At 38.6% G+C, this 72089-nt stretch overlaps 1 protein-coding gene and 1 pseudogene across 3 annotated transcripts; both read right to left on the bottom strand.

Annotated features, from left to right (window-relative positions):
• Positions 1 to 9246: 9246 nt before the first annotated feature.
• Positions 9247 to 11802, bottom strand: LOC110793608 (ureide permease 2-like; annotated as a pseudogene).
• Positions 11803 to 13277: 1475 nt separating this feature from the next.
• On the bottom strand, positions 13278 to 24837 carry LOC110793606 (DNA (cytosine-5)-methyltransferase DRM2). Of its 3 annotated transcripts, none has more exons than XM_021998502.2 (11): positions 24659 to 24837; positions 24402 to 24512; positions 24024 to 24059; positions 23747 to 23878; positions 21275 to 21371; positions 21141 to 21187; positions 15691 to 15909; positions 15359 to 15458; positions 15055 to 15152; positions 14113 to 14826; positions 13278 to 14019 (listed from the first exon to the last, which is right to left on the bottom strand). In XM_021998502.2, the coding sequence occupies exons 3-11, from the start codon at positions 24024 to 24026 to the stop codon at positions 13582 to 13584; spliced, it is 1848 nt and encodes a 615-aa protein (XP_021854194.1). In that variant the 5' UTR covers positions 24027 to 24059; positions 24402 to 24512; positions 24659 to 24837; the 3' UTR covers positions 13278 to 13581. The 3 variants fall into 3 exon arrangements, with proteins under 3 accessions (XP_021854194.1, XP_021854193.1, XP_056684005.1); XM_021998501.2 differs by having other exon boundaries at positions 24024 to 24065; positions 24659 to 24836; XM_056828027.1 differs by lacking the exon at positions 24024 to 24059 and having other exon boundaries at positions 24659 to 24836.
• Positions 24838 to 72089: the final 47252 nt, after the last annotated feature.

A 72089-nucleotide genomic window follows, 5' to 3' on the forward strand; every position in this document is an offset into this window, starting at 1 on the left:
TAACAACAAACGTACTGCCGTAATACGAAGCTCATCCACAACAAGCCCTCCCCAAGCATATCATCCACTCATGTATTCCCTTCGTACACCCTGTTATCTTTTACCTATGTTTTACTATTAGCATCGTTTACATACCCGCGAATAAACAATGTACTTGTATTCAACGAGGCTTTTCATGCCAATAACATAGTGGATTGGTGGACTCATTGCCACCCGCGGTTTTTATCCCTTTCGGGTTTTCCGCGTCACCATCTCTTGTCTCGTCTCTCTTTATTTTCCGTCATTTATTTCCTGTCATTTGCATAATTATTTTATCTAGTCGTCTATGTCCCAACCAAAGGTCGTCCATACGAAATTTGGCATAAACAGTTTGGCGCCGTCTGTGGGGAGATGGCTAGATTTATCTTCAAACACATATCCACAAATATCCTCTCAAACACAATATCCGACCCACTTGGGTTCACCAATAAAGTTGTCGCCAGGCTATGGATTGTTGTCATACTTTGTCGCCACCATGAGATGGAGCTACGTCAGGGTACATGTCGTCGCCAGATCAGGTGTCGACATCAGCAGGTGTCATCGCTAGAAGTGACGCGTCTGAGTGGTCGAATTCAACCTAGATGATGCATATCGTGACAACAACGACACCAACGCTTGATGACATCGAAAATAGACGTCACGGACCATCATGCAGATGTCACCACAAACAAGATACAATATGAGTTGTCTCGTACCTTGATAAGATCTCGAGACGATTTAACACTTGACGTCGCGAGAAGTATGGTATAAAACTCAACCCCAGTGATTTTAATTTAAACTAATATTGTTTCTAGTCCTTGTTGTCACTAAAACAGATGCGAACACGTGACGTCATCCACCAATGACATGACGTCAACATAGTTTCATCCTAGGTAGCACGGATACGGATACAGGAACGGATACGGGAAAGGATACGGGGACAGAAAACGGCAAAATCAAATTTTTTAAAAACGGGTACGGCTTGGATTCGGCAAAAAAAAAAAAAAAAAAAAATTACCTTAAATTATATAATACGAAGTACTATGTTAAAATTATATCTCCATATATTACCTTAACGTCCTTAAGTATATTTAAAAGGAGTAATAAACAGGAGTAGAATAACACCAAAAAAAATAATAAACAGGAGTAGAAAAAAAAGTTGACTTTGTAAAAAAATATGTGGCCACGTGGGTACCAGTACCACTTCCCACCTTTTCTTTTTTTATTTACTCCATATTTTAACTGGTAATGGTACTCTGGTAGACAACACGTGGGTACCCACTTCCTACCTTTTTCATTTTATGATAATTACTGTTATTTAAACAAAAGATAAAAGAAATGCAATCTCCCACTCACCGATTCACCATCAAGAAACTCACCGGAAGAACAAAGACATAGCCATGGCATATTATCTAGCTAGTCAATTATCAGTGAAAACGCAAATTAAAGAGTGCAATCAACTCGTTTTTTCTTCAACAACAAAAGCCCCAATATAGTTGTTCTTCTCCCGCCTTCCCCTACCGTCGATTTCTAGATCTAGGGCTTTGAATTCTTCAAAATCCAGTGTCTCCGTTTCTGGGTAAGTTGAATTTTATCTGGGTAAGGCTTAGATCTGAGAAAAAGAGAGGAAGGAGAGGGAAGGGTACGTCTTAAAGCTTAAAATCCGTCCCCAAAACGTCCCCATTAACCTCCCTAGCCGTCCCCTACTGAACCCAACGTCCCCACCATTCAAGAGTCGTCAAGGGGACGTATTTCCGACGTACCCGTCCCGTACCCGTCCCATACCCGTCCCCGGTACGGGAACGGCACTCTGAAGAAGTACCCGTGCTTCATAGGTTTCATCCGACGTGACCTCCACATCAGTCGACGACGTCTCCAAAAACGAAGGCGACAAATGGAGATTCAACAACAAATTGTCGGCAATACTAGATTTTGTGGCTAACTTCAGTCCAAGTATCAAATAGGAGAATTTGTAGTTGTCCTGAAGTCGCCACAGGGGAGCATATAGTATACTCTATCTCATTTAATTTTCATATAGTATACTTGATTTGCTTTTTATATAGTATACTTTGCTTGTTTTAATTTCCAAAAGCACTTTCAAATATATGCTATAAGTTGTTATCCTACTTTTTGTACTAACGTCGTCACCACTTGTCGTTTGATCATGTCGTGTCGCCAAGTATTGTCTTGTTTACAGGTATTGACGTGTCGCTTGGCTAGGTCATGAATACATCAGGCGACCGACGTTAGAATGCAGGTGACAAGGTACTGTCTTGTCTACAGATACTGACGTGTCGCTTGGCAAGGTCGTGAGTAAAGTAGGCGACCAACGTTAGAAGTGTTACACGAGGTCACGACACAACATGAGGTCACGACGACACAACATGACGCCACGACAGCAAGACGCGACCATTCTGGTTACCCCTGTGACGACAAGAAGTTTCTCGGTGTTAAACATGGTACGTAGAAGTGATTATCGAACATCTTTATTTTAACAATATATTTCTTCGTAAGTTCGCCAACAGATCGTTGATTGATACATGAATATCAATGGGGGCTAAAGGTACGAACATACTTTCGAAGTGAGTTATCTTTTATTTATAATATACACGTATTGTCGCTGCCACGTACATCGCAGATCGTGAGGGTCATCAACACAATCGAATGGTATGAGTGACTCAATTCATTTATTAATGACGTCAAAATTTTATAAACTAACACCTCATATCCTATTGAAATTTTCTCATATATCATCCGTGATAACTATTTTTCATTTACTAACGACATGCCGCGACTATACGCGTTAGTATGTATATTAATGACAACAGATTACCTTGATCATGACGGTACGCCCCGACGCCACGAGATGGCAATGACCGATGACACGATGCCACCAGACTACCGAGAAAGCTAAGGAAATCGGAATGTCGAATAATCATCATCAATGACCATGATGACACATGAGTAACTTCTAAACTATTTTTCACACACTTTCTCATTTCAATTCATTCATTATTGTTCTCTTGTATTAATATGTCTCGTATTCAACGTTCATCAAGTTAACTAATAAATTTTTGCATCGCACCATGAATGTCTCAATTTCTCTAATGACTAAACCATTTTATCAAATCGTTTTGAGGTAATTTGACTTGACAGGACGTTTAGAGGTTGCATCATGCTGGCACGCATGTACGACGTCAAATATAAACGAACGTCATCATATCTGTGGCCGACTTCAGTCATGATATCTTCCTAAAGCCGCCACAGGGGGGCAAGATAGTACATACTCCCGTTCAGTTTAATATACTTGTTACAACTTTGAAATTTAACTGACGATGTGATACAATTTATTTTCATGATGATCTTGTCGTAAGATTTTGGTAACAGGTACGACGCTAAGACAAATGTACAAATATTGGGGGCTCAACTACTATCACATGTCGAAATAGGCGGATAAAGAAAAGTCATTGGGTTTCCCAAAGACGACAAGTGATAGGACGTCAATCGATTAACAAGAAAGTGCGAGGATCAACCAATAAGCCGACCAACGTTGGAATGGACAGTGTCAAGACCAGCGATGCATCATCATTCAACGTGACGGGACGACGCCAAATGTGATGACGGTGGTACAAGCGATGACAATAATCTCAGGAACGAAAACAAGATCGGCGACGAGAGGTGTCACAACATCAGGACAATGTTGTTGATTGTAGAATCGTCATCAAGGGACAGTCAGCGACACGACGTAATTTCGTTACACGAGCCCATATTAAGTAATATCTAACACTTACTTCGTGCGTTGATTAATTTATTACATTTTTCACTACACTGCGATTAAAGTTCAATTTCAGTTTTTGTTATCTGTCGCATTGAATATATCCTTCCAAACGCAATTATATTATATTTATGTTTCATCTTACTCATTTGAAAATCAACGCTAACATCGCATCAAGCGAACGTCCACCTCTACCTTTTCTATTCTCTACAGATCACTTGTTGACGATATCACCAACGACACCAGCAACGAACGACATCATCAGAAGACGACATCAACGAACGACGCTATCAACTACAAGCGACAACGTCTCCATGGTCATGACCCTTAAACTTATTGGATCCCAACGACGACATGTTGCTTCTAAGCGCGACCACTACAAACGACGCAGGTTCTATTTATGTGCACATAACTTCGTGCTTTGAGTACCTCACAGGTGTCATCTATTCCACAGCGAACAACAGAGACAACGTAAACAACATTTTTAGCTAACGACGTGTATGCACCCTCGACGCTTGTCCAAACGCCTAACCAATCGCCAAATACAAAATATAAAAACACACGTCTTTCCCCTTCAACACCGACGACAAACGAAGCCAGCCCAGAATACTCAAAACCTACTTAGACTACTGTTCCGAAAATCCCATAGGCTAAACTCTCCTTCCATAGACTGCACCATCGAAGCCTCTTATCCCTCGTCCTCATGTTATAGGAAACCTCACAACTCTTCGACTCTTCTTGACATTCGTCATAAGTTTGCTTCGAACAATCCACTTCATTTACCTGTAAATTCAACTTAGTCGCCTGCTACCTACCCTCACATGGCATTACATCTGATTAAAATGATTCGGCCTTGTGCCCACTCGACGCAACTTCCATCTCTAAATTCTTCGCATGACTACGAACAAACGAAGAGGCTTATATCGCCTGCATACGATGAATGTCACACAACGGCGACAATAGAGGAACGCTTGTAAACATCAAACGACCGACTAAGATACAAAAATTGGCCATGACGCCTGTAAACGTCAAACGACGTACTAAGTTACGACAGTTGGCCATGACATTTGTAAACATCAGACGACATACTAAGATACAACAGTTGGTCATGACGCCTGTAAACATCAGACGACAGACTAAGATACAACAGTTAGTCATGACGCCTGTAAACATCAGACGACAGACTGAGATACAACAGTTGGCCATGACGCAGTAAACATCAAACGACAGACTAAGGTACAACAGTCGGCCGCGACGCCCGCAAATATCAAAAGACAGACGAAGATACAAAAGTTGTCCATGACGCCGGATACCTAACTAACGGCTATGTCTTAACATGTTTTCGCAAAGTTTTGTAAGAATTACATTATGTCGTCTTACGCTTGTTGAGAGAAACGATTCTTTCACAAGATGTCAGGTTTACATCTCATTAAGTTGAGGACACCAACATCGACATAAAGACACCAATATACGCGTGATGACATCGAGTGCTATCAGAAATCGTGGATGACACCAGGTGGTGACGTCATTGAACAAGGTTAAGTACGAAAGACGACGGACAAGCCGAAGACAGTGACAGATTAGCGTCGATAACAAACGAACATGGTGACAAGCTTTGAAGATTATTTTCCTAACTTCCGGCTTGCTACAATTAGGAAAATGGGGGCTATTGTTATGGGTCGTTTTGTATGACGTGAGATCGACGCATGAACGGGTCAACGTGAATCAGATCGTACCAGTTAGCTCCTACTTTTAGGGAGTCGTTGTGGCTGAGTCAAGGTCAAATCAGTTAGAGAAGGTCAAGGAAGCGGTTTAGAAGATCGTGGAATCAGTTGAGCAATTCAAGGAGCATTACTAGCACAACTATCTCAACAATACTAGACTTAGAGTTCTGTATAAATACCACCATCATCCAAGACCTAAAGGCATCGGATCCTCTCCGATCCCAAGATATTACTTCCCGTTATCTACCCTCCTGTGAGAAACCGTTCGAAGACCACCCAAACCACCTACGGTTAACTAATCATCTCCTACTTCTATTATCTTCCCCGTATCCAAGTGATCAGAAGAGAATAGCAAGCTTTCCTTCCCCTAACAACAAACGTACTGCCGTAATACGAAGCTCATCCACAACAAGCCCTCCCCAAGCATATCATCCACTCATGTATTCCCTTCGTACACCCTGTTATCTTTTACCTATGTTTTACTATTAGCATCGTTTACATACCCGCGAATAAACAATGTACTTGTATTCAACGAGGCTTTTCATGCCAATAACATAGTGGATTGGTGGACTCATTGCCACCCGCGGTTTTTATCCCTTTCGGGTTTTCCGCGTCACCATCTCTTGTCTCGTCTCTCTTTATTTTCCGTCATTTATTTCCTGTCATTTGCATAATTATTTTATCTAGTCGTCTATGTCCCAACCAAAGGCCGTCCATACGAAATTTGGCATAAACAGTTTTTATGCTAGATTCTTGATGTAAAATAGTGTTTTGTACTGGAGTGTTGATGTTTTACTTCTATAAATTGATGAGAAATGTTTAAATTACAGACTGGTGCTAAGTAAATTGTTCGTAGTGTACCATATTATGAGCATCCAAGTTGCGATTTTGCTTCTTAAGGCTAGGTTGTTTCAATGATTTTTGGAATTTGAAGAAATTTGGGGATTTTCTTGGAGGGCTACCACTGATGACTGGGTGTTGAACTTCCTGGGTCTTTTGAGCTACTGTGTATGTACAAGAATTGACTGATTTAGGGTTCTGTTAGTTGATATTTTCATGCTTATCTTTGTTGCAAAGTACTAAATAATTGCTACATTATTTGCTCAGTGAGTCAGTGATAAATTGATAATAATCATCAATTTTTCTCAAACAGAGAAGGAAATTTGTTTTCTTTTTCCTGCAATTGAATCCCTTTTCTTTCTTCTCCCTCCTCCAGTTTCGTGTATTTCCTCTTATCTAGCAAACTAGCCCACAACTCTCTTGTGATCCTCTTATCTTTCTTTCTCCTATATAATCTCCAACACGTGTCCAGTATTGCGTAATAGAACTATAATATGTATTCCTTTGCTTCCTTTATTTGCTGGGGGAGGGATAACAAAGGGGAAGAAAGATAGACAAGTATCAATTCTTTTGGTATTATTTATAAGAAACACCATCAATCAAGAGTTAACTATGAACCAAACATCTTGAGAATATCAATTTTAAGCAGAATTCATATGGGAGGTTGAGTGAACTTTATAAGGACCAATGTCATTTAATGAATATTTATTATGCAATGATATGTTTGGATGCAATTTCCATGCCATTCACGCAACTGAGGTCATTGTTGTTGTTTCTGCATGTCGTTCAGCAATTTGCTTCTTTTTGGAGTTCAGATTTTATACACGTGGTAGGTTTATTATTCTTGTTGTATGATGAAGCTAGCATCAACCTTTGGCCGAAGTACTTTCTAAGTGCTCTAATGATCATGACATGGTTACTTTTATATTTGGCCAACACCAGATGTTGGATAACTTATGATTAGGTAGATTAGCCATTCGTTTCTTGAAATCATTTGACACCAATTAATATCAATGTAAGAACTGAACCAGTACCTTTATGGGCGTTAAAAGCTATGTAGTTCTCCTTGGGTTCCTTCTATTATGTATTGATTCCTATAGGTGGAATGGGTATCTATACCTTCCTTTGCCGTGTGATATAGTTTGTGGTATTTACCTCCGTTTGAATGAGATACTTTCACTTTCTCGTCATTAGTAGTTAAGTTCCAAATCTTGCAACCAATAGTTTGGGACTAATGCACGTGAAGTTGAAAATTGCAGGTAGCAGCTGCAGTTGATGTTCAATACTTGGGCAACATCCTGGACTTTTAATGGTAGAGATGTTATCCATTTTTATTTTTATGGATGTATGCTAACTTTTGGATCACGGGAATATTGTTCGTAGTAGGAGGTAAAGCTTATTTTTCTTACATACAAATATACAATAATAGCTTGTCTTTTTTCACCCATAAAGAGTTTGTAGGGAAATAAGTCTAGATTAAGACCAATGAGGTCAATTAAGAAACAAATAAGTTCAGATATGGAACAAATTAAATTCAAATGACGACAAAAAATAAGTTTAGACAAGGGCTAGTTAGTTAGGACAAGATTGTTTAGGTAAAAAGATGAAACCCAAGTCTTGCAAGTTTCATTTGGTACTGGAAAATGAACAAACCTTAATTGGATTTCCTATCTTTCTACATGGTTTATTACACATGAACTTTGTACATGATAAACATAATACACTCCATAATTGAGGATGGACGCCGAGATAATAATAGGAAGTTAGGGGAACAATGTCGAAGCTAATATGAAGCAAGCGCAGGAAAAGCTTGAAAGTGATACACTCTTAAAGGCTAAAGGAGTAAAGGATCACAGAAGTTTAAAAAGATGTGTAGGTTGTTTCCATCATTGAGTTTATTTGCATGACACATTTATAATTTGACCAATGATAATTACCAACTAATAATAAAATATGCAAATTCTCTAATGCAGTAAAGTGTGTATTATCGCTATTATGAATCTATGGACGACGGACTAAATTTTGGCCCCTCATTTTATTTGAAAGTAATATAATCAGTCTTATTTAAACATTTTAATCTATGTTTGTTAAATCTAATAATTGGCTAACAATACTTTTTTTGTGTGGTAATTATGATATTTCAATGTCTTATTGTTAGAATTATTTGGTTAACTTGGTTTGGTGGGTTTTTAGAGTTTTCTCCACTCACTATCAAAAATACAAAAGATCAATTGGTATTATTTGCAAAAGAAGCGTTGATTGACTTGATTTTATGTATTTTCAATTATTAAGTTGTTTTTACTCTATGAATCTTTCAATAAAAGGTCGTGTGTTCAATCCATTTGGGTTACCTTTTTTTGGACCCACAAACAGTTACAATATAATCAATCCTTTTTGTACTCACTAGGCTTCTTTAACATAATTTTGATAATACATTTTGACATTAAAAAAGTTGACATAGAAGAGTTATCTTTAAGCTTGTTTCTGCACCCATGTGGCTGGCTGTTTACAACTTTACTGAAATTACGATCAACGAGAAGCTAAACCCTCTTTAGTTGAGCCAAAATTTGAATAATAAAAATAATTGTATCCACTTGTCAAATTGTTGAATTTGGGGAAAAGAATGCACCAATAAAAAGATGATAAGCAAAGCTTGAAATTAGGTGACTTTCTTTAATGGTAATGGAGAATAGGATGAGTAAATGGTGTAAATGTTGTTGAAAGTCAAATGAGGACCCTTGTTAATTTCAGAGACTCGAATTCAGATACTGGAGGAGTGGTAGCTGGTATTGGACTTCCCAATGGCATTACATTGAATTAGTAAGAGAAAATGTACGTACAAGTAATGATGAATAAACCATTACTTACAAACCCATGCAGGATGTGTTCTGAAGAAATACTTACAAGTCGAAGTCGAAGTCGAAGTCGAATCTAACCTACACATGAAAAACTGATTATTTTTGAATACTTGTCTCATACGTAGGAACAAAAAAGACAACTAAAAGTGAAAAGTAGCATGAGTGTAATTTTCCATTGGTTTAGTATTTTGGTGTTGTAAACGATTGATCTTTCCGGCTACTGTTTTTCGTTGACCAGCTGAGGCAAGCAGCAATGCCACAGCAACACTAAACATGACAAGCATACATACAAGTAGCAGATAAGTCCGACCTCCTGTACTTTGTACTTGCCAAAGAAGAGTACACCTACACCCCAGAAGGTGCTCACTAGGGGAAGAGCCTGAAATAAAATTAAAAATTAAAATTTAAAGGGATCCATGACGTTGTTGATCAAAATATTCACATTAGAATTTTTGTGATTCTTCAGTATAAAAATTCTTTACCTTTGTGCATGTGCATGTGTATCTTGTTTGAAATATCCTACTGTTACTGTATTTGATTTTATAGGATAATAAATGAAAGAAACTCACATATAACATCTTATCCTCCTAAAGGGGAAAAACTGAATTACTAACCTGAACTGCTTCAGCAGCTGCATAGCCAGCAGCCTGGCCGCCAAGACCATTTCCAAAGCCACAAAGCAACCCTAAAGCTTCTACCATTTCATTTCCATCTCTAAGGTATTCTTTAAGAGATGATTTAGGCAAGTTCATGAGAGGATAGTACAAAAAGGCCAGCGAGAAGTAAAAGAAAGCTGTATATATGACCAAATGAGGAACCAGTACCTTCAAAAAGAAAAAGTGCCATTAATCATTTGTTGCCAGGTTAAATGCGCTTTGCTTTCGCCAACCACCTATATATATCCATTCACAAGTCCAGACTTTAGATATCCATCAATTCATTACCCGATTTTTGATTTTTTGATAAAATACCTTCACCTTGTTATGAGTTTGAGTTTACGACTGACTTATGATTCTCATGCCTAGTTACTTTAATGCGGTCTGGCACCCATTTTCATTTTCTTCACTAATCATTAGCTGCAATTAACCTAACCGACAATTTCATCAGTAGCACTCATAAAAAATAAAAATGTGCATCTCGTCTTTTAAACTATGACAATCATAAGTTAATTTCCTTATTATCTTACATAACATAAGCATTCTATGATTCCATTATGATGCAAATTTAATTGTTTGTTTTACTATTAACTACTGGTTCAATGAATATATTAAAATCAAAGTAAGAGCTGGTTTGGTTTTCATCTGCGATTATAAAATCAGCCTTTTTAGCTTCTTCAGCACAAACATTATCAACATCTACATTCTCCATGATATCTATACATTTTTGTACCACATGTTAGAATATATCACAACAATTAATGCAATTGCAAGACTTGAGATTAGTTACCTTTTGCAGATGCCAGTTGCAGTTGCAGTTGCAATCTCGGGCACTCTGCAAAGGGTGGGTTTATTGAACCATAATTGAGGAAATAAATTAAGGGAGGAACATAAAGAAAAGCTTCCGCTCACAGCATTTCGGAAACTCAATTAGCATAGCATACTTTTTCGTTTCTTTTAGATTCTCGTGAAAACTGCCAAGCTTTTCCACATTATCAGTTGCATTAGAGGACTGGACATCAGACCCAAGCAATACAGCTTGCTACCCATGGGATGGGAACAGAGTGCTTGCTTTGTTTATTTTGTCGTCCAAGAAATAGTTCAAAGTTGTGTCTAGTACAATTGAATCTATCTCTTAGATTCTAGCAATTAATAAATAATTTACCTTTAATGATATGATACAAAGGAATTTTGGGTGTAAAACTAAATGAAAATATATCAATTTCAGTTTAAGTTTTTGGTTTTAAGAAAACAACAAACTAGTTTTGGTTTTATTTTAAGTTATTTACAAAACAAAAAATAAACACGATTTTACTTTAATTCTACAAAAAGAAAGTAAACCTCCTTGGCAATTACTCTAACCCCCGTGGCAGTTACTCACCATGTATTTTTTATTTTTTATTTTTTATTTTTTATTTTTATGACAAGGCCATACCATGTATCTTTTCACTTATTTCATCGGTCATCATTATTCTCGAATTTTCCTTCCCCCATCTTCAACTTGCCCAATTAATCTTCTTTCAAACCTTGTCTATTATTTGTGACTCCATTATACGGAGTACATGCACACAAACCCACCCAACAATTAGAAGTTAAATTATTTTTGGTAATTTGAGGAGCTTGATTTTTCCGCCATTAATAACCTATCAAAGCTTTTTTTTTTTTTGGATCTCCATCAATGTAGAAGATTAAATCTTCTTCTTATTTTCAATTTTCAATTAAACTCATGAAATCTAATTTCAAGAAAAAAAAAAAAAAAGAATAGAGCCAGAAACAAATGGGAAGGAAAGAGAATAGGAGAAAAGTGCAGAACAAGACAAGACTTTGGATGCTCTAGAAATTAACTCACTCTCGTCGGGAATTAGGGAGATCGCTTCAAGGTTCCCGTCATCTCCACTTTGTCTCCAGTAGAAGATCTTTTTCATCACCATCTCTCCACCTTGTCGTTCGTCGCTTGAGTTGCCCAGCCGATGAATGATTTGGCAACTGAGAAGGGGAGAGGCCGGGAAGATGACAGAGGAAAGAGATGACCAAGAACTCAATAAAAAAAAAAGGGTTCCAGTTAAGGAGTAGACAAACATTTTTAGTTTTTGATCCTTACACTAACATTCATATCTGATAATATGCTCATCATCATTATCTCCAGAAAAAGAAAAGAAGATCAAGTCAAGCATTCTAATGTTTTTAGGTAAAGGGTAAGTATCATTTATCCATCGAGGAATTGGTTTTTCTACTAGTTTTTGTAATAGACCCTCCAACTGCCATGAATGGCTCATGTTGGCCATTAGGATGGATGACTTGGGGAGTTCCCCGCCTATCAGTGTTAGGCATGTGAGGAAAGGCTTGTGGCCCATGTTGATTTCCTCCAAGGGGATAGTTACCGAAACTCATGCCATTCTTAGGGGGTGGTCTACTGGTCTTACAAGAAAAACCATTAGCAGTTGCTTTTGGTTAGGTATGTTTGTATTAGGAGCTTGATATGTCTGATAATACCCTCCAACGTTAGGATTTGTATTATCATTAGGAGGGAAATTTTGTTGCCCTGTCCTTTGTGGAGTGGGCTGGTCAAACCCCTGATATTGAGCAGGCATTTCGTAAGGAATTGGACGAAATGGATTATGCGTCATATCAAGATTTGAGGACACATCAGGTTGCTAGTTCGAATCCAACCCGTTCGGTAACCCTTCATTCCTTCTAGGATATCCCAAACCATCATCAACATCGGATATATTTATGGCTATAGACCGAGTTATAGGACTTCTTTCCACTGCTCTTGAACTACAAGGTCCCGCTTGTGCCTTATGTGTGCGCAAAAAAGCGCTTCATTCGACCTTCGCCCCTCGCTCTTGTCGCCAATAGGCAAAAGCGTCCATTTAGAATCCAACGCTTGCTTGTGCCCCCACAAGCCCCGATACACTCATTCTGCACAAGCCAAAAGGCAAGAATGTACCGCACGAATCCGGTGTCGAAACATTCGGTCATATCTATTGGTGACCAAGGACTTAATGCTTCAAATTTTTAGACCTTGATTGGCCATTATATACTTACAATGTATGATTCTTTTCTAAAAATTTGTTAAGAACTCAATCCTATCTCCTATGTGCTGGGAACTGAAGGCGTTCCCTCACTAACCAGAGGGAGATCCTAAACTTTCAGTCATAAAACATGTTTTTTCCTATCTATTGCTGTCGAACAACATATTTGTACTCCCGTCAACAAAAAAAAATAATCATATTTGTAGTCTCTGGAGAATTTGGGACATCATACTAAAATCTGTTACGGTCAAATATTTCTGAAAATCTTTGCGTTATAACATGCAACTATGCAAGCATGCTTCCTGTCAAAGTATCATACAGTGCGCAAGCACTTATTTTATTTCTTGTCAGCTCAACAAGGTTGGAAAACATAACACAATACCAAGATGTACACTTTATAAGATTATTGCAAATAATTCCACCTTATACATGCTATCCGTTTCTGTCCATGCAAAAATACAGTAGCCATTATAAGTTTACAACCCCTAGGGAATAAATTGGTTAAAGTCTACAAAAATAAATTATTCATCGATTCCCACCAAAGTTAAGTTGGTGCTAAGACATAACTAACACCTAGAAATGTCATTAACCAAGTATTTTATCAGATTACTGTATTCAGAAATCAATATCCAGGGGCCTATGGAGTACATCTGGAAAAATATAGATTACACTCGGTCACCGTTTCTTCCCCCCCATGATAGACTTAACTGCGTCTAAAATACGGATATATTCGAAGAAAAGTGAAGATTCCTTACCCTCGAGTCCATCCCTACTTACTCTATTACTACCTGCTAGATTGTTGCAAGGACTTCCTCCAATAATCAAATCAAAGCCCCCAAATCTTTTTACCAGTTGTTCCAACCTTTCATTAGTCAACTGTTGCACATCAACAATATCTATCAAAACACCAGTTTGATTAGTCTGTTCCCACCAACTTCTTTGAATGTTTCTATTCACTTCAGCAAGTTCAACCGACACTACAAGTTTTAAAGGTACTCCCAAACGGTGAAGAGCAACTTCTGCACCGCCAATTCCAGAAAAAAGAGAAAGCACTTTAATGCCACCTGGGAACAAATCTTTCAAGACCGACAGGTGGTAGGCAACCGTATCAACCTGAATTAGAAAGAAAAAAATAATTAAGAGAACAAGATATACTTTACTATTTGTGAAATTAATAACAGAAACCAGAGAGTAAATCTGTCATACCTGAAATGAGTTGCCAAGTGACTTAAATCTATCGGTCCTGCTTATTCCACCACCCCTTGTGTGGTTTCTAGGAAATCCTAACAACATTTCTACTTCATCAGGTTCAAGTGGGGCAACCTTATTTCTCCCAACCCACACCAGGTTCCATTTTCTACATTCATCAAGCACGAACTTCTTAACATGGTCAGGAGGCTCACCATCATAATCTTCAAGTGCCTTGCGGATCCTCTCTGTCAGCTTTGCACTACCAATTGCAGTTTGCAGACAGTTCAGCTTTATTCTTGGATCCCAAGATGGCCACCATTTCCTAGTCAAGGGTAATGCTTCATTGATGGTACGAGGGGGGAGAGGAAGAAGTGGGAATCGGTTTTCTATTGGAAGGTTGTGAATATATCCTCTCTTCCTTGCAGCAGCACAGAAGAACTTTGAATCAACGAACTCAGGTTGAACATCATAGAGAAAGCGAGAGATTGTGTCCCAAACTCCTTTAGGAGCAAGTGCCACATTTTCATAATAGAAGTATGGAGGAGCTTGGGCTGTCTCTGGTAGTGTTCTATGGAAAGGGAGTTGTGGCTCAGTAGGAACTCCAAACCCTATCATTGGTTTGGGAAGGCGAATCGGTTCATCCTCCTCAAAAATCCCCTTTTGCTTTTTCCTCCTCATTTCATACTCAAGCATCTTCCTCTTTTTATGTTTAGCATAGTCACTAAAAAGCTGTTTGAAACAAGAAATGAGCTTGATCAATAGTCACTTCAGGAAGACCACAACGTGCGCATGATAGTCATTTTTGTTTTTGTAAGGTTAAAATGTACAAACTGAATATTAGCATTATTAACAGCGTAGGATACATTTGTGACATACTGACATAATAGAGAAAGGTTAATATGAATCATGTGCTATATGTCCATTTTGGAAAAAGGGTTAAAAATACCAGTACACCACCTTTGGCTTTGGTGGATCTACATATGAAGCATCTGATGCCCTCGCCATTTGAGCAGCGCATAAGAAGTCAGCTAGCTCCTCTAGCGAGGAGTCTGGTCCTATATGCCAAGAGGAAGAGACAATTAGTAGAAGCACATGAAAAAAAAAAGCAAACTACGGATCATCACAACAGATATTTAACACTTAATGACTAAAGAGATGTAAAATGAGAGTAAGAAAAGCAACGGGAGAAGACGAGGGGAAAAAAAAGGACACTATAACGTAGAAGAAAGGAGTGGGACGTTCATTTAGGAGGTCTACACACCACATCTTTCTATTGCTATTGAGACTTCTTCCTTGGGATAACCCATATCAGCCAAAAACGATAATTTCTGCTCCTTCTCTGAAAAAGTGCCAGATGTTTCCTGCAAGTGACAAACATGTGGTCAAAGTGGAAAGTTGTTACTCTTAATAACCTAAAACATCCTAAGACAAATAGAAAGAAAGAAAATCCATAACATAATGCACCTCGACCCTATTATGTTATACCAGCTTTCATGATTATAGAAGACTACGGGGTTTTGGGGAATATTTATGGAAAATATTCCTAGAGAACTGAAGAAATACATCATGGTAACAAGTGAATATGTGAGTCACCTCCATTCCAAAACAACTATCTGAATCAGATAACTCCTCGGGAATATTTTCGTCATAATCTGAGGACCAGAAGTCAGAATCTGCATCAATCTTCTGATCAGAGTCACCATTATTAGTCTGACCAAACAGATCATTTATTCTCTCAGCAAAATCCCCATTTTGCTCTGCTGCTGAAGATTTTTCAATATCTGGCTCATCTGAGGGAGAGCTTTCCAAGACCTAATAATCATTGACAAGCCACTGAATAATTACAAAGTATCACAATTAATCAAGAAGCTATTTCCATTAGCAATTTAGTCTTAAATACATAAATGACCGCATAGATTATTCAATAGCACAAGGAGATATCTCATTACTCCAGGAATACACAAGGAAATCATATGTTCCAAATGCATAGATTGTGTGTCAAGTCTGAAGATATGCAGACAAAACGACATTCGCAACACCAGCATGTACTATCAATAGCACGAGCAATTTTTAATTCATTAGGTAGCAAGAGACCCTATACTTCATGGGCTCATGGCATTTATACCAAATGGAATTTGTTCATCAAGATCCAAGGGGGTTTTCAAATCTCACATAAAAAGGCACATAATCACAACAAATAAATCTTTCCAACGGATGACCATTCTTCATACCAGTATGTAATTCATTACAATATCAGAAATCAAAATAAAGAGTAATTGCTCATAGTTTAGAGCGCCTCAAGGTAGTTTAACCAAGACTAGTGAGCTTCTTAACTCATGCCCTCTTTAGTTTTGTATTTAAAAAGTAGGGATAAAGATAAATTGCAGCACTGGTTTTTTTACATGATATGGCATTAATATGAAAAAGCGCACAAGTATTATACCCTTTTGTGTAATTACATGTGTAAACAAACTACATGGTTCAGTTGAGATGTTTGCTCTGCTTGGTCTAGGCATTTGTCTCCAGCCTCATGCCTAACAGTAGTCCAACTCCAAGAGCTTCAATATGCGTCACATCATTTCACTTCTTTTTTTATAAAGAATAAAATTTATTAAAACTCAGAGCAAAAGGATAGGGTCTCCTCTAAGGGAAACAGTTACAAACTTTTATTACAAATTAGCCCATACAAAGTTGCTTCATCTCATAAATCATCAAGAAAAAACCAACTCCATTAAAAATACTTCCATTCCGTTCAAGCCAAATGGTCCACAGACCACACTATAGCCATCAAAGCATTTTTCCACAACAACCTTTTCTCCTTCGCCCTTCCAACAACCAACCCGATAAAACGAATTTGTAACCAATCTATAATATTCGAAGGACTGATCCGTTCCTCTTTGTGCACCGCAAAATGTCTCCTCCGTATATAACACATGCCAACTCCAAGTGAAGAAAAACATGCAACCACGATTCACTATTAGCTCGACTAAGCAAACAAATGTCAGGTGAGATAGCACACTCAGGCCTTCATTTCTTGGAGAATCATTTTATCTATTGATCAACCTCAAATCTAGTGTCCAAATGAAAGCTCTCACCTAAGATTATAATACACTGACGTGACCTTTGAGACTATAGACTTAGATCTAGGAAACAACTTGCTAATCAGAGAAGCCTAGTTCCCGAGGTCCAAAGAGGTAGCTTTATTGTAAGAAATTAATTCTAGGTATGACATTATCTAAATAATTATAAACGCAAAAACATACAATGCACTAATAACTGTCTCTTGTCTTTTAACACATTTTCCTGACCTCAGATGCAATAGAATTTAAATCCCGGAAACAAAAACACAGTTCTATACACAACTAGATTAGTTCTCGTGCATGCACGGATATTTTAAAATTATGTGACTAATTTTTTATAATATATTTGACTAAAATATTTATAACCCTAAAGTTATTGCATATGTAATAAGTGTTGAATGTACTCATTTAATCATCTAATCATCTAATACGGATTATGCAATTTTTCTCCCATTACGTATGCATAATTTGTATGATGTATATGCTAATTTGACCGAAATATTAAGTGAATATATATATTCCATTATTAATATAACGTTTAACTAAAATATTACCAAAAATCATTTTTAGAAAACTATTATTATGTGGCATTTAAAACTATTTTCCATACATAAGCAGTAAATAAAAAAGGATAGAAAACAAAAATAATAAATGAATAGAGCTTTTTTAGGAAAATAGTTTTGGCGGGAAAATTTTGCACCTATCATTTCTGGTGTCGGTTTTAGTAAAATGTAATAGATTTTTTTGTTTTTCCTTTTTTTTGCACACACAAACCCGTAGGAAGGAAATGTGTCGGGTGTATTTAGTCCTCCAGCTTCGCATGTATAAATATGAGAAATTTTTGTATGGAGAGGAATAAAAAAATACCCTGACTCGAAACTTTTCATCACAGAATAAAAGCCACAAAGTAGCCTTGACTACTTGTAGTCACATGGCCCACACCAAATCTCAAGCCTGTAAGGGAAAAGGGAAGCAGAAAAGTTAAAATGCAAAACATTGCACACAAGAATTTCGAAGAACGGTCATTTGTATCCAAGTACAGAATGGTGGCTAAAGTTAAATTATTGGCCTCTTCAAGTTTATAAGACCCAGTAGATCACACGGGAGTGCTTTTATGAATATAAGTTGTAGTATGGATAAATTTAAGAAAAGGGTGATATGAGGTAAGGTGGGACTAAGTGACTAACACTAACCTCAACAACATGCACAGGGCAAGGTTTGAAATGGTAATTGTTATAGGCCCTTTTGAGAGGAGACATCTCAACACCTCAATACAGAGTTGAGGCACAATGTAAGAAGATGTTAATTGGAGTTCAACAATAGCAAAATCAATTACTTTGTTTCATAAGAAGATTTAGAAGATCATTGTATATTTTTCTTATCGTCGTATATGAATTCGGAATTGTTTTATTTGGTTTGTTGTTTTTGAAAATAATAAAATGTACTTTCATTATGATTGTGAGACTGTACGAGAGTTATATCAAGATATCAGATATCCTTAAAATGACATTTGTGCCTAAAATTCACCCAAAGACAACAAAAATCGGCCTAGTCATCATCATTATCATCATTATCATTACCCCCATTGCCTCAAAGAGGCTCCCACAAGAAGCGGGGTAAGGGGGGTCGGGTGTACGCAACCTTACCCCTAAATTGCAGAGAGGTTGTTTCCAATTGACCCAAAAGCGATAACGGGACGACAACGGGACGACCATCTTCTACTTCATAGAAAGGAAGCGAAGAGGTTTCAAGAGCCAAAAATCGGCCTAGTCATTCGAGGATAAAACGTTCTAAACTTGGTCATTTCAGGATAAAAAGTAGTACAGCAAAGTAATAGCACATAAATCACATGTCTCTTACCAATTATTACCAAATTCAGATATCAACATTCAACATACAGGCACACAATATCTAAAGACATGAATGCCATTTGAATACAATCTCATTTTTCGACAGTTTTCATGCATTATTTGCCTTGTAGAAAACTCAATATTTAGTCTACCATTCTTGTGGAGTATAAAAGAAACAGCCTATCTTTCTGTCAGAAACAAGGCACTCAAGATATTTATTGAAAAAAACCTTTGAAAAACAAAAAAAAGTCTCATTTCCCAACTATTGCCGAAGTCAAAAAATAACATACATGCATGTAAATTGTCTTAAGAAACGGATGCCATTGTTTACATAATCTTGTACTCCCTCGGTTTTGTTTTATGTTGCACCCACTTTCCAGTAAGGGGTGTTTTTCTTTTGTTCTACACACTTCCATTTTATTATATTCTTGGTATACATATTTTACTACCTTACCCCTTTCCATCATCTCTCTCGTACTTTACCCACTATTATCCATTACTGTATTACTCTCTTTCTTACTTATTCCACCTTTTTCTTACACCCACTCACCTCTCCTCGAAATAAGTGTCTTCAGTAATTGGGTATATAGGAGGGAGTATATCATTTAAACTTTCCTATACAAGTACCAATGTTCAACATCTACTTTTTGCTTCTTATTTAAAAAAAAAAATCATGTATGAGACGTTGGAAATTCTTGTTGGGAAACACAAAAGAAAAGAGTGTAAAATAAGAGAGTCCCACATTGAAAGAACTCTTCATATTCTCCTTGTTTATTTATTGAGGTGTGGGTGTAACTCTTGTTTGAGAAAGCGTGAGAGTGGTATGGGTAGAAAGCGTGAGAGTGGTATGGTTAGAAACATAACACACACACGTGCACGCCAGCCAGGCCGGGCTCAGGCTCGGGCTCTTGGGAAATGCGGTTTGCGGGCTTGGGGTGGGTTTTGTAGGCCTTACCTTTTTTTTTTTGTACAGGGCTGTTTTGGTTAAGTCCTGGTTACGGGAATCTGTATTAATTACGTAACCGTTGGATTAATTAGCATTAATTGTGTCTGTTACAGCCTTGATGATTCTGTCCGTTTTTTGCTGTTACAACCTTTAACGTTGCTATCCGTCCTTGACTGTTGGCTCTCCTTAATTCTGGTTACTTGATCAGAATTTCGGTTCATTATAAAATACAGATTACAAACAAACATTTTTCCAGAAAATCGAAACACACATTCATTTCTCTCACACAAAATTGCTCTCGGTTTTGGGCATATGTTCTGACTTCATCCGGTTATGTGAGTGCACACAAAGTCGACGTTGCGCTAATCCCGGAGGGCGACCGCATTCTGTTCTACTGCACCGGGAGGTAGCGCGGAATCGTCTTTTCGAACAGTGGGTGTCCACGACGCAACAATTGTTCATCAATCAGATAAGTTTATTCTAATTTTCGTATTATCACAACATGAGAGTGTGACAAACCGTGTCTCTTTCTCAAAGGTTGGTGTACTTGCCCTCCCTAAACACCTCTTTCAGCAGAATCTAGACACGGAAAAAATTGCTATGGAGACTGCTGAAGGCTGTGCGGAGAGTATTTTTTATCATTAATGAACCAGCCTTAAAATCCACATATCTATTGTAAACCTTTCAGAAGAAATCAATGAATTTGAATCACTTATAAGGGTATTGTAATTTAACATTCCCCTTCTACACATACAGAAGAGGTTATAGCTCACAGTTAAAAGATATTTTTAAAAAAAGACCAAATAGTGAGCAAGAATATAAGAAAATCATTTGAACGAAAATATCATTGTTAAGTCTTAATAACCAAAAAAAGAAAAAATACTCCCTCCCTCCATTCCTTGTCACTACCGTTTTTTAGGACAAATTTTCACCACAAGTTTTGTTAAAATATTGATCAATCTTTTACAAAATTATACGTTGGTCAATTCATACTAGAGGGTACTTATATAATTTCAATGTTCAATAATTCCTATTGATATTAATCACAAAAAATATTAATGGTCAAAGTTTGACGTTAAGAACCAAAAGCAACATTTTACATGGAATGGGAGGAGTAATATTCTAACAGAACAGAACACGTCAGGATGAAGCTGGTCAGTAACTAACCGAATATGTAAGAAGAGCATTTAGGATGGACTCCATGTTCCCTTCTCCTGCTCAAACCAAATAAAAGACAGCTTAGGAACCTAAATGCTCATGGAAGCATGATAGAATAAGTCCAATAGAAGGGGCAAAATTACCATTTTCTTTGATTGCTTTTGCAACCAAACTTTCAGAAAAACCTGCTCCAACAAAATGGCGAAACAATGTCGAGGAAGGCCCGGATGAGGAGCTTCCCTGAAAACAGAGAGATTCTAAGTTTATTTGACAGCAGTTATTTTTGCAAACCTGAATTTCAACAAATTGAAGGAATGTCTCTCATTTCGGAAACAAACCGATAAATCATGTTTATGTAATCAGGAAACCTTCAGTTCACTCTCAATTTTGGGGCAGAAATCCACTAACAAGTCAAGGCCTATTGTATATTAATAGTTCTTAACAAATTACAGGATCAATATCAGAGCATCACCAATTGATTTATGATAAAAAAATTAAAAAAAAAAAAATTATATATATAAAAAAAGAAAAAGGAAAGGCATGGAAAGTGTACATAAACATTTGACCATTGTAAAAGAAAATTTGACCTTTTTAGAAAGGCAGATTGGCCACTGCAAATATATAATTATTGAGCTCTCCGCAATTGGAAACAACCTCTCCGCAATTGCAGGGGTAAGGTTGCGTAGGTCTGACCCCCCCCCTTACCCCGCTTCTTGCGGGAGCCTCTTTGAGGCAATGGGGTAATGATAATGACTTATGATAATGATAATGAGCTCCAAACACATACTAAGCAAAGTGGCACAAGGGAAATCCTTCTTCTAGCACTTTATTTGATTAACCAAATAATAAACGATTCACATACATATCTCCGAGAATCTTATATATTTTAAAACTCAATGGCAAGACATATCATCAAGCTATGTGTTGCTTCATGTTATGCAACGACGTTTACAACTCCTACTTATCCGTTCAGCTTTAAAAAAATGTCTCTAACAAGATTTAAACCTGTATCTTCTCATTCACAATGTGAAGGATTTACCATCTAAGCTATACATTTTTGTGTTTATGATGTCAACTGAAAGTTAAACATCTTGCATGTTAACATGAGGATAATTTTTTACAAATAAAAGAAAAATTAAAATGAATCAAAACAATGGCTTATATGCACCAATCAATTTAATCTAATCCATTTCTCAACAAACCATAAATCTCCAACTCATTTAAAATTTGAATCCTTTCAACAATTCTATCAAGTTAAAAATATTAATCTTATATTACCTAAGATAACCTGAGGCATCGACCGGGCCAATAACTATTTTAATGATAGTTCATTTCACATTGCAATCTTACCCCTTAATCCCTTATTCCATAGAATCAATACAGTCACTCTAAAGAACATTTAGTTTTACAGATAACAGTTATTTTATACCAAACCTAAAGCCCAAATCTCACCTCCTAGATATTCAAAACAATTTGGGCAACAAAATTCTTTCTTTTATCACCACTTTAAACTGAACAGAATCTTTCCTTAAATCTCAATCTGGACTATTGGCAATTCTACCAGCAAGAAGGAACCAAACTGGCACCGTAGAGGTACCGTTATTGGGGTAGCAAAAGCATAATCTCTGCAGGCAAAAGTCTCAGGTGGCTGGTAACATAAGCATAAACTATAAACTTGAAAAAATGCAGTACAACAAACGCATTTAAACAAGTAATCAAACAAAGATCCACGGATGGTAATAAGTTGCCACAATGCACATTGTTAACAAAATATGCCATACTTCGAAGTAGACGAAACATTGAAAAAAATAGCAGAACATTTATTACTCGGGAATAAATCAAACTCGTACTCCTCTGTTTTTATGGTTTTATGCTACCCACTTGTACTATATTCTATTTTTGGTACACATATTTTACCATCTTACCCCTTTTCCCCAAAATAATTACACATTTCCATCATCTCTCTCCTACTCTACCCACTATTACCCATTATTTTACTAACTCTTTCTTACTTTTTCCACATTTTTCTTACACGGTTACACCCAGTCCCCCACTCACCTTTCCTTAAAACAAGAGTCTACAGTAATTGGGTACATAAAAAAACACGGGGGGAGTACAAAATTGAAGTAGGGAACCTGCCATTTGCTACAGAGACACTCATATGAATTTTTGAAAGAATGTCACTTTGATTACCTAAATCACAGTGGAGCTTGCACTTAGGCCGAGTACAGAAGAAGGCCAATTTATGAATAACTCAACAAAGGCAATATTGTTACAGCAGCTCACTGTCATTTACCTACAATTATCTATTGTTTAAAGGATTATAAGTTATATACAGATAAGACATATATTATTTGCGCTAAAAAATGGGAACGTTTTCATTGACTTCAGATTCAAATTTAGCCACTGAAAAAGAAATTAGAGAAAGCAGGATCCATAATCAGTAAAAGCTGTCTTATTTTGGATACAAAGAGATATTCATCTAAAAATCCACTCTATGAAGTGGATAATTTTGGAGAAAAGGCAGATGAGACTTTTGAGTTGCTTATATTCAAAACTGTTAATAAGCTTAGTCAAGTAATGAAAGATTAAGAAACAAATATCATACAACTCACCTCCGCAGTACCATTAAAAGAAGGGAGAGTAGTCAGAGATGAACCCGTATCGAAAACTTCTTTCTCTTTTTCTACCTCATCATCACTACTCCAGCTAAAGTTATCACTTCCATTGTCTGTGAGGTTCCCAGCCTACATATTTCAACAGTAAATGTAACAAAAATACATTTTGATTTTGAAAGAGTTGTAAAAGTGAAATACAAACTCGAGAACTCAAACAAGAGTTTACAAGACAGCAGTGAAATGAAAAGGAAGCATCATATATTCATATGATTACCATCAATCACAAGATGTAGTTTTCGGCACTTGAACACTGTACCTGCACATTTCGCAGGTAAGAATTACAACTTAAAAACTGGCCCGTTCCTGACCCACGGCGGGAGGCTCCCACCGTGATCAGGAAGAAAAGGATAATACGATTTTAATGTACAACTATGAAGTGGATATAGATTAATACGAAGTAATAGAACAACATCAAAACAAAACAAAGAAAAAAACCAACATAATTTATTTAACAATTTTAAACATCATATCAGGAAAAACCAATCATCCTACATTTTGAGACTGAAACCTTACTGGATTTTTAAATACGGATAAAATCAACAGAAAGAAACCAAAAATATTGAAAAAATAGATAAGTGAAGAAAGTACACACCGAGAATAGCAACGCCAGATAAAGAGATGTGATTGGCAGACACGCCGCCGACTAGAGGTCGTAACTGACAATCAACGCCAGCAATGTTTCCAAACTACTGCATGTCAGAACCTGCAAATTCGTTCACAAAAAAGCACAAATTCATAACGATGAAAACCCTAATTTCAAAGTTCAAACTCTAAAACCCTGGATTGTTTAATTGTAATAAAAAAATTCCCAAATTTTCTTCAGTTACAATGAAGAATTTGGAGCATTACCTAGAAGAAATTGATGGATCTGCATGCATATTCGCCATTTTTGTTCTTCCTGAGGTTGGAGATCAACTGAATTCCTCCTCCTTCAATCTCTCTCCTACTATTTGATTCCTTTTGAGAGTGTATGTGTATCTGCCAAGGAATGAGCTAACAGGATCCTGATAGAAACGTTTTTAGCAGTCACCCTGAATGGAAATTACGGAAAACAATGCAGGGTGGGCGAAATTAAAGCATGGATCTATCTATGGGAGGAGGGACATTTTAGTAATTTAAATAATAAAATAAGTGAATAGTGTAAGCCCACTATTTAATTAATGAAAAAAAAGTGAGTAGGTAGGTGTAGTGGAGATATCGCCCACTCCAATTTATATTTTTAAATGAAAACTCTAAAGTCTTGTTTGTCAAATGGCTTTTTGCTGGCTTTTTGGTTGGCTTTTGGCTGTTGGCTTTTTAATCTGGTTAAACAGCAAAAAAAAAAAAATGTTTGGTAATTGGCTTTTTAGCTAGCTGAAAAACCAACTTTTTTTGCCAAAAATAAAAAGCTAGTGTTACTAACTTTTTGGAGTTGGCTTTTGGCTTTTCACTATCTAAATTACTTTTTTGTCCTTGTTTTTTACTAATTAACTAATAACTAATAATTGATAATTAATAACTAATAATTAATACGGATATTTCATGAAATACCCCCGAGTTTTGCCTTGATTCACCAAATGCCCATCAAGTTTCAATAATTCACCAAATACCCCTCACAAATGACTTAATACCCCAAATACCATGACGTCATCATCCTCATAATCAACCAATTATGAGCTAATTACCCGCCTAATCCCTAATTAACCCCCCTAAGTCCTAATTACCCACCCAATTCCCATTAACCCACCCATTTACCCATTAACCCACCCATTTCTTTTTCTTTTCTCTCTCCCTTCCCTTCTTCCATTAACCCACCTTCCTTCTTCACTGAACTTTCTCTCTCCCCCTTCCTTCTTCCATTAAATGGTTATGATACAACTACGAAAGAGTAGGCACAGAAATGGAGGCGGCGACTGCTCTCACTGTTCCCACTATGGTTGGTTTCTCTTCGTCATCGTCCACATCCTCATTTTCCGGCAACAGTGGGCTCTTCCTCCACCGCCGTTTCCACCTACCGAAGAACAATATCAAAGTCAAGTCATCGACGACATTCTCTATTCGAGCCACCCCTTTCTCTTCCTCACCATCATCACACACAACCACCGACATCGAGGAAGAAGGGGAGGGGGAACACGGAAACGTGCGTGGGTAAGTTTGGGCGAGCGTCGGCAGAGGGACTGGGTTAGCGCCAGCGGCGCGCGGCCAGCTAACCCGGATCTACATCAGGTGGGCGAGTCGATGCCCTCTCTCCTCCTTCCTTCCTTCTCCCTCTGCTCGCCGCCCTCCTTCTCTTTCTGTCACTCTCCCCTTCCCCTGAATATTATGGCCGGAATATTGAAGTTTGGGTCCGATTATAGTGGTGGCGACTGAGGTTTTCTTTTGATTTGAAACTTCAATTTGATTTCTGCAATGGCGGTTAAGGCATGATTTTAAGGGCTGTTGAAACTTCAATTTTGAATTGAAGAACTTGCGATGTATCGAACTAGTAAAATGAATTTCTGGGAATGTTTTAGGGGTTTCGATTTCTGCAATGGCGAGGGTATGGCGAGGGTGTGGCGGTGGTTGCGGAGGAAAGGGACAACATTTGGAGGAAAATTCAGGGAAGAAAGAAGGGGGGGAGAGGAAAGAAAAAAAAGGAAAAGGGAAAAAAAAGGGTTAATGGGAAATACGCATGGGTGGGTTAATGGGTTAAAAAGTGGGTTAATGGGTTAATTGCGTTGATTAAGAGTTGATGACGTCATCAAGGGGTATTTGGGGTATTAAGTCATTTGTGAGGGGTATTTGGTGAATTATTGAAACTTGATGGGCATTTGGTGAATTAAGGCAAAACTCGGGGGTATTTCATGAAATATCCGTAATTAATAATTAATAACTAATAATTAATAATTAATAAATAATAAATAATAATTAATAAATAATAAATAATAATTAATAATTAATAATTAATAATTAATAATTAATAATTAATAATTAATAATTAATAATTAATAATTAATAATTAATAATTAATAATTAATAATTAATAATTAATAATTAATAATTAATAATTAATAATTAATAATTAATAATTAATAATTAATAATTAATAATTAATAATTAATAATTAATAATTAATAATTAATAATTAATAACTAATAATTAATAATTAATAATGAATTATTACTAATTATTAGTTATTAGTTATTAGTTATTAGTTATTATTATTAATTATTAATTATTAGTTATTAGTTATTAGTTATTAATTATTAGTTATTAATTATTAATTATTAATTATTAATTATTAATTATTAATTATTAATGATTAATTATTAATTATTAATTATTAATTATTAATTATTAATTATTAATTATTAATTATTAATTATTAATTATTAATTATTAATTATTAATTATTAATTATTAATTATTAATTATTAATTATTAATTATTAATTATTAATTATTAATTATTAATTATTAATTATTAATTATTAATTATTAATTATTAATTATTAATTAATTAGTAATTAGTATTTATTAATTAGTAACAATTAGTTATTAGTTAAAATAATATTCTATTAATACTAGTGCATAAATTAATTTATTTTTAATGTATATTTAATTTATTTGTTATTACGTTTTACTCCGTACATAATATAGAGTATGTATTAAAAATGAAAAAAAGACATAAAATGTCCTTAAATGTCATTTTACATAGCTACAGCCAACAACCAACAACTGATTTTACCAAATATATTTGTAACCAATCCATAGTCAAACAGCCAACAAAAGCAGCTAACTTGAACAGCCAGTCAAACCAGCCAAGTAAAACAGCCGACAGCCAACAGCCAACAGCCAATTGCCAAACAGGGCCTAAGTAGGAGTAGTCATGTTAAATATGATCACATAGATGTTGGCTAGGCCGCTGGTCACCAGTGACAAATTTATCCATCCCCACCAAAACAAAAAAAAATGGAAAAGATGGCTCAATAAATGTGTAAAAGTGTTGTTACCTTGTTATATACTGTCAACAGTAATATAAGTATTGTCATTGTATACTGTCATTCTTGTATTAAAATACTGTTACAATCACCAAAAAAAAGAAAATAAAATGAAATAAAAAAAGTAAAGGGACCACTTAAATGAATGGGTAAAAGTATGTATACGAAGTGTTATATAAGTATTGTCATCGTTTGCATAAATACTGTCACTGTTGTATTGAAATACTGTCATTGTTGTATTAATTACTATCATTATTGCTGGTACTTTTTACTTTGTTTGACTTTTCAACGCATTGAATGAAAATACCATTTACCTCTGTGTATGGATAAATTTGTCGTTGGTGACCAGCGGCCTAGCCAACCTCGATCACATAAGTGAATAATTCAAGTTAGATAAATTTTTCTTTTTACTTTTCTTTACCTTTAATTTTTTTTCCCAATAAATTAAATTATTTTAGAAAATATGAAAACCAACGAATATCAAAAATAATACGAAAAATATGTAAATAAATAATTAGGCTAATTAAGATTTGGGGTTTTATTAATTTTCTCTCTCCTCTGCCCAATCAATTCGCCGGAACTCCTCACCGGACCACCACGCCAACCATCTTCTTCCTACCTCCTCTTTCCAACCAACACGCGGGCACCATGAAGGAAAACACACGTCGCTGCTCGCTAGGAGTATTCGCATATGGTCAGAGTTATGGGGGTTTGATGGTGGTCCGTCGCGCTGTTCGAGTAAAGGAAGGGGATGGAGTATTTGCATCTAGTCGAAGAATGGGGGTTTGATGGTGGTTCGTCGTGGCTGTTCGATTAAAGAGAAGGGATGGTCGTCGTGGTGGTGGAGAGAAGAAGCGAGATCGACGATTGTATTCGTATAGGAGGAGGCGAGATCGTCGACGATTCCCACACAGTTCAAGGCAGTCTCATTCAATGGTGGATGGTTTGTTGCAGTGGGTAAGGGTGTGCAGAAATAGACCAGGACCTGAATCCGGACCGAAACCGGACCTAAATTTTGCGGACCGGTCCGGACCGTTGGATTCAGGACCGGATACCGGACTTAAAATACAAGGCATTCCAGATTTAGGACAGGTCCGGACAAAAACCGGATAAATCCAGTATTGTCCGGAAACCCGTTTAAGTTTAAAAAAAAAAAAAAATTTGCACCAATATTAGGGACTTAGAGTTATGTTTCTTCCAGAATTTTAGTCACAAACTCACGCTCACACAGACAACCTCCTCATTCTCTCTCCTCCTCCCTCCTCCTCCCTCAGATCTATATCTCACTCTTGAAAATCAGACCAATTGAAACCTCCGACGCATCTCCTCCGCGAGTTCTAGGTATTCATTCTCCTTTTTTCATTATTTCAATTATCACAAGCAGTTATAAACAGGGAAAATCTTAAATTGTTCATTTTTTCACAGTTAATTCAATTCTAGCAAGCAAAGAAGAAAAGAAGAAACAACAAACTCACAAACTCTTCAAAATCACGCAAAGAATCTCAAAGCCTAGGGAAATCAAAAAAGACATTTGTGGGTAATTGAAGAAAATGGAGGAGAGAGAATAAGGAGGTGTCCTTGAAATAGAGGAGAGAGAACAATATCATATGCTAGTCAACAAGTCATGCGGGCTGCTTTTGATAAAAAATAAAGCAGGTTTTTGATAAAAAAAAAATATAGCAGATTAATCAAAATTGCAAAAAGCGAACAAACTGGTCCAAAACCGGTCCGGTCCGGAAATTACTGGACAGGACCGGTCTTGTCCGGAACAATTCAGGACCGGGCTCCGGACAAGAAAAAAACTAGATTCTGGATCCGGTCCGGACCAGGCCGGATTTGGACCGATGCATAGTCCTAGCCGTGGGTCGTCGTCGGCTTCTCTTCAGTGGTGGTTGCTTTGTTGTGGTGGCCGACAAATGGAACCCTAACCGGGTTGGGTTGTACCTTAGGCCAAGAGGATTTTATTTTTTAAATTTTTTTTAAAAATGTAATAAAAAACGTATTCAATAAACTTTGCAATAAATTACATGAAACATGTTATGCCTTGATGGTAGAGATGTCAAAAACTGACCCGACATGAAAACCCGACGTGAACCAAATGTATCCGTAACCAATTGAAACTCGTACCCTATAAAACCGATAACCGTTTTTGACCTGAACTGTATGTGTAGGGGGGTTTTTTGAGTGTTTTGGATTTGTTTCATTCGTATTTCGGATAATTGTATTTCGTATTTTGTAAATGCAAGTTTTGGGACCTTGACATGTCTCAATTAGAACATGCAAAGAACACAAACTTGGTCAACAAAAATCAAGAAACCCAACACTTGGTTTCGACTTGATCTTCTCAATCCCACCCCAAAAGTGAAGTAGAATTCCAAGGTTGGATTAAATGATTGAATATTGAATTTAGCATTTAGAAAATAGGAAACCCAAATTAAAGGAAATAAGATAGAAATTAACCCCTACGGTTTTTGAACATTGGGTTTCGACGAAGTAGCCACCAACAAGTTTTCGGGTCCGGTTTGGAAAGACCAAATTCGACTCGCGATAAGGCTAGGACTTGAAATCGATTGAAACTCGGGTAAGGGAACGAGGCACTTGTTTGAGTAAATTTTGGAAGAGGTTGATACAAGACAAGCATCATTTTCGGAGTGAAATCTTACCATGACACTACTTTTAGGTGGGTGATCGAGCATGCATATTTAGGACATTGAAATTGCTAATTTTTGTATGGTGATCACTTTGCTTTAAGTCAAATTTAGGGAGCCTAAACTGGTTGTCCAAAAATTATCTTTTTTAAGCGTGATCAGAACTTGTATTTTGTTGATTTAGCATGTTGGGTGATAGAAAACAATAAACAAGTAAATCATCATCACAAGAGAAAATAAAGTGCGGAATTAGTAAAGATTATACATCACCACCTAGAAAAAGGACTAGGTGTAAACCACATCGCCTAGAAGGACTAGGCGAGTAAAATAGCATGAATAATAAGTGCGGAATTGAAAGGTCAACATTTAAAGTTGCAGCATTGAAATAAAAAATAAATAAACAATAAAGAATTGAACTTGTATAATTTAAATTGAATAACTTGAATATTGAAAATCTGATTAAGGAATACTTACTCAAAAGTGATTTGGCTCCTCGCGAATCCAATCATGTAAATAATCTCATTTTAAAATGAGTTTCTCATTAAAAAGTATCATTGATTTTGTATACGAATATTGAAATAAAGCATGGATATTGAACTTGAAAATTGAATATTGAAGATAGAACTTGAAATTAGGAGGCTATATTCTTAAAGATTAAGACTTTTATGTAAAAGACTTCACCTTTAGTAAGCTCATATACTTGAAATTGATTCTAGTTTAAAGGAAATGGTCTCCATTTAAACATCCTTGAATTTTATGCATAAAGATTGTATATTTGAACATAGAAGATTGAATGTTCATATGTTCTAGTTTGGAAAAGGGTTTGCACTTTTCAAAACATCTTTGAACTTGCACAGAGTTAGAATTTTTGGAAGATTTGAATGATGTTACAATAAGAAAAACTTTCAAAAGTGGAAGCTTCAACTTATTAATCATGTTTTATTGAAAATAAAGCTTTAAAGATTAGAACTTGAAACTTGTAAAGGGAGTTTGGAAGATCATTTGAGGGGAGTACGTTCAAATGAAAACCCCTCAAAGATTACTCCTTTGAAGCATTTCCTAGTTCAAGTGAGTATGAACATCACATGAACATCATAGGATTGTAGAAAAATCTTTGAAGATTAAGGCATAAACATTAGAAATAATAGGATTAAGGGACTCAGATTACCTAGACTTGCTAGATTGATGCTTCCAAGTTGTTTTCCCAATTTCTTTTTGTATTTAAGAATTGTGAGAATTTTTAGAAAGCTTGAAAATTTGAGAGGATTTATTTGTTGTAAATTGATTTTAGCATTACGACATTAAGTCTAAATGTGAGTTTTTCTTCCCCCTTTCAAAAAATGAGGTTTATATAGGAAAATTTCCTAGAAACTGCCAAAAGTCTTGCGCCTGGCGCAGTGGATACTGCAGAAAGGGACGAGGTGCCGCCCCTTAGGCGCGTTTGGGCAGCGTACCTTTGTACCTTTTTTGGATTTTTGTGGGGGAGTGTTTTCTTAGAGAGGTGATTTTCTTGTTTTTAGACGCATCTCTTTGCGATTTTTGCATGATTTTACAGGTCGGAGCCCAGGATGCTCGGTTTTATGGGTTGGAGCCCGAATTTGGATTTCTTTATGGTATTATGACTGGAAACATGATTTAGAGACCAATGGAGAGGTCCGTTTTGAGAGTTTGTGTTTGAATTTCGGAATTATGTTTAGAAATTGTATTTTGTACTAAGTTCCAGGATGGGAACAGACTTGGGATTTGAATTTTGGATGATTGGATTTGGAATAATTTTTTTATACTTTTAGCAATTGGGACCTCCACTTGGAGTTGCACCAACCTTGAAACTAGGCTAATGGTTTCGTCATTGTCCCTAAGGGTGACACAATTTAGGTGTCTACAGAAGCCCCCACTTTGACTGAGCGTTCGGTGAGGAAAGCGCAAGTCAAAGTATTCGGATCGGGATGGAAAACGATCAAGATGTTCTATAATCAAGACCATTCTTTGTACGCCGATACCTGCATAAAACACGTGTTAGAAAAACGGTCGAGTATACCTCCGGATTGGCTTAATGACTCTATCTTGTATGGTTTGAACACTTTCTGCCTTTTGCTTGGAACGGAGCTTCGCATCGAAAATTTTGAATTTTGAATACCCTAGATTATGTCCGTCGGGTTTCTGAAGCTTGCTTGTAATGTCGTTTGAGTTTTGCTCGGCTTGATCCACTGGGAAGGGATTGACACACTTGCTGGGGAATTTTTTTTTAACCATTGACATTTTTCTTGACTTTCCCGAAGCTCGAGTCCGCTGGGAGTGCTTTACTTAATTTCGTATATTTTTCGGAGTTTAGACGCTTGAGATATTTATCTGTCATGGTCGCCAAAACAGATGTATACCCGTATTTGCCGGAAAGGACTGTGATTTGATGTTTGGTGCCTGGTGCAGAAAACCATAGCAACAAAGTACGTATAATCAGCATGGAGGACTGTGCGTAGATTCCCGTATGCGCCAGCAGCGTGAGCTGCGCCTAGCGCAGGTGTGCGTTATAAATTGTAACACCCTAATAATTCCTTGCTTTTTATAAAACATTTTCCGACTTAAAACACAGGAATTACCAAGATATTACCGCCACCGTGATAACGGCTAAGGCTATTTACCAGAATTACGCAACGGAATTAACTAACTTTCAAAACATATTAAATAAGTAGTTAATGGTTATTAAAACAAGTTGGAACCGTTGAGGCCCAAATCCAAAGTATTAAACCATTTAAAAACCCATTAATTGTAGATAGTATTAGTCATGACTATAAATAAAAATAGAGTTTATAAAGTACGGAAGAATAAAACTCTCCACTCGAATCCCATGATAATTTCTCCCGCAAGTTATCTCTACAAACCTCCTTTATTAAAAATCTACTCCCCAACAACGTAAATGCAATGGTGGATCATCATATGGCCATTAAGGCAAAGGCCATGACCAGAAGACATGAAGCACGAAGTCAGCAAAAGCTGAGTACGAACAAGCTAGAATAACATTCTATCCTAACATGCTTCACTCGACAAATTAGATAATCCACATGCAAAAGCCATATAATAAACAAACAAATATGGAGACTAGACTCGACACTTGACACGACTCTTGACTCACAGTTTAATAAAAAGTAGCTTCGAACGGGTAAAGTAAAGTATCCTCAAAAGGAAAGAAAGGGTGATGGGTGCCAACCATACACCAAAATAAGTCGGGATACTACCGACAGTCGGGCCATACCGACAGGAATTCCAATGCACAACGGCATATAAAAGAGAATGAAACAACGTCTTGTATCATTCTAGGAGTACAAGTTTTCCGGCAAGACTCCCCCCCATTGTTCATACTCAAGGTATATACGTTCCAAGAGTTTTGAAGCTCTTTGGGTTACACTTTAAGTTAATTAGTATATTATGTTCAAGGCGACTCAAGAGTCTACTCAAGACACAACATACAAATAATCGAACAATCAAACAATTCAACAATGACTCTTCATTATTTTACTTCTTTAGGACTTGTGATCAAACATAGACTCAAGTGAAATTACTCCCATTGTTCCTTCTCAAAAACACTGTTTGAGATAACCCGACATTGCCTATTAACAAGCGGTGTGTGCCCTTAGCACGAATTGTCCTTAATTCAATTCACATAGTCTCTCTAACATATTCTACCCCTTGGTAGAATATATATAGCTGACTGGCAATATTCGACTGGCTCAATATTTATGCTAGACATTCTGTACTATAGCATAATAATAATAACAACTTGCATGAGCACTACTCATACATGCAAACCAACTTGAACAACATGCTTGACATAATTCAACGATTATAAAAGTCCATAACATGATAGTTCAATAGAATCTATAAAGCATAATTCAATCAATTATGCTCGTTCACCTAGATTCAATAATAATAATAACATGCTCGTTCTCAATATCAAACATGAATTCATAATAACATATTCATTCCCAATCATCAAACATGAATTCATAACAACATATAAGCTCACATGATTCGCATTCAATACACTTCACAAAGTCCTCAAGGGATGGGTGGTCAACCTAGTCTTCTACGTACATGGAATACCTAAGTACGGGGGCCACTGTGCGAATCACGACTCACTAGAAATCAACTCATATAAACACAAAAGGAGAAACTAAATAATTATCCATGTTTACTAAATTTCCAGCAACTATTTAATATTCTAAAACTCTTAGTTTAATTAGAAATCATTAATTTAATAGTCTCAAATAGTCAACTCAAGCCCTAACATAAAAACATTGACTTTTTTAGCTTTAAAACCATTAAAAACCAACTTTTTAAAGCTTATAAACAATCTGAAAATTTAAGTTGATTCCCATAATTTAATTTGTCATTAAACTATGTGAATCGATCGCTTAATTAATTGAAATCAAAACCCTAATAATAGTTTATCATAAAAGCATGTTTTGACTTCAAAAATCAACACTTTATAAACTTATTAAATCTGAAAATAATAATTTAAATCATCAAAAAAAATCTCTTTAATTAAAACACAACTCTAACCCAATACGGTGTTCATAACCGTTCTAATCAATTTAAACAATCCCAATATTTAAAATAATCACAACAATTAAAACAATTTAAAACTGGAAATTAATGTTTTTGAAAACATAATTTGATTGAAACAATTGATCAACACACACACACACACAACGATTAATTGTTCATGTGTGTGTGCGCCGACCAATACAACAAGCAACAACAACAGCAGTGCACGCAACGCACCGCCAGTAGGGCGCACGCGCGCACGAAGGGACGAGAGGGGCGACGAGGCTGGGCGCGGGCACAGGCGAGACGCGCACACACAACAGGGATGTTGTGCTGCGACGCGACGCGGGACGGGACGAGCAGGCGCTGGGCGAGCACGACCACACAGCGCGCAGGCACGATGTGCTACGCTGCGGCTGCGGGACAGCGAGCTGGGCGAGCTGGGCGCGCACGACTGCCTTGGGCCGCAAGCAAAGACGGACGAAGAAGGGGTGTGGGGCGTGCCGCAAGGAGAGGAAAGAGAGGAGAGAGAGAGAGTTCTGAATTTTTCTTGTGAGGGTTTGATATGAGGTCTATTTATAGGTTTTCTCTCCCATGTGGGCTAGGTTAGGGTAATTTTGAGTTGGGCTTATTACCGGGCTCATTTAAGTTTACTCCTTGCAAGCTTTGTTGGGTTTGCTCAAGACAAAACGAACGGGATTTAATTAAATTAAATTCGTTTTCGAAATACGACCCAACAAATCCCGATTAAATAAATTCATTGAATTTATTTAATAAAATTCGGTTTTCGTAGTTAATTAATAATTAAATTAATTAAAAATAAAAGTGCATTTAATTCTCATTAAATGGAATTAATTTATAAAAATACTTTATAAATACAACGAAATGCTTTATAAATATAATAAAATATATTTATAATTATAGAAAAATACAAGGTATTACATAAATACCCCTCTGTGAGCTTTGGCCGAATTGCTCATTCATGCTTGCATTTTTTTGCTTCTCAAACTTTCTTTTGCTCTTGCTCTTAAGCTTTGCTCCTTGTCTCTCCTACCTCAACCCATGTAAATAATTCAAGTTTTTGCTTTTGAAATTACCTTAGGCCCATGTGTAAGATGATTTCTTGTATTCTTGAATTGTTTTGTATTGCATGAGGCCTAGAAATGTTGCTCCCTTGGGTAGATATGATGAAGGACTCTTGATTTTGTATGTAGAATTGGAAAATGTTTAATTTTTGACCACTTTTGGGGGGAAGGTCACCCATACCTATGGGATTGGTATGTTGAAATGTTGAGGGTACATTTGTATTTTTAAATGTGGGAATTTTGATAGTAGTAGGTGCTATCTTTCTTGTATTTGTATTAAAAATTGTTTGGTAACCATCTTGAACTTGAACTGTCGGAACTAAGAATTTGGAACTTTGTATCTTGCATTTGAATTTTGTAGATTTCTTGTTTGGCATAAATGTAGGAATCTCTGCATGTGGGCCCTGAGTGACTGCTTCTTGAATACAAACCTTTGGGGGTCTTGTAGGAAAGATGGTAGGATTGGATAGCCCAGACATTGATGTAGAAGTGGGAGAGCTGGAGTCACAAAAATGTCTTATTCAAAAAAGTATTTAGAGTCAACACCAACGCCTAGGCTTTCGATGTAGAAGTGGGAGAGCTGGAGGATGTGTAGGTTGGAGGCATGGACCCGTGGGAGAAGATTATTTTTGATAACCGGGGCTGGATACATGAGGATCTGGTTTTTAATCGGACACACCACCTTTCTCATCGGCCACTTATGGGCGTGGTATGCCTTGTATTTTGCTTTGATTTCTTCTTGTATCATTTTTATTTGTACTGACTTGCTTTTTTTGTAGACCGAGCCGATGAGCATCCGAGTATTTTGGTCTTGGGGAGATCTCACTAGGGAATTAAAGTATCTTCGGCATCGTGAGGACACGAGGGTCCCGTGGGAGCAGTCGTGCTTTATCCCATTTTAGGAGGCGGTCTAGGGCTTTGATGTGTAGCTGGCATTAAGGCTAGGACACAAGTCCTTTTAGAGTGGTGGTGGGACACCACAAGCATATTCCACGTACATGCATTGGGGAGATATCACAATTACTCCCTTTGAGTTTGCTATGATTACCAGACTCCCTTTATCTGAGGGGGAGGTTGAGTTTGGCAAGGACTTGAAGTGGGGCAGCCCTGCTGTGGAGAACTTGATGGGGCCCATTATGAGTCAATTTCGGCGTGAGGGTAATTCATGCCCTTTGATGCAGATGTTAGCTAGTATCAAGTTACTTGGTGCAACGACGGAGCAAAGGGTTTGCCTCTTCTTACTAGTTCGTGTTGGTCGGATGGTTATCCCAAGTAGGAGTAGTCGGGTATTGGTATGCTACTTGCAGCCTTTGAGTGACCTGAGATCTGTTCCGGGACTTAGTTGGGGTAGCTTAGTGTATGACCACCTTTTGCATGAGATGAAGAATCTTACGAAGACTGCCTTTACGGACCCGGCTGGCATGGCTTCTTTGTGCAGAGTGAAGGAAATAATGCCCTTGGTCCAAGTATGCATATAATATTAAGTCTAATAAATGCGGTTCAGTATTAATTAACAAGTTAATAAATCAGTGAGATCAAGTGAGCTGAATGCCTAGCTAGAGGCCGCTTCAGTTCAAGTGGAATTAATGATATTAATCCACAGCTTACTCTTGACTGAACCCGTAGGGTCACACAAATAGTACGTAAACGGATCAAGTATTTAATGGCATTAAATACTCCATCTATGGATATTCGGAATCGACGGATCTTGGTTTCAGTGGGAGCTGAGATCGTCACAAGCAAGAAAAGAATACTCCAGAAATGATGATATTACCAGAAACGAAATATGGATCTTATCGGAAATATAAATATTATCCAAGTCGTAGATGTTGCCGGAAACGGAAACATGGTACGTATCGGAAAATATTATCGGAAATGGAAATATTGCCGGAATCGGAAATATTGCCGGAAACGGAAATATTGTCAGAATCGGAAATATTATCGGAATCGGAAAATAATTCCGGAAACGGAAATATTAAATATTTGTTCGAAACGGAAATTAATTCCGGAATCGGAAATATTAAATATTGTTCGTATCGGAAATGAATTCCGGAACCGGGAATTTAATCGGAAGCGTATCGTACGAATAAGCATCGGACGAAGGCCTGCCGGACGAAGGCCCAACACGAAGCCGGGCCATCGCCCAGCAAGCCAAACGCGCGCCACACGCCAAGCCAAGGCAGCGCCCAGGCCCACCGCAAGGCAGGCCCATCGCGCGCCAAGGCCATGGTTGCGTTGTGGGCCTCGTGGCGTGGGCTGAGCGCGCGAGCGCATAGGCGCCCCTCGTGGGCTGCCGTGCGTGTGTGTGTTTGTGTTCATGCATGATTCCTAAAGCTATTAGGATTTTGTATATGATTAAATTCCTAATCCTAAAAGGATAAATTAATTAATTAGAGTTCTTATAGGATTCTAGTTTAATTAATTCGTATCCTAGTAGGATTCCAATTCCCTTTCCATATCTCTATAAATAAGAGCCTAGGGTCATAATTTATAGATACAATTGAAGTATTCTAAAGGTAAGTTTTTGAAAGAAAATTCAGCCATACACTTGCTACACAATAGCCGAAAATTCCTAGTAACCTTAAGGGCGATTCTAGTTGGTCAAACTTGAGGCGGATCCGGACGTACTGTGGACTATCTACGGAGGGACGACACTTGGAGTCCTGAAGACTTTTTCTTGTTCGGCTCGGGCGCAGCTAGGGAGGGCACGCTACAAAGTGTATGCACCTAAATTATGCTAAATGATTATGTGTAAATAATATGTTTCCTGGCATTAAGGTTTTTCCGCATGATTTATGTTTTGTCATATGTATCATAACCTAACAGTGGTATCACGAGCCTCTTATTATTTTCATAATCTAAATTGAATAAAAATGGTTAAATTATACAAATTTGCAAGGAATTAAAAGGGGTGATTAATTTTCGTAATTGTTAATTAATTGCAAATTGCGTTTATTTAATTATATGTACGCAGTTTTTCGGCAGAATGTTCGTTACTCAACCAAATCGAGTGATTTTTGTGTCAATTCCGCATGTAAAAGGCATTCTGAAATTTTGACAAAAGTAGTATTTTTCGTCGAAACCCAGAATTCCCAAATTCGAAGCCTAACTATGACTTTTCGAAGGTTTTAGTTTTTCGAACGCAAAAGTTTGTAAATTTAAGATGTTAAATTAAATATTTGCGATTCTTGTTGATAAATCTTGAATTTTTGATTGACCTACTGTATATGTTTAACAAGTTTGAATGCCTAGCCTTGTCAATTATGCAATCTAATTTGTAATTATAATTAATTTGTTGAAAATTCGAATAATTTAGAATTGATTTGATTTTCATAATTAATTAATAATTTAATTAGATACCTATGATTAAAAACCACCATAAAAATTATTAATTTGTGTTAAATTTTAAATTTTTATGACCTAGATTTGAATCCATGTTAATCGGAAATTAATTAATTAATAAATTTTCGATTTTTCGCCCTAAAATTATGAAATTAATATGATTTATTAATTTGTCATTAATTTTGGAAATAAAAGTTTTAATTTTTATGCAATTCTCTCATAAAACTTGCACGCACAAAGCAATGGACGCTACGTGTTACCCTTAAGGGGTGTTGTAAGTGCGGGCATGCGACGACGAGCAAGGGAGCTCGTCGCCCATGCGGTACGAATGCAGCGAGCAAGGCAATGGTGCGCGAGCACAAGGCAGTAGCCCTGCCTTGTGTCGTGTGCTATGTGCGATGGGCGAGTGGGCAAGGGCGAGAGGCAAGGTAGCGAGCAATCGCGTGTGGGCAGCAAGCGAGCTGCGCCACAGCGTGCACTGCCTCGCGCACAGCGAGCGCTGGCTCGCGTGCAGCGAGCAATGCCTCGTGCAGCGAGCGCTGGCATGCGTGCATCGAGCGCTGGCGCGCGCAGCGAGCACTGGCTCGCGTGCTTCGATTGATGCCTTGCGAGGGTGAGCAGCAGCAGACGCGACGCAGCACATAGGCTGCGCGCATCGTGGCCAGCGATGGCTGCGTGCGTGTGGCCTATGGCTGTGCGTTGCGTGGTGATATGCGTACCTTGTGTTACGATTAAATCGTTTTAAAATTTTAATTTGAAATTTTCAGTTCTTGTAATTTTAATTAATTTTAAAATTAATAATTTAAATTGTTTTCTTGGATTTTAATTTTGAATATTATAATTATGATAAATATTATTTATTCTAATTATTTTACTAAAATTAAAAATCTTGAATTAATTTAAATTCGACTGAAAATAAATTAAATGAGTGGATTCAATTATAAATTTATATGAGCTTTAAATTTTAATTAAATTTGTATGTTTCCGGTTAGACTAGAAATACATTTTTATGTTTAAAATTAGTAAAGCATATGAATTTATTGGTTTAAGTGGGAGCCTTTTTTAGTCATAGACTCTTGATTAGGTCTACAAATCCTTTAAGGTTAAACAACTTGATTAGAATTAATAAGGACTGAATAATTGGTAGATTATTGGTGCCCTTGATTAATTGCTGCAAATGTTTATGTGATGCATACAATGTGTTTTAACTAACCAATTATGTGGTCCATTCATGATAATGAATGGGTGAATGGTATATATTGTATATGTACTGTTTTGCAGGTTATGAAGTGACTAGTATGGCCCAAATAGGATAGAAAATATGGTCTGCGTACCATTAATTTGAATGTAATTGGTCTAAAGCACCAAATTTGTTTTTCAATTTAAATATGGTCTGCGTACCATCAAATAGTTGTAATTAGTTTTAATTATAGCTTATCCTATTTGAAGAAAATGGCGCCTCCCACGGTGAAATTCAAGACGAAGTTTCCATTTTCGAGACGGACTTTGAAGTTGAAGCTTCAAGATGAAGTCGGGCCATACTAGATCACATTTATCTTATGCATGCTTTAAGTTATTTATTGCTTTAAATATGTCTTAATTATGCATGAGATTATGTCTTGATTATGTTGCATGATTAAGGATTTTAGTTCACTTAAAGTCTAACCAACATAGTAAGAGCCTTAAGTTCCAAACTTAAAAATTGAGTTAAAAGGTGCCATGCCAAAATATACACTTGCTTGGATATCCTTTACATCAATCTAGTAATAGTTTTCGCTCAGCGAGGTGTTACTTATTGGTCCTAAAGGGGCAAGGTACACAAATAATTGTGAGTACATGTTAGTTTTGGTGAAACTCAACGATATAAGTAAGGAGTCCTTTTATGTCGTGGCAAAATCGATAGGTTTACCTAATAAGTTCTTAGACGTACCTATCAACCAAGAGTAGTTTCTAGACTATTAGCAAAAGGCATTTGCTTACCTAAAAGATTTTAGAATTGAGTCTAAATACATAATGTGCTTAATTCTTCAATGGATTTTAGGATCTTGGAATCATTTTATTCACACCTGCCGGAACACATAACTTGAATAAAATGCTTAATGAACATTGAATTATGCATGTATGCTAGAATTTAAGTTTATTAAGAGAAACTGTGAATGATTATTTATTTGTTTATTCTTTTCAATTGTAGTTTTAATTATGGCAAACAACATTTCATTCAACATTCGGTCAATTCTCGAAAAGGAGAAGTTGAACGGGAAAAACTTCCTTGACTGGCAAAGGAACTTGCAAATAGTTCTTATGCAGGAAGAAGAGGAGTATGTCCTGGAAGAGGCGATGCCCGAAGCCGCAGGCGACGGGGTCACTCAGGCAGCCCTCAATCGTTGGATTGATGCTAACAAGGATGTGAAATGTCTAATGCTCGCCACCATGAGTGCAGATCTGCAGAAAACATTCATCAACTCAGATGCTTTCACGATCATCAGTGAGTTAAAGAACATGTTCCAAGATCTGGCTCGAGTCGAAAGATTCGAGACTCATAGGCAAATTCTTGAGACCAAGCTTAAGAAAGGCGAGCCCGTAAGTCCACATGTTCTCAAAATGATTGGACTCATTGAGAATTTGAGTCGGCTGGATTAGCAATTTTCTCAGGAAATGGCTATAGATACCATCCTCCATTCTCTTCATAGCGGGTATGATCAGTTCAAACTGAACTACAGTATGAATAGTCTGGACAAAACGCTCACTGAGCTTCACGGTATGCTGAAAACCGCTGAAACGACGCTCAAAAGTGATAAGCAAGATGTGCTTATGGTGCGTGGGGGCAAGTTCAAGACATCTGGAAAGAAGAGGAATGCTAAGAAAGGTGGCAACAAGGCCAGCCAGACTAAGCAACTAGCTGGCGCCAAATCTGAAAAGAGGAAGATCAGTCAACCCACTTCTGAATCTGAATGCTTCTACTGCAAGAAGAAGGGGCATTGGAAGAGAGATTGCTTGAAGCTAAAGGAAGATCAGAAGAACGGAACAGTCGTTCCATCTTCAGGTATTTTCGTTATAGACTGTATACTTGCTAATTCAACTTCTTGGGTATTAGATATAGGTTGTGGCTATCTATCTGTGGCATTGCCGATTAGGCCATATTAACTTGAAACGCTTAGAAAGACTTCAAAAGGAAGGAATTCTAGAACCATTTGACTTAGAGGATTATGGTAAATGCGAATCATGTTTACTTGGCAAAATGACAAAGCAACCTTTCTCTAAAGTTGGAGAAAGAGCAAATGAACTATTGGGTTTAATCCATACAGATGTATGTGGACCAATGAGTACAAATGCTAGAGGTGGTTTCAGCTACTTTATCACTTTCACTGATGACTTCAGTAGATATGGTTATGTCTACCTAATGAAGCATAAGTCTGAATCCTTTGACAAATTCAAGGAATTTCAGAGTGAAGTAGAGAATCAATTAGGCAAGAAGATTAAGGCACTGCGGTCTGATAGAGGCGGTGAATATCTGAGCTATGAATTTGATGACCATCTGAAAGAATGTGGAATTCTATCAGAATTGACTCCTCCTGGAACACCACAATGGAACGGTGTGTCGGAACGGAGGAACAAAACCTTGCTAGACATGGTCAGGTCAATGATGGGTCAGGCCGAACTTCCAATAGAATTTTGGGGACATGCACTAAATACAGCTGCACTCACTATAAATAGAGCTCCGTCTAAAGCTGTCGAAAAGACTCCATATGAGTTATGGTTTGGAAAGCCTCCAAATGTGTCTTTTCTTAAGATTTGGGGATGTGAAGTATACGTCAAACGATTAATTTTAGACAAACTTCATCCGAAATCTGACAAATGTATCCTTGTGGGCTATCCAAAGGAAACAAAGGGGTATTACTTCTACAATACATCTGAGAACAAGGTGTTTGTTGCTCGAGATGGTATCTTTTTGGAAAAGGATCACATTTCCAAAATGACAAGTGGGAGAAAAGTAGACCTCGAAGAAATTCGAGTCGAACAACAAACTCTAGAGAATGCTCAAGATGACATTCAGGATGAAACTCAGAGATCTTTAGAAGAATCTAGTGAGAATCATGGTCAATCTAGAAATGTTACCCCGCGTAGATCGCAGAGATATAGATCTCAACCGGAAAGGTACTTAGGTATTTTGACGAACGAGAGCTATGACGTTCTATTACTTGAAAGTGATGAACCTGCGACTTACAAGCAAGCTATGACGAGCCCTAGCTCCAAGCAATGGCAAGAAGCCATGCAATCTGAATTAGACTCCATGTCAGAAAACCAAGTATGGGATTTGGTCGATTTGCCAGATGGCTACCAAGCCATTGGAAGCAAATGGGTTTTCAAACTGAAAAAGGACAAGGATGGGAAACTTGAAGTTTTCAAAGCTAGATTGGTTGCAAAAGGTTACAGGCAAGTCCACGGTGTGGATTACGATGAAACCTTTTCACCAGTTGCAATGCTAAAGTCTATTCGGATAATGTTAGCAATCGCTGCATATTACGATTACGAAATATGGCAGATGGATGTCAAAACCGCTTTCTTAAACGGCGTTTTAACAAAAACTGTGTTCATGACACAGCCTGAAGGTTTTGAGGATCCAAAGAATGCTAAAAAGGTATGCAAGCTAAAGAAATCAATCTACGGATTGAAGCAGGCATCAAGGAGCTGGAATATACGTTTTGATGAAGCAGTCAGTGACTTTGGTTTCATCAAGAACGCAGACAAATCTTGTGTATACAAGAAGGTCAGTGGGAGAAAAATTGCTTTTCTAGTATTATATGTCGACGACATAATACTTATCGGAAATGACATTCCTATGTTGAACTCTGTCAAGATTTGGCTTGGGAAATGTTTTTCGATGAAGGATCTAGGAGAAGCACAGTACATATTGGGCATCAAGATTTACAGAGATAGATCTAAAAAGATGATTGGACTTAGTCAAAGCACTTATATCAATAAGGTGCTTGATAGGTTCAAGATGGCAGACTCCAAACGAGGCTACCTACCCATGTCTCATGGAATGACTCTAAGCAAGACTCAGTGCCCAAAAACACTTGATGAGCATAGACAAATGAATGGAATTCCATATGCATCATTGATTGGTTCAATAATGTATGCTATGATATGTACACACCCGGATGTTGCATACGCACTCAGTGCTACGAGCAGATACCAGTCAGACCCAGGAGAGGCACATTGGAATGCTGCCAAGAACATTCTGAAGTACCTTAAAAGGCACAAAGATGACTTCCTGGTCTATGGTGGAGATGATGAATTAATTGTTAAAGGCTATACGGACGCAAGCTTCCAAACCGACAAAGATGATTTCATATCACAGTCTGGGTTTGTCTTCTGCCTCAACGGAGGTGCAGTAAGCTGGAAAAGTGCTAAGCAAAGCACCATTGCGGATTCTACAACTGAAGCGGAGTACATTGCTGCACATGAAGCAGCAAAGGAAGCTATATGGCTAAGGAAGTTCATAGGTGAACTTGGTGTAGTCCCCTCCATTAAAGGACCAATAGCCCTGTATTGTGATAATAACGGAGCTATTGCACAGGCAAAGGAGCCTAGACACCACCAAAGAGTCAAGCATGTACTTCGTAGATTTCACCTTCTACGAGAGTTCGTTGAAAGAAAAGAAGTCGAGATAAGCAAGATTGGAACTAATGACAACATATCAGATCCATTGACTAAACCTCTGCCGCAGGCGAAGCACAACTCGCACACTGCAGCTATGGGAATTAAGCATATTGGAGAATGGCTTTGATGTCCTTATTTAATGTTTTAAAGTTTTTAGACTTTAAATATTTGTAAAACATTATTGGTTAATCATTCACAATAAATGAATAGAATTCATTTTTCCATTTAATTTGTGGTTTATTAAATGATGAGTCCCTTCAATTTGATGATATATTCAAGATAGACTGTCAGGACCAGTCCTGTGACTAAGAAATGTCTATCAAGTGAACTTGAATGTCAAGGGTTGAATATGGTCCCTGGTCGGAGTTTTCTATAAAATTGGACGCATAGAAAACGTTAGACGACTAGAATGCAAGATGACTAGTAGTTCTGTTTCTTGAACTATGTGGACATGGCAATGTCATAATCATTTGCATAGATACTTACTTTGGGAAGACTAGTATCGGACAGACCTATGAAACTTTACTTTAAGAGATGAAAATCTGTCATAAGTAAATTTCATTAAAATTATTAGACACTAAATCCTCAATACCAGAGTGATTTGAGATTACTTGTTTGAGAACTGGTTACTTTGACGTTGACCAACCGTCGCACCGTAAAAGGAGGCTATAAAGGCAACGCTCAGTTAATCACCTATCAAACAAAGTCTAATCTCAAGATCGCAAGATTGGGATTGTCCTCCCATAAATCGGGATGAGATGCTAAAAGTTGTACAAGGCCACTCGGAGAGCTAGAAACTGTGAAATGCATGGCCGTGCTCAGATGAATCATAGGCTATGATTATCTGTTTTATTTGATCAGTTGAACTCTGAAACCGAGAAACACCTCTGGACATAATAAGGATGACAACTCTTACCTTATGTTCAAGAGCAAGCATCGAGCGACAAAGGAATTAGGTAATGCACACTTGTCCCTAAGGACAAGTGGGAGACTGAAGGAAATAATGCCCTTGGTCCAAGTATGCATATAATATTAAGTCTAATAAATGCGGTTCAGTATTAATTAACAAGTTAATAAATCAGTGAGATCAAGTGAGCTGAATGCCTAGCTAAAGGCCGCTTCAGTTCAAGTGGAATTAATGATATTAATCCACAACTTACTCTTGACTGAACCCGTAGGGTCACACAAATAGTACGTAAACGGATCAAGTATTTAATGGCATTAAATACTCCATCTATGGATATTCGGAATCGAAGGATCTTGGTTTCAGTGGGAGCTGAGATCGTCACAAGCAAGAAAAGAATACTCCGGAAATGATGATATTACCGGAAATGGAAATATGGATCGTATCGGAAATATAAATATTATCCAAGTCGTAGATATTGCCGGAAACGGAAACATGGTACGTATCGGAAAATATTATCGGAAATGGAAATATTGCCGGAATCGGAAATATTGCCGGAAACGGAAATATTGTCAGAATCGGAAATATTATCGGAATCGGAAAATAATTCCGGAAACGGAAATATTAAATATTTGTTCGAAACGGAAATTAATTCCGGAATCGGAAATATTAAATATTGTTCGTATCGGAAATGAATTCCGGAACCGGGAATTTAATCGGAAGCGTATCGTACGAATAAGCATCGGACGAAGGCCTGCCGGACGAAGGCCCAACACGAAGCCGGGCCATCGCCCAGCAACCCAAACGCGCGCCACACGCCAAGCCAAGGCAGCGCCCAGGCCCACCGCAAGGCAGGCCCATCGCGCGCCAAGGCCATGGTTGCGTTGTGGGCCTCGTGGCGTGGGCTGAGCGCGCGAGCGCATAGGCGCCCCTCGTGGGCTGCCGTGCGTGTGTGTGTTTGTGTTCATGCATGATTCCTAAAGCTATTAGGATTTTGTATATGATTAAATTCCTAATCCTAAAAGGATAAATTAATTAATTAGAGTTCTTATAGGATTCTAGTTTAATTAATTCGTATCCTAGTAGGATTCCAATTCCCTTTCCATATCTCTATAAATAAGAGCCTAGGGTCATAATTTATAGATACAATTGAAGTATTCTAAAGGTAAGTTTTTGAAAGAAAATTCAGCCATACACTTGCTACACAATAGCCGAAAATTCCTAACGACCTTAAGGGCGATTCTAGTTGGTCAAACTTGAGGCGGATCCGGACGTACTGTGGACTATCTACGGAGGGACGACACTTGGAGTCCTGAAGACTTTTTCTTGTTCGGCTCGAGCGCAGCTAGGGAGGGCACGCTACAAAGTGTATGCACCTAAATTATGCTAAATGATTATGTGTAAATAATATGTTTCCTGGCATTAAGGTTTTTCCGCATGATTTATGTTTTGTCATATGTATCATAACCTAACACAGAGTGCTTGAGGTATCTAAAACTCCTCTTGATTTGTATTTTGTATTTTTTATTCTTGACCCATAGGGTTGATTGACCCTTTGTTTGAATATTTGGGCGTACGAGTGTGAGGGGGTCGAAAAAGCACGAGGCTAATGCGTGACCTCGTCCCTTGTGGGTGTGACGATTCTTTTTATTCAATCAAGTGTAATTGGATTTCCTGTGAGTTTACACCCAATTGACTAGTAATATAGGAATCGCCATTCAGTTTTTAACGACAATGAGAAAAACTGACAAAACTCGGTTATCGTGACATAAAGGGAGTGCAATTATGTTTGACCACGACGGCCGTAGGTTCCCTTGTGATCCCTGGTGTGGGGATCTCTCAACATACACCCGCAAGGTAGAGATTGAGGGTTCGGGGGACTGTAACTACCGCGAGGAGTACTTCGCTCGTCGATAACTCCAGAGGCAGGATATCCTTACTAGCTCAGCATAAATAATTGAAGGGACATGCGTTAACTATTAAACTAATCTGAGTTGATTTTAGCAATATGCAACATATAATACTAATTCGATCGTGATTATCTGATTTAAATAGCATTAAGGGACCTAGCATGATAATCCAATTTCCCAAAAATATTATATTTGTTAGGCGTGATAGAACAATCAGATTAGGTTAGTTTAACAGTTCATAAAAAGGGCGAGGAAAGCAGTTAAATCATCGAAAAGGGACACATTACGACGCACCCTTGAGAGGTGCGTCACGGTTCTCAGAAAACTAACCACTTTGACTTTGCTATTTCTCCTTTTTATTTAACGAATCTCAATTATGGGACAGGATACGTTATGTTCGATTTATGGATCGATTGCGACAGAACGCGTGAACAATTTCGCAGCGAGAGGCTTAGGCTAAGGGTTGGAGTCAATACTCAGAATATAATTATGTGTTGTGTGTGTCACAGTTCTCAGAAAACTAACCACTTTGACTTTGCTATTTCTCCTTTTTATTTAACGAATCTCAATTATGGGACAGGATACGTTCTGTTCGATTTATGGATCGATTGCGACAGAACGCGTGAACAATTTCGCAGCGAGAGGCTTAGGCTAAGGGTTGGAGTCAATACTCAGAATATAATTATGTGTTGTGTGTGTGTCTTTCACGTCGAATTTAGGGGTCTATTTATAGGGAAGAGTTCGTGGAAAGATAGAATTGCAGAGTTCTAATCCACAAAGAATTAGGAAAAAAACACGTACCCAGGTATTTTCAGCGCCCAGAGCCAGGCGTTGAAAATAAGGTCTGGGCTGTTTTCTTTAGTCAGATTCGGATTCCTGAAATCCGTAGAGTTTGAGATTTAATCGAGTCTTTTAGCGCGTATCAATTTTATGACGGAATGCGTCTGGGCCCGTTACGAACTCTAGGTTCGTTAGGATTTTAATTAATACGTAACTCTTATTTCCGAGTCATATTAGGAATATGATTCTTGCAGTTTTTTATCTCATTTTGGATTTATGTTGGAGTGCAACACCTAATTCTGACAGGTTTCTATCCTTTATGATTTGCCACTTTTAGAAGCTACCTTTTACGGTAGTTACTATTTTTAGCAGGTTTCCATAAATAGCAGGTTTCGGGTGAAATGAAATGGGGAATCGAGATTCGTTTATTTTATAGGAGATGCGTTGTCAAGTGGAGATTTATGCTTTCATCATCGAACCTTTCCCTTCCGGGAATGGGGACAAAAGTAGGTGTCTACAGTTAGCCCCCACTTTGACTGAGTCTTGGAGTAAGACGATGGTCAAAGTATTAGACGGAGTGCGTCACACAAGCCATGGTGTATGTGACCTGTTTTGCGAGGGTCTCACGAGCCCCCGAGTGATAACATTTGACCTAAGGGTCATCACTTGAAGTGTCGACATATCCCTCACGTGTCATTGGGATTTGTCAACTGATAGCATATAAACTTACTTACTTTGTCATTGGAAGGATCTAAAGGTGCGTAGGAACTCCCTCACTTTGTCATTGGGAGTAGCTACAGATGTTTTCGAAATCAAAACTATAAAGTGTAATTGGGCCTGGCCAAGCCCAATCACAAGGTAAAATGTTTTTTTTTAAAAGATTCTCATTTTCAAGGCTAGTTAAACGAGAAAACCCCCTTGTTTTTATAGGACGTAAAACGAAGGAAAATCCAACCCCCTTGTTTTTATAGGACGTAAAACGAAGGAAAATCCAGCACCCTGGTTTTTATAGGACGTAAAACGAAGGAAAATCCAGCACCCTTGTTTTTATAGGACGTAAAACGAAGGAAAATCCAGCAAAAGTTATCGCCGCAGTGACTAAGGACCTACGCGGTTTAATGGCGCAGACCCCGCCGGCTAAAGATGGCGAGCCTGTCCGCTAAGGGTGGACACCCGTCCGATAGAAGTGGATGAATCCGTTTTTGAAATTTGAAAATAAGGACCTACGCGGTTTGTGACGTAGACCCCGCCGGCTAAAGATGGCGAACCTTGTCCGCTAAGGGTGGACACCCGTCCGATAGAAGTGGACGAATTTGTTTTTGAAATTTGAAAATAAGGACCTACGCGGTTTGTGACGTAGACCCCGCCGGCTAAAGATGGCGAGCCTGTTTTAATTTTGAAGACTTTATTTTATTTTTTTTCGAATACTGAGGACCTGCGCGGCTAGTGACGCAGACCCCGCCCGCTGAAGGTGGGCGAGCCCTGTCCGCTAAGGGTGGACGCCCCGCTCGCTGGAGGTGAGCGAACCTGAATTCGTCTTTTCGATTTGGGATTCGTGTGCCCCGATCTTGCCCGATTGAGGTGGGCAAGTCCCTATTTCATTTTTTTTTTTGTGATTTCTTTTGAGAATTTCTTTTTATTCATTCTTATCAGAGCGAATTCTTCCGAGGGATGTTCGGATTTAGTTGCAACCTGAATGTGGGTTGACAATGTGTTTAGATGGACCATAGTCTCGTGGTCATCACCTTTCATGGTTTTGAGCTAGTCTTTGCGGCTCAATTTTGCCACTACTTGGGTCCTTGATTAGGGGACTATGTATAAGTATCAACGGTGACCTTTGTCTTGAGGTCGTAAACCGGTTCTTTTTCTTTTGAGATTATCCAAACACGGGACTTTGTACAGCGTAATCTGGGAATATTGTTTTAACTTTGCATACTTTTTTTTGAAATATATATTTTCTTCCTAGCCCCCAAGCATTCGTGCTTGACGGTCATTTCTTGTCAAAGAGGTTCCTACGCATTTTGTAATGTCTTTGATCGTGTTTGGGATCGTGCTCGTAAGTGCGAGCGATCTTTGTAGTGGTGTGCTACTCTTAACAAAGCCGTAAGGTGCGACTTTCAGTAAAGAAATTGGCAATTTTTGAGTCGAACAGATACGGCAAGGCCCTATAGAAGTAGGGGCCTTTTTGGGTCTGGGATCATTTTCGGCGCCCATGCCTGGGCGTTAATGATTTCGGCGCCCAGCGCTGGGCGCTAAAAATAATTTATGGCGAGGTTTCTTGATGATACAGTCGGCCTCTTGTTCAACCGTTTTCCTTTTTTTTCTTTTGAACGCGTTCGTAAATGTTCGATACTTAGAAAAGATTATATGTGTGTGCGAACGAGCGTTCATAGAATGGCCGTGGTGTGCGGTCCATTAATCAATTTGCTTGAATTGTTTCATTTTTTTTTGAGCAACGACTGATTTTGAATAGTTTGCTTAGAAGCTTGATAGGGTTCAGGCCCATTCACGAGGTGGGCTCAAACATCGTGCCCTTTCGATTGTTCAAACATTTGTTTCGAGATTTTTTTTATTTTGCTATGGTTGTTTCGTAGCTTGGATCCCCCAAGTATGCATGTTGGGATGCTTCCTTTTGGCGTACGATTTTGTAGGTTCTTTCGAGAAAGATGCCTTGGGGTTCCGCTCGTGTAGGTGCGAGCTATCCCTTCTGTGGTAGGCAATGTTTTGCTACCTTTAATCCTTAATGTAGAAGTCGTGCGGCTTGCATTTTCAATTTGGGCGATAAGTAGTTTTTTGCCTCTTTTACACATGCTCTTGGTCGTGCCTACATTAGTGCAATATGCCTTACTCTTTTTTAGACTTGTACCGCGGGACGGTTAAACTTATGGTGCAACGTAGGCTTGTGTGGCCTAACGGCGTGTCTTAGAACATTTCTCCAGGCGTTGGGATATCATTATTATTTTTGCATTGGAGTACTTCATCATGCCTCGTTCAGGTGTTTGAACAAGTGTAGCACCTTCTGCGTGGGTTTGCACGGCTTATTACTTCGTTCGATGCAAGGATTCATAGGTGTTTCTTTCTTATTTTTATATCTGGGCAAAACTTGGCTAGCAGAAAGATTCAGCGTGCAGGCTGGGGCGTTAAAGATATTGGCGCCCTGCTCTGGGCGTTGAAAATGATTTCTGGGTATATTTTGACAGTTCTTATCCTTGATTTTTCTTTCGCTTTTGCTTTGGAACGAGGTAGACTGTGTAACGGGCGCTTGTAGGGCGAGCGTTATGTGCAGTAGTTTGATCGGAGGTTTGATGACTCGCGATTTTCAGTTACCCTTGTTAGTGGGGTGACTTTATATACTCTAAGTAGTGCTTAGAATTTGGGAGGGGTTGTAGCCACTCTAAGGTTCGTTTTTACACGATTAAAGCTTAGGATTGAGCCCCTATGACATATGTATAGCATTAGCGTCGAGAATTTGCAATAAAATCGTCATTTCGAGGATATTTAGAGTGTTTTTCTCAAGCCCTCAATTGTAGCTACGGGATTGGCTTGGTGCTATAATGATTTGCATACGTCTTTATGCATTCATGGTGACATGGATCATGAATAGTTTGAACCAGACTCGTTTAGTGTGAGGTACGTTCGAGTAGTGATTTTGCTGCTTCTCTTGTAAATTTCGTATTGTGCGACATTGCCATGGTCAAGGTAGTCACATGTCGAAGTGTGCCTTGACCAAAAGCTAGGTGCCTTTCTTTACCCACAATCATATTTAAAAATCTTTTTGACTCACTTGCAATGTTGAGATAGACGCATACTAAGCTTAAACCAACGACACTTTATTATGTTCGAAAAAGTCTTTGAAAATTATTTGAAAATTATTTAAAATCCGAATCCTACTGTGTACAATCCGAGGTGTCCTAAGTAGGTTGACTTATAGAAGGGTTCGTACAGGATTACCTGAGTGAATCAAAATACTGTTACGATTTTTGGAGTGCTGTGTAAGGATTTGCTGGAAGCCAGGGTGCAGGCGTCAAGATATTACTTGTGCCCGTTTGGCATATGCTTTAGGCTTTTAGGGCCATCTTTTCCAGAATTGCGGGAATATAAACCGTTGTCAAATTGACTTAGATTTACTTGGTGTATGTCCGTACAAAAGGTCAAGGTATACTTAGCTCTTTCCCTAGCTCTTTCACTTCAATTATTTTAGCCCCCAGTTGCTATTATGTCTTCCCATTAATGATGCTTTTAGATTTCGATTTTAGATGCCCGTGCTACATGTCTGAGTGGGGTGAGCCTTGGTTAAGTGCCAAGTCCTTATTGACAATGTCTGATTTTTTTTTCAAAGGGGATTCGCAAGCATTTGAATTACCATGAACGGGTGCCCTGAGGTCGAGGGAACGATGGGGCGACGCCGTAGAACAATCTTTTTCATTGCAAGCTTACTGCCTTTACTACTTGTTGGCGATCATGACTGTGTCTAGTGGTGAAAGAAGGTCTTTAAGCGAACGACTATGTCTAGTGGTGAAAGAAAGTCTTTAAGTGAGTTAGTTCGCTTTAGGGAGGGTCAAGTCGAGTACTTTAGAGGTCATGGACGTTTGCGCTAGCCCCCATTCAATTGAGGCAAAGCGATCTTTTGAGTCTTGGCTAAGTGCCTAGGAGTGTGAGTGCTCCTTCTGGCAAGGGTACGTGCCCTTTATTATTTTCCGATGTGTGCTCATTTTGGCATCTTGACGACTTGGATTCTTTCTTTGACTTAAATTTTTCTTTCGACTTGGATTGCAAGTAATTAAATTTCAATAAAGGACTCTATTTCTTATTCTTGTTATTCTATAGGCTTTAATATTTTTGCAAATTGGTTGGACCGAATCATGGATTGCCTACGTATCCGCCTTAAATAGATTTAATTTGGAATCAGGTCTTGCGTAGTTCTTAGCCTAGAAAATGGTTTCTTAGAATGCCGATTTTAAACAAGTACGTTCCGAGGCGGAAACATATTATTTGAAATGGTAGAATAAGTGAAGTTTATTATTATTTAGATCTGCTGACAAAAATTTGTTTTATATTTTTTTTGAGTACATGTTTTTTTTGGTGGTACGTATATCTGAATACATGCTGTACCCCTCCAAGTGTTCGTTATTTTTCCGTGCATGTGCGGATAAAATGACGAGCACTTCTGGACAAAATTTTAGCAAGCAGAGAGATTCAGCGCCCAGGCAAGGGCGCTAAAGATTTCGGCGCCCAGCTGTGGGCGCTGAAAATTATTTCTGGGCGGATCTTTTTTTGGTGCGCTAAATGCTTCTTTTTCTTTTTAGACTAACTTTAGAGGCGCTTTGCAAAGTTTCTTTTTATATTTTTTATTATTATTTTTTTACGTTAAGCGTAGAATGTACTTTTCATTCGTCTTTTTTTTTTATTTGTGACTCAAGACGGCTTGAAAGATGGGTTGAATGAGATAGGGTAATTGGTCAAGCATAAGGATTACATCTGCTAGGATTCACATTTTACGGCCTCAGGCTAGTGTCACGAGTTTACATCAATCAAGGCCAATGAGTAGCATAGGGACGGCTCAAGGGTATATCAACAGGACGTATACAAACAAGTTATATGGTCATTATGCTAATGGTGGTGTAAGAGCAGGTTTGGACTTTGGAAATGATGGGCATGACTCACATGTCAATGGCCGTGCGTGGTTTGCGGTTGATAACAAGTTCAAAAAACAAGAGTTGAGGTAATGGTTTCTTGGGTTATGGCAATGAGAACATGGATGGGTTAAATGAGCTGAACAGGGACCCCGGAGCGAAGGCGTCTAAGTGATAGGTTATGATACATATGACATTTACATAAATCATGCGGAAACAACCATTAACCCAGGAAACATATTATTTACACATAATCATTTAGCATAGTTTAGATGCATACTCTTTGTTGCGTGCCTTCCCTAGCTGCGCCCGAACCGAACAAGAACAAGTCTTTTAGGACTCCAAGTGTCGTCCCTCCGTAGAAAGTCCACAGCACGTCCGGATCCGCCTTAAGATTGACCAACTAGAATCGCCCTTAAGGTACTCAGAAAATTCGGCACTTTTGGGGCAAGATGGGTGTTTGAATTTTCTCTCAAAAAACTCACTTTTGAATACTTTGAAACTTGTATATAAATTATGACCCCTAGGCCTTTATTTATAGAGTTATGGAAAAGGAATCGTAATCCTAGTAGGATGCGAATTAATTGGAATTAGAATTCTACATGAATTCTACTTAATCAATTTATCCAATAGGAATAGACATTTAATCATACACTGACTCTTGCAGATTCAGGAATCTCGCATGAGCTCAAACTCACACACACACGGCAGCCACAAGGGCTGCCCACGCATGCGAGCAGCAGCCCACGCAGCGCGGCCCACGCATGCGCGGCCTTGTGCGCGCTGGGCTGTGGCGTGCGTGCTTGCTGGGCGATGGCCTGGCTTCGTGCTGGGCCTTCGTCCGGCAGGCCTCGTCCGATGCTAATTCGTACGATACGCTTCCGATTAAATTTCCATTTCCGGAATCTATTTCCGATACGAACAATATTTAATATTTCCGATTCCGGAATTAATTTCCGTTTCGAACAAATATTTAATATTTCCGTTTCCGGAATTATTTTCCGATTCCGGTAATATTTCCGATTCTGACAATATTTCCGTTTCCGGTAATATTTCCGATTCTGGTAATATTTCCATTTCCAATAATATTTTCCGATACGTACCATGTTTCCGTTTCCGGCAACATCTACGACTTGGATAATATATTCATATTTCCGATACGATCCATATTTCCGTTTCCGGCAATATCATCGTTTCCGGAGTATTCATTTCTTGCCTGTGACGATCCTAGCTCCCACTGAAACCAAGACCCGTCGGTTCCGAATATTCATAGATGGAGTATTTAATGCCATTAAATACTTGATCCGTTTACGTACTATTTGTGTGACCCTACGGGTTCAGTCAAGAGTAAGCTGTGGATTAATATCATTAATTCCACTTGAACTGAAGCGGCCTCTAGCTAGGCATTCAGCTCACTTGATCTCACTGAATTATTAACTTGTTAATTAATACTGAACCGCATTTATTAGACTTAACATAGAATGCATACTTGGACCAAGGGCATTATTTCCTTCAGTCTCCCACTTGTCCTTAGGGACAAGTGTGCATTTCCTAATTCCTTTGTCGCTCGATGCTTGCTCTTGAACATAAGGTAAGAGTTGTCATCCTTATTATGTCCAGAGGTGTTCCTCGGTTTCAGAGTTCAACTGATCAAATAAACAGATAATCATAGCCTATGATTCATCCGAGCACGGCCATGCATTTCACAGTTTCTAGCTCTCCGAGTGGCCTTGTACAACTTTTAAGCATCTCATCCCGATTTATGGGAGGACAATCCCAATCTTGCGATCTTGAGATTAGACTTCGTTTGATAGGTGATTACCTGAGCGTTGCCTTTATAGCCTCCTTTTACGGTGCGACGGTTGGTCAACGTCAAAGCAACCAGTTCTCAAACAAGTAATCTCAAATCACTCAGGTATTGAGGATTTAGTGTCTAATAATTTAATGAAATTTACTTATGACAGACTTTCATCTCTTACAGTAAAGTTTCATAGGTCTTGTCCGATACTAGTCTTCCCAAAGTAAGTATCTATGCAAATGATTATGACATTGCCATGTCCACATAGTTCAAGAAACAGAACTACTAGTCATCTTGCATTCTAATCGTCTAACGTTTTCTATGCGTCCAATTTTATAGAAAACTCCGACTAGGGACCATTTTCAACCTTTGACATTCAAGTTCACTTGATAGACATTTCTTAGTCACAGGACTGGTCCTGACAGTCTATCTTGAATATATCGTCAAGTTGAAGGGACTCATCATTTAATAAACCACAAATTAAATGGAAAAATGAATTCCTTTCATTTATTGTGAATGATTAACCAATAATGTTTTACAAAGATTTAAACTCTAAAACTTTAAAACATTAAACAGAGACATCAAAGCCATTCTCCAATATGCTTGATTCCCATAGCTGCAGTGTGCGAGTTGTGCTTCGCTTGCGGCAGAGGTTTAGTTAATGGATCTGATATGTTGTCATCAGTTCCAATTTTGCTTATCTCGACTTCTTTTCTTTCAACGAACTCTCGTAGAAGGTGAAATCTACGAAGTACATGCTTGACTCTCTGGTGGTGTCTAGGCTCTTTTGCCTGTGCAATAGCTCCGTTATTATCACAATACAGGGCTATTGGTCCTTTAATGGAGGGGACTACACCAAGTTCTCCTATGAACTTCCTTAGCCATATAGCTTCCTTTGCTGCTTCATGTGCAGCAATGTACTCCGCTTCAGTTGTAGAATCCGCAATGGTGCTTTGCTTAGCACTTTTCCAGCTTACTGCTCCTCCGTTGAGGCAGAAGACAAACCCAGACTGTGATCTGAAATCATCTTTGTCGGTTTGGAAACTTGCGTCCGTATAGCCTTTAACAATTAATTCATCATCTCCACCATAGACCAGGAAGTCATCTTTGTGCCTTTTCAGGTACTTCAGAATATTCTTGGCAGCAGTCCAATGCGCCTCTCCTGGGTCTGACTGGTATCTGCTCGTAGCACTGAGTGCGTACGCAACATCCGGGCGTGTACATATCATAGCATACATTATTGAACCAATCAATGATGCATATGGAATCCCATTCATTCGTCTACGCTCATCAAGTGTTTTTGGGCACTGAGTCTTGCTTAGAGTCATTCCATGAGACATGGGTAGGTAGCCTCGCTTGGAGTCCGCCATCTTGAACCTATCAAGCACCTTATTGATATAAGTGCTTTGACTAAGTCCAATCATCTTTTTAGATCTATCTCTGTAAATCTTGATGCCCAATATGTACTGTGCTTCTCCTAGATCCTTCATCGAAAAACATTTCCCAAGCCAAATCTTGACAGAGTTCAACATAGGAATGTCATTTCCGATAAGCAATATGTCGTCGACATATAATACTAGGAAAGCAATTTTGCTCCCACTGACCTTCTTGTATACACAAGATTCGTCCGCGTTCTTGATGAAACCAAAGTCACTGACTGCTTCATCAAAACGTATATTCCAGCTCCTGGATGCCTGCTTCAATCCGTAGATTGACTTCTTTAGCTTGCATACCTTTTTAGCATTCTTTGGATCCTCAAAACCTTCAGGCTGTGTCATAAACACAGTTTCTGTTAAAACGCCGTTTAAGAAAGCAGTTTTGACATCCATCTGCCATATTTCGTAATCGTAATATGCAGCGATTGCTAATATTATTCGAATAGACTTTAGCATTGCAACTGGTGAAAAGGTTTCATCGTAATCCACACCGTGGACTTGCCTGTAACCTTTCGCAACCAATCTAGCTTTGAAAACTTCAAGTTTCCCATCCTTGTCCTTTTTCAGTTTGAAAACCCATTTGCTTCCAATGGCTTGGTAGCCATCTGGCAAATCGACCAAATCCCATACTTGGTTTTCAGACATGGAGTCTAATTCAGATTGCATGGCTTCTTGCCATTGCTTGGAGCTAGGGCTCGTCATAGCTTGCTTGTAAGTCGCAGGTTCATCACTTTCAAGTAATAGAACGTCATAGCTCTCGTTCGTCAAAATACCTAAGTACCTTTCCGGTTGAGATCTATATCTTTGCGATCTACGCGGGGTAACATTTCTAGATTGACCATGATTCTCACCAGATTCTTCTAAAGATCTCTGAGTTTCATCCTGAATGTCATCTTGAGCATTCTCTAGAGTTTGTTGTTCGACTCGAATTTCTTCGAGGTCTACTTTTCTCCCACTTGTCATTTTGGAAATGTGATCCTTCTCCAAAAAGACACCATCTCGAGCAACAAACACTTTGTTCTCAGATGTATTGTAGAAGTAATACCCCTTTGTTTCCTTTGGATAGCCCACAAGGATACATTTGTCAGATTTTGGATGAAGTTTGTCTGAAATTAATCGTTTGACGTATACTTCACATCCCCAAATCTTAAGAAAAGACACATTTGGAGGCTTTCCAAACCATAATTCGTATGGAGTCTTTTCGACAGCTTTAGACGGAGCTCTATTTATAGTGAGTGCAGCTGTATTTAGTGCATGTCCCCAAAATTCTAATGGAAGTTCGGCCTGACCCATCATTGACCTGACCATGTCTAGCAAGGTTCTGTTCCTCCGTTCTGACACACCGTTCCATTGTGGTGTTCCAGGAGGAGTCAATTCTGATAGAATTCCACATTCTTTCAGATGGTCATCAAATTCATAGCTCAGATATTCACCGCCTCTATCAGACCGCAGTGCCTTAATCTTCTTGCCTAATTGATTCTCTACTTCACTCTGAAATTCCTTGAATTTGTCAAAGGATTCAGACTTATGCTTCATTAGGTAGACATAACCATACCTACTGAAGTCATCAGTGAAAGTGATAAAGTAGCTGAAACCACCTCTAGCATTTGTACTCATTGGTCCACATACATCTGTATGGATTAAACCCAATAGTTCATTTGCTCTTTCTCCAACTTTAGAGAAAGGTTGCTTTGTCATTTTGCCAAGTAAACATGATTCGCATTTACCATAATCCTCTAAGTCAAATGGTTCTAGAATTCCTTCCCTTTGAAGTCTTTCTAAGCGTTTCAAGTTTATATGGCCTAATCGACAATGCCACAGATAGGTGAGATCTGAATCATCCTTTTTGGCCTTTTTGGTATTTATGTTATATACTTGTTTGTCGTGATCTAATAAATAAAGTCCATTGACTAATCTAGCAGATCCATAAAACATCTCTTTAAAATAAAACGAACAACTATTGTCTTTTATTATAAAGGAAAATCCCTTAGCATCTAAGCAAGAAACTGAAATGATGTTTTTAGTAAGACTTGGAACATGGAAACATTCTTCCAGTTCCAAAACTAGCCCGGAGGGCAACGACAAATAGTAAGTTCCTACAGCTAATGCAGCAATCCGTGCTCCATTTCCCACTCGTAGGTCGACTTCACCCTTGCTTAACTTTCTACTTCTTCTTAGTCCCTGTGGATTGGAACATAAGTGTGAGCCACAACCTGTATCTAATACCCAAGAAGTTGAATTAGCAAGTATACAGTCTATAACGAAAATACCTGAAGATGGAACGACTGTTCCGTTCTTCTGATCTTCCTTTAGCTTCAAGCAATCTCTCTTCCAATGCCCCTTCTTCTTGCAGTAGAAGCATTCGGATTCAGAAGTGGGTTGACTGACCTTCCTCTTTGCAGATTTGGCGTCAGTTTGCTTAGTTGGGCTGGCCTTGTTGCCACCTTTCTTAGCATACCTCTTCTTTCCAGATTTCTTGAACTTGCCCCCACGCACCATAAGCACATCCTGCTTATCACTTTTGAGCGTCTTTTCAGCGGTCTTCAGCATACCGTGAAGCTCAGTGAGCGTTTTGTCCAGACTATTCATACTGTAGTTCAGTTTGAACTGATCATACCCGCTATGAAGAGAATGGAGGATGGTGTCTATAGCCATTTCCTGAGAAAATTGCTGATCCAGCCGACTCATATTCTCAATGAGTCCAATCATTTTGAGAACATGTGGACTTACGGGCTCGCCTTTCTTAAGCTTGGTCTCAAGAATTTGCCTATGAGTCTCGAATCTTTCGACTCGAGCCAGATCTTGGAACATGTTCTTCAACTCACTGATGATTGTGAAAGCATCTGAGTTGATGAACGTTTTCTGCAGATCCGCACTCATGGTGGCGAGCATTAGACATTTCACATCCTTGTTGGCATCAATCCAACGATTGAGGGCTGCCTGAGTGATCCCGTCGCCTGGAGCTTCGGGCATCGCCTCATCTAGGACATACTCCTTTTCTTCCTGCATAAGAACTATTTGCAAGTTCCTTTGCCAGTCAAGGAAGTTTTTCCCGTTCAACTTCTCCTTTTCGAGAATTGATCGAATGTTGAATGAATTGTTGTTTGCCATATTAAAAACTACAATTGAAAAGAATAAACAAATAAATAACCATTCACAGTTTCTCTTAATAAACTTAAATTCTAGCATACATGCATAATTCAATGTTTATTAAGCATTTTATTCAAGTTATGTGTTCCGGCAGGTGTGAATAAAATGATTCCAAGATCCTAAAATCATTGAAGAACTAAGCACAGTTTGTCGACTTAATCCTAGAACATCTTAGGTAAGCAAAAGCCTTTTGCTAATAGTCTAGAAACTATTCTTGGTTGATAGGTACGTCTAAGAACTTATTAGGTAAACCTATCGAATTTGCCACGACATAAAAGGACTCCTTACTTATATCGTTGAGTTTCACCAAAACTAACATGTACTCACAATTATTTGTGTACCTTGCCCCTTTAGGACCAATAAGTAACACCTCGCTGAGCGAAAACTATTACTAGATTGATGTAAAGGATATCCAAGCAAGTGTATATTTTGGCATGGCACCTTTTAACTCAATTTTTAAGTTTGGAACTTAAGGCTCTTACTATGTTGGTTAGATTTTAAGTGAACTAAAATCCTTAATCATGCAACATAATCAAGCTTTTGATCTCATGCATTTTAAGACATATTTAAAGCAATAAATAACTTAAAACATGCATAAGATATTTGTGATCTAGTATGGCCCGACTTCATCTTGAAGCTTTGACTTCAAAGTCCGTCTTGAAAATCTCCGTGGGAGGCACCATTTTCTTCAAATAGGATAAGTTATAACTAATTACAACTATTTGATGGTACGCAGACCATATTTGAATTGAAAAACAACTTTGGTACTTTAGACCAATTACATTCAAATTAATGGTACGCAGACCATATTTTCTATCCTATTTGGGCCATACTAGTCACTTCATAACCTGCAAAACAGTACATATACAATATATACCATTCACCCATTCATTATCATGAATGGCCCACATAGCTGGTTAGTTAAACACATTATGCATCACGTAAACATTTGCAGCAATTAATCAAGGGCACCAATAATCTACCAATTATTCAGTCCTTATTAATTCTAATCGAGTTGTTTTAACCTTAAGGATTTGTAGACCTAATCAAGAGTTTATGACTAAAAGCGCTCCCACTCAAACCAATAAATTCATATGCTTTACTAATTTTAAACATAAAATTGTATTTCTAGTCTAACCGGAAACATACAAATTTAATTAAAATTTAAAGCTCATATAAATTTATAATTGAATCCAAAAATTTAATTTTAATTTCAGTCGCATTTAAATTAATTCATGATTTTAATTTTAGTAAAATAATTAGAATAAATTCCATTTATTATAATTATAATATTCAAAATTAAAATCCAAGAAATTAATTCAAATTATTAATTTTAAAATTAATTAAAATTACGTGAACTGAAATTTTCAAATTAAACATTCAAAATGATCTAATCGAAACGCAAACACCCTACGCGTTGCACGCCCATGGGCTGTACGCACACAGCCATTGCTGGCCATGTGCGCGCAGCCCATGCGCTCGTTGCATAGCTGCTGCTGTCCCATACGCAAGCCTCCGCACAGCGCCCACCGCACGCGAGCTATCGCTCGCAGCGCGCGCGCGTTACCGCGCTCGCTGGTGCGCGAGATCGCTCGCTGGTGCGCGCGAGCCATCGCTCGCTGGGGCGCTGCATCGCTCGCTGGTGCGCGCGAGCCATCGCTCGCTGGCGCGCGAGATCGCTCGCTGCGCGCGCGCGAGCCATCGCTCGCTGGTGCGCGACATCGCTCGCTGGGCGAGCGACATCGCGCGCTGCGCGCGCGAGCAGTGCTGGGCGCAGCGCTCGTGGCACGCGAGCTTGCGCTCGCTGCGCGCGAGGCTGCGCGCACTTGTGCGAGGCAGCGCGCGTTGTGGCGCAGCTCGCTTGCTGCCCACACGCGACTGCCTTGGCTCGCCCTTCGCCCATGCCCATTCGTTCATTGCTCGTGGCACACGACACAAGGCAGGGCTGCTGCCTTGCGCTCGTGCACTACGCCCTTGCTCATTGCATTCGTGCCGCACGGGCGACGAGCTCCCTTGCTCGTCGTCGCATGCCCGCATTATACAACACCCCTTAAGGGTAACACGAAGCGTCCATTGCTTCGTGCGTGCAAGTTATTTGAACGAATCGCATAAAAAATTTAAAATTTATATTTAAAATTAATGACAAATTAATAAATATTATTAATTTCATAATTTTAGGGCGAAAAAATCGAAAATTTATTATCCAATTGATTTCCGATTGATATGGATTCAAGTCTAGGTCATAAAAATTTAAAATTTATCGTAAATTTACAATTTTTATGGTGGTTTTTAATCATAGGTTTCTAATTAAATTACAATTAATTATGAAAATCAAATTAATTCTAAATTATTCTAATTTTCAACAAATTAATCATAATTACAAATTAGATTGCATAATTAACAAGACTAGGCATTCAAACTTGTTAAACATATGCAGTAGGTCAATCAAAAATTCAAGATTTATCAACAGGAATCGCAAATATTTAATTTAACATCTTAAATTTACGAAATTTTGCATCCGAAAAACTAAAACCTTCGAAAAGTCATAGTTAGGCTTCGAATTTGAGAATTCTGGGTTCGGCAGAAAAATACTATTTTTGTCAAAATTTTAGAATGCCTTTTACATGCGGAATTGACACAAAAATCACTCAATTCGGATGAGTAATGAAGAAACTGCCGAAAAACTGCGTACATATAATTAAATAAACGCAATTTGCAATTAATTAACAATTACGAAAATTAATCACCCCTTTTAATTCTTGCAAATTTGTAATATTTAACCATGTTCATGCAATTTAGATTATGAAAATAATAAGGGGCTCGTGATACCACTGATAGGTTATGATACATATGACATTTACATAAATCATGCGGAAACAACCATTAACCCAGGAAACATATTATTTACACATAATCATTTAGCATAGTTTAGATGCATACTCTTTGTTGCGTGCCTTCCCTAGCTGCGCCCGAACCGAACAAGAACAAGTCTTTTAGGACTCCAAGTGTCGTCCCTCCGTAGAAAGTCCACAGCACGTCCGGATCCGCCTTAAGATTGACCAACTAGAATCGCCCTTAAGGTACTCAGAAAATTCGGCACTTTTGGGGCAAGATGGGTGTTTGAATTTTCTCTCAAAAAACTCACTTTTGAATACTTTGAAACTTGTATATAAATTATGACCCCTAGGCCTTTATTTATAGAGTTATGGAAAAGGAATCGTAATCCTAGTAGGATGCGAATTAATTGGAATTAGAATTCTACATGAATTCTACTTAATCAATTTATCCAATAGGAATAGACATTTAATCATACACTGACTCTTGCAGATTCAGGAATCTCGCATGAGCTCAAACTCACACACACACGGCAGCCACAAGGGCTGCCCACACATGCGAGCAGCAGCCCACGCAGCGCGGCCCACGCATGCGCGGCCTTGTGCGCGCTGGGCTGTGGCGTGCGTGCTTGCTGGGCGATGGCCTGGCTTCGTGCTGGGCCTTCGTCCGGCAGGCCTCGTCCGATGCTAATTCGTACGATACGCTTCCGATTAAATTTCCATTTCCGGAATCTATTTCCGATACGAACAATATTTAATATTTCCGATTCCGGAATTAATTTCCGTTTCGAACAAATATTTAATATTTCCGTTTCCGGAATTATTTTCCGATTCCGGTAATATTTCCGATTCTGACAATATTTCCGTTTCCGGTAATATTTCCGATTCTGGTAATATTTCCATTTCCAATAATATTTTCCGATACGTACCATGTTTCCGTTTCCGGCAACATCTACGACTTGGATAATATATTCATATTTCCGATACGATCCATATTTCCGTTTCCGGCAATATCATCGTTTCCGGAGTATTCATTTCTTGCCTGTGACGATCCTAGCTCCCACTGAAACCAAGACCCGTCGGTTCCGAATATTCATAGATGGAGTATTTAATGCCATTAAATACTTGATCCGTTTACGTACTATTTGTGTGACCCTACGGGTTCAGTCAAGAGTAAGCTGTGGATTAATATCATTAATTCCACTTGAACTGAAGCGGCCTCTAGCTAGGCATTCAGCTCACTTGATCTCACTGAATTATTAACTTGTTAATTAATACTGAACCGCATTTATTAGACTTAACATAGAATGCATACTTGGACCAAGGGCATTATTTCCTTCACTAAGAGCATAAGGATTGGAAAGGGTAGACATCGTAGAATTTTATGTTTTGGATTGGTTGACTCAATTCTTTTCCTTCGTTTTACTTGTGTAAATTTCGCACTTTGGGAGGTATGGGCTAAGTATTTCATGGCTTGCTCTTTTCGCTCTCCCTTTTCTCTTTCTATTTTTTTCTTTTTCGCTCGGGATTTCCCCCCTCAACATAAAATTTTTATTTGGGCTAAAAGGTAGATGGTTGTGGTCTTTCAGTCACGAGGCGAGACTGAGTGAGCCTCGTTTGGTAGGCCTATAGTGGACCTTTTAATTTTAGTAGGCCTAGGGTGGACCTTTAGCTTTAATAGGCCTAGGGTGGACCTTTTAATTGTCTTACTTTGCAAGCGTATTTAGTCGTTTCTTAAAATGTGCAAATAGCGTAGATTCAAAACCTTGTTTTTATCTTATTGAAATTTAACGAAAGAATTACATCGAAAATGATTTTTTTTTGTTTCTTTTCAGACTCCAGTTTCTGGGATTTAATTGGAAGTTGTGATTTAGACTCAAACTTTCATTAATCTTTCTGATTATAACCCGTGTATGAATACAAGGAGGTGGCCTAGACTCAAAATAATGACGTGGCGTGAGCCTATAATACTTGACCAAGCGACTCTCAGACTTAGGCTAATTGGACCATACTTTTCGTTGGTTGACACTTTAGATTTTAACCCTTGGGTGTTCATTTGTCATGCGCCATTTTGCTTAATGTTGGCAAGGTAGTTAATTGGGGAGATCGAATTTTTATTTTTGCAAGACTAGAATCATTAGTGCGGCTTCTCTCTTAGTGTGTATTGCTTTACCCCAATGGTAGCCTTATGGTATACCGATTTGGGTATTTTCATGGTTGGTCATGTTGCATTCATGAAAAATCTTTTAGTCCGTACTTAGGAGTATTTAAAGGAGCGAGTGGCTCGAGAGGACTATGATAGTCGTGACCCAATGTGATCATAAGCCTTGAGGCCATTAATTTTTTGCCAATGGTATTGATACCTTAGGTTCACTCTGGGGGATGTGCGACTATGGGGAAATGATTTCCAGAATGTGACTGTTTCCATTTTGCAAATACTATAATATATTCTTTTTATTGGTGAGAGAGAGTATTGAGGCCGTAAATTCTTAGTAAGGGATGACAATTACATATGGGTGCTTTATTGATTAAAAATGTTAGGAAGGGAGACTCAATATGGTTTAACCTTTTAACTTGCAGAACGACACCAAGCATTAGGACCGATTCTACGGATAAGACAACTAAGGCTTAGGATTTGGATTGTACTTTGGCATAGCCTAGTCTAGACTCGGATTTATTTGAACATTTATTTTTTCTTGAAGACTTTATTCGAACATTATTTTTTGAATACTTTGCCTATGTGACATTCAAGGTCGTTTAATTAGCATGCTCGGTTTTGGTGCCGAACATTGTCGTTGTAGGAGGCCTAACAACGACACAGAGTTATTTATTTTTATTTTTTTAGTCGCTTTTAGAGTCGAGTGCCTTTTCATACGCCCTTGCAGCAATTTTTACGAAAAGTTTTTTTTTGCTACGTATATTTTTTCATGCGCGGGCACCGAGGCTGCTGTGCCTGACCAAAAGGCCAGGCAGCAACTTCAGCGCCCAGCAGTGGGCGTGAGAAATTTTGGCGCCCAGCCAGGTGCGTTGAAAATGCGTCCCTGGCTGGATCTCGTTTTCTGTTTGCGTATACTTTTGTTTTTGCGACTTTAATTTTGCGTGCTTGCCTTATAACGTCCTTTACGCGTCGTGCAGCGTTTGTGGGATTCGTTACAGGTCGTCACGAGCGTCGCTTATTTTTGTGGCGATCGTTCGGGTTTGCGGAACACGTATTTCGGTATAACTCTTTGGCAAATTAGTCTATGAATGTTTGGGAAATTTTTAAGGTCGTTGGTTTTCTAGGATAGTTTGTCTAGCATTATTCTTACGCACAATCATAACATAGTCACATAGTTCGCTACACATAACTACATTACAAACATGAATTTGAAAATTAAATATGTCACGTAGTTTATGATAGGCTTCTATGGGTAGTATTTGCGCCTGGCTTGGTACCGCTTCTATCGTAGATCCAACACATGCCCTGGTCGAGGTAGTGTCTTCAACAAACGAATTTCGCTCAAGAGGCCAACCCGCAAGTGCAAGCCAAGGGGGCATGCAGGCGAGAGGGACCTAATGAGCGAGCGATTGGGTTCGGGATAGGTGTACTACCTGCACAAGTACCGAGTGGGCAACATGCGCGGCGTATGCACCCCCCTATTGGCGAAAAAAGGTATCCTTAGTCCCAACTCCCGAGGGAGCCGAGATTCGTTATGCGGTTCTGCCCGTTCACATTAATATGCTGATTTTCAGGTCGTCCCAACTTGATGGGGAAATAAACGCGGGGTAGGATCGTTTCACCCTTCGGCTATTTTTATTACCTACAAGCACGAGTATTTCCTTCACTATCCCCAGTGGAGTCGCCACTGTGAGGGGGTCGAAAAAGCACGAGGCTAATGCGTGACCTCGTCCCTCGTGGGTGTGACGATTCTTTTTATTCAATCAAGTGTAATCGGATTGCCTGTGAGTTTACACCCAATTGACTAGTAATATAGGAGTCGCCATTCAGTTTTTAACGACAATGAGAAAAACTGACAAAACCCGGTTATCGTGACATAAAGGGAGTGCAATTATGTTTGACCACGACGGCCGTAGGTTCCCTTGTGATCCCTGGTGTGGGGATCTCTCAAGATACACCCGCAAGGTAGAGATTGAGGGTTCGGGGGACTGTAACTACCGCGAGGAGTACTTCGCTCGTTGATAACTCCAGAGGCAGGATATATTTACTAGCTCAGCATAAATAATTGAAGGGACATGCGTTAACTATTAAACTAATCTGAGTTGATTTTAGCAATATGCAACATATAATACTAATTCGATCGTGATTATCTGATTTAAATAGCATTAAGGGACCTAGCATGATAATCCGATTTCCCAAAAATATTATATTTGTTAGGCGTGATAGAACAATCAGATTAGGTTAGTTTAACAGTTCATAAAAAGGGCGAGGAAAGCAGTTAAATCATCGAAAAGGGACACATTACGACGCACCCTTGAGAGGTGCGTCACGGTTCTCAGAAAACTAACCACTTTGACTTTTCTATTTCTCCTTTTTATTTAACGAATCTCAATTATGGGACAGGATACGTTCTGTTCGATTTATGGATCGATTGCGACAGAACGCGTGAACAATTTCGCAGCGAGAGGCTTAGGCTAAGGGTTGGAGTCAATACTCAGAATATAATTATGTGTTGTGTGTGTCACGGTTCTCAGAAAACTAACCACTTTGACTTTGCTATTTCTCCTTTTTATTTAACGAATCTCAATTATGGGACTGAATACGTTCTGTTCGATTTATGGATCGATTGCGACAGAACACGTGAACAATTTCGCAGCGAGAGGCTTAGGCTAAGGGTTGGAGTCAATACTCAGAATATAATTATGTGTTGTGTGTGTGTCTTTCACGTCGAATTTAGGGGTCTATTTATAGGGAAGAGTTCGCGGAAAGATAGAATTGCAGAGTTCTAATCCACAAAGAATTAGGAAAAAAACACGTACCCAGGTATTTTCAGCGCCCAGGCCTGGGCGCCGAAGATTTCGGCGCCCAGAGCCAGGCGTTGAAAATAGGGTCTGGGCTGTTTTCTTTAGTCAGATTCGGATTCCTGAAATCCGTAGAGTTTGATATTTAATCGAGTCTTTTAGCGCGTATCAATTTTATGACGGAATGCGTCTGGGCCCGTTACGAACTCTAGGTTCGTTAGGATTTTAATTAATACGTAACTCTTATTTCCGAGTCATATTAGGAATAGGATTCTCGCAGTTTTTTATCTCATTTAGGATTTATGTTGGAGTGCAACACCTAATTCTGACAGGTTTCTATCCTTTATGATTTGCCACTTTTAGAAGCTACCTTTTACGGCAGTTACTATTTTTAGCAGGTTTCCATAAATAGCAGGTTTCGGGTGAAATGAAATGGGGAATCGAGATTCGTTTATTTTATAGGAGATGCGTTGTCAAGTGGAGATTTATGCTTTCATCATCGAACCTTTCCCTTTCGGGAATGGGGACAAAAGTAGGTGTCTACAACGAGCATTTCCCTAGATTGGTGTCTGCTCACCCTCATGGTGCGGCTTACCCGTTGAGTCGGCAGCTCAGTCCCGTTTCTTGTCTGGGCAGAGAGTGTTGTTTCCGGGGCTTTATCGCCCTATGTGGTATTTGGGCGAGCGATTTGCTATCCAGCATAGCTTCGATGATCAGTTGGTTCCTTTAGATCATCCCTAGTCCATGATGTTAAATGTCTCTGCTGCGGGCCGTTATATAGGAGAGCCTTGCATCAAGGCGGCGCTGATTCACTGTGTCTTCCTAGGTCGAATGTGTGGATAGGGAGGCCAACTATGAGGATTCTTAAACAGGCTTGCTCTTGTCGGCCATTTTATAGCAACGGTAAGCTTTGAATTTTGTATCTTATATGTTTTCACTTGCCATGTTTGTACGTGTTTCTTTTTTACTGACTCTATTTACCTGTTTGCAGGTTGAGGAGGTTGATCCTGACGATGTCCCCTATGTTGACTCAGTTCTTTGCTATAATGATGATGATGGGAGGCAGGTTGAGGATCTAGTGCCTGCGACTCCTCCTTCACTAGGTGGTTGTCAAGGCCATCCCTGGGCGCTTTGTAGCTATAAGTGCCTAGTTGTAGTTTTATTTTACCATTATACTGTTGCTTTTTTAACTAGAAACTAAATCTTGAATTTCATGTGCAGCCTTCTCGCGGAAAGGTGCACCGTTGGATGGTAGTGATTGATTCTCTGAAGAGGCATTGTGTTAAGCTGACTAAGAAGCTTGCTGGTCGTGGTCGCATGCATAGTGGGTTGCTACTTATGTGTTGTTGTATCTTGAATTTTTTATAGGAGCGCATGGAGGCTCGTAGAGAATCTGAGGAGAGGGAGACCCAGCGTGACGATGAGCACACGGAGCAGACTGAGTTGAACTTGGATCTCGGCCTTAATACTGTTGCGATGGGAGACTCTCGGAGGCGTTCGGGTGTGATGGCCGGAGAGATGTGGCTTCTTCTCCAGCCTAGGCTTCCAGGTATTCATTTTCATATGGGGACACTGGTGGTCAGTTACCTCATGTGACTCCTCTCGATGTTTACTATGGGACGAGTAGCTCTCAGCTATGGGGATCTGGCTATGGTATGCCATCAAGGGCTCAGTTCCAGTAGATGGAGATGGTGCGTCTGTTTGAGGAGATGGAGAGGCAACGCTGTAGACGCCTATATTTGTCCCTAGGCCCGAAGCGGTGTGTTCGATGATGAAACTATAACCTGTTAGCAATGCACTCTGATTAGCTGAAGAACGACCCTCAACTAAGGGAAAAGACCATCCGGGACATAACCTGTTAAATACAGTAACTTCCATATAGAAAGCTTCCTGAAATAGATTGGACACATATTTAGTCGCATTCCCATTCCGATACGGCTTAATATGTGGTTGCATCGATAGAAAGATAGAATACGATTGTCCGTATTACAACACACCTATACGCGCCATAATGTTCTAGTGCTTGCCTTCAGGCTCTAGAATAACATACCTCAAACAATAACACTTGTCAAACTCATACTTATTGGGCACAATACGTGTAAATGTTAACCCAAGTTACTTAAAATGCTCACGAGTGCCTAGAATACGCTCGTTAGCCCGTTTATCAAATGATACGTCCTTACGAAGTCAAATTCTGTCTTAAAAATTATGATTTGGGTCATGCACATCACATGATTGTATAGGCCTTGGAATAAGCTTTCCATAGACTTATCATAAGCCCAAATCCGATTTAAAACAAATAAGTTATAAGGCTTTTACTTGGGATTCGCTGAAACTAACTGACCTCCACTCTTTGGCCCATAACTCGAGATTTAAGAATCCCATTGATGCGAGACCAACGACATTAGAAAACAGGATTCCTTAGCTTTCCAACAAGATATTATTTGTAAGAATCCGAGTTTGTATGAAGATGTTATGCGCTGTTAAAGCTCGACTTTTTTGGAAATCTACTGATCTGCTTGCGCTGGAATTTTCTAGCGCTGGCATAGCGTGCGCTGAAAAATTCCAGCGCTCTCAATTCAAGCGCCACTTTTTATCAGCGCTGTTATTTGATTCTGACTGAAACTAAAATTCTTTAAATTCTATCTTATGTACGCTATAAATTTCTAGCGCTACAATATCAAGCGCTGTAAATTTCCAGCGCTCAAATATCGAGCGCTACTTTTTTCTGGCGCTCGAACTCTTCAAATATCTATCTTATTTCGACTACCTACACTATAAATACATCTCTTCTGCACCCCGTTTTCGATCATCAATTCAGCCTCACTCCTCTGATATTCTGAATTCTCTCTTCCCTCTCTGGTATACTATAATTCTGTTGACGTCCCGCCCCGTATTCGTAACAATTCTGTCGTATTAACTCTTGTTAAGCAGAACTTTGTCCGTATAAGTATTCAAACCATCCCAATTACTACCGAGGTTCTAGCTAATTCATAAACCAAAGCCAAGGAATCCAAGAGGAAACTCTGCCGGAATTAAAGGAAGTATAAAGATCTAAAGGTCAGTGTAAAGGTTGTTCTAAAGCTAAAAGGAGGCTCTGCTAAGGCAAGTGGTAAGTGTTCCTGAGAACCGCAGTATAGCCTACGCTATACTGTAACCTGAAATCTACATTTTTATTGCTTTCACCACCCTATAAATCTTTTCACTTAATCTGCTTATTTAATCACGCCTAATAAGATAATCTTTGGACAAATCTGATTATTGCTAAGCACCTTAAATCAATATAAATCACCGTGTTGACATATGTTTAGTAATATCTGTGCATTAAAATCAATCTAGAGTAGTAATATAGCATAACGCATGTCCCATCGACATCACAATTGAACTAGTAATGACCACGCCGCGTGGGATAATGCTGGGCACTCCCCGTATTAGTTATGTCCCCCAAATTCTCTATCTCTACTCCGCTGGATGTACGTTGAGGGATCTCCACACCAAGGATCACAAGGGAACCTATGGCCTTTGTGAGTCAAATATGTTTATACTCCAGGCATATCACGATAACCTGGTTTTGTCAGTTTTCTTAAACTGAATGGCGACTCCTACAGACTAGTAAAACGAGGCTAACGCCCACAGT

Source organism: Spinacia oleracea, chromosome 5 (assembly GCF_020520425.1).
Source record: "Spinacia oleracea cultivar Varoflay chromosome 5, BTI_SOV_V1, whole genome shotgun sequence".
Lineage (NCBI taxonomy): Eukaryota > Viridiplantae > Streptophyta > Magnoliopsida > Caryophyllales > Amaranthaceae > Spinacia > Spinacia oleracea.

Bases quoted from the DNA above. Each gene is read 5' to 3' on its own strand.
- LOC110793606 (XM_021998502.2), bottom strand. The intron at 21,188-21,274 runs GTAATTTTGCCC...TGGTTTGAGCAG, and splicing joins AAAAGCAATCAAAGAAAATG to GAGAAGGGAACATGGAGTCC. The intron at 14,827-15,054 runs GTGGTGTACTGG...TGTTTCAAACAG, and splicing joins TAGATCCACCAAAGCCAAAG to CTTTTTAGTGACTATGCTAA.